Source organism: Stegostoma tigrinum, chromosome 18, assembly GCF_030684315.1.
Source record: "Stegostoma tigrinum isolate sSteTig4 chromosome 18, sSteTig4.hap1, whole genome shotgun sequence".
Lineage (NCBI taxonomy): Eukaryota > Metazoa > Chordata > Chondrichthyes > Orectolobiformes > Stegostomatidae > Stegostoma > Stegostoma tigrinum.
Window position 1 is genome coordinate 38555760 of NC_081371.1, and position 60948 is coordinate 38616707.

At 42.8% G+C, this 60948-nt stretch overlaps 3 protein-coding genes across 3 annotated transcripts in view; 2 read left to right on the forward strand and 1 right to left on the reverse strand.

The window, feature by feature from the left end:
- The window catches only part of helb (helicase (DNA) B), a 27680-nt gene extending 19689 nt beyond the window's left edge, over window positions 1-7991 (reverse strand). Inside the window, exons 1-4 of the mRNA XM_048549323.2 lie at window positions 7522-7991; window positions 3682-4044; window positions 425-618; window positions 1-57 (exon numbers count right to left, since the gene is read on the reverse strand). The exon at window positions 1-57 is cut by the window's left edge and continues 729 nt beyond it. Coding sequence (XP_048405280.1) covers window positions 1-57; window positions 425-618; window positions 3682-4044; window positions 7522-7723 — 816 coding nt within the window. The 5' untranslated portion in view covers window positions 7724-7991. The remainder of the gene's footprint in view (window positions 58-424; window positions 619-3681; window positions 4045-7521) is intronic.
- Window positions 7992-18336: 10345 nt separating this feature from the next.
- tmbim4 (transmembrane BAX inhibitor motif containing 4) lies at window positions 18337-35380 on the forward strand. The gene is made up of 8 exons (XM_048549629.2): window positions 18337-18475; window positions 19025-19270; window positions 25847-25955; window positions 26713-26818; window positions 29201-29234; window positions 32586-32703; window positions 33939-33984; window positions 34652-35380. The coding sequence occupies exons 1-8, from the start codon at window positions 18337-18339 to the stop codon at window positions 34856-34858; spliced, it is 1005 nt and encodes a 334-aa protein (XP_048405586.2). The 3' UTR covers window positions 34859-35380.
- Window positions 35381-43406: 8026 nt separating this feature from the next.
- On the forward strand, window positions 43407-49799 carry llph (LLP homolog, long-term synaptic facilitation factor). Its single transcript, XM_048549116.1, has 3 exons — window positions 43407-43521; window positions 46778-46987; window positions 49081-49799. Exons 2-3 carry the CDS (start codon window positions 46786-46788, stop codon window positions 49242-49244), a joined length of 366 nt encoding a protein of 121 aa, XP_048405073.1. The 5' UTR covers window positions 43407-43521; window positions 46778-46785; the 3' UTR covers window positions 49245-49799.
- Window positions 49800-60948: the final 11149 nt, after the last annotated feature.

Here is a 60948-nt window from a genome sequence, read left to right on the forward strand (position 1 = left end):
CTCAAAGGCCAACAAGGATGCCTCACAACCAATCAGCTGTAGCTCCTTTGAGAGAATCTATAATCAGAAAGTTAAAAAAAACTTCAGAAATTATTCTTGAACTAACTATTTAATAGGAGAACACCTGCAACTTTACAGGGTCTTTAATTGCAAATGCAATTACTACCTTGAGCTGGAATCTCTTCAGGGAGTGGAAGGTTTAAGATTGAAACTGATATCCAATGGTGTTGTTTTCCTTAAATGTTTTTTTTGCCAACATTTAATTTTGGGTTTGTCACACTCACGAGGCTACTACGGTCAATAGAAGTTAGAGAAATACAGATGAAAAAGGCTTCTGTTTAAATGTTCACAGCGAGAGAGAAGAAAAACAAAGATATACTTGGGATTTATTCATATTGACAACTGTGCACACAGACAAACTTACTTGACTGAATCCTAATTTCCACACTGCTGTCTCAATCATCTGTTCCAACTCCTGCAGAATATGGTATGAACGGGACTCTCTTCCATTTTCACTTTTTGGCATTAAAATACTCAAGAAGTGCCGCGGCAGAAGCATGGGCAGGATCTCCGTCAAGTTTTGGAACATTAACGCATGCTGCACATATTGACCTTCAACTAAATTATTGCACAAATTAATAATGTGAACTGCAAATGTTATCTTGTATGCATACTCTCACGTGCATTCATTTAAACACTCAGATTGACACTAACAAAAACAATCGTTTAAGGGTTGTCCTAGACCATTTCTGAAATTTGTCTGGTTACACTTCTGAAGGACAACTTGGCATGTTTGCCTACATTAAAAGCATTACAAAATGCACGTTATCATCAGCATTAACAGTAAGCCTAATCCCACACAAACAAATCCTTATTCCTTTAAGATTTTAATATTTTTAAACTCAGGACATGCAGGCTTCACCATTTGGGCCAGCATTTACCTAACTGTCCTTTCAAAGGTGACAGCTCAGCATCTTCAAGGGCTATCCAGAATGAGCAATAAATGCTGGCCCAATCAAAAAACCTCACATTTCCCTTCGTAAGTAACTAATCATTTATTTCAACACCCACAACTATTCTGAAAGGTCACTGCCAAAAATAATGCATTCAATGCTATTGCAATCCTCTCGTGAAAGACTATACATATTAGCAGTCAGTCGTTCAATCCCTCAAGTCCATTCTATCATTTTATAAGGTCATGGGTAATGTAAACAACAACATTTCTTACCAATATGGCTGAGCAAAATCATGACCCTGCCCAACATGCACATGCATGTAATTTTGGCAAATGCTAAACTACAATTACAAGTTCAATTATTGATTACTTTCTTATCCTGAGACCAATGTCACAGAAATCAGAGATCAATCAACAACCTGACTTACATCCTGCCTGAAATTGCATAAAAAGAACCAATCTGATCCCTGCTGCTTAGAGTTACCCACTGTACCTGACATTTAAAAATTCCACATGCACATGTTCCTCATTTTGATTTGATTAATTAGTCACCTGCACAGAGATACAATAAAATGTACTGTATTACATGCTAACCAGACAAATCATACAAGTACATCAGGGTAATAGAACAGAATGCAGCACATATGGTGTTACAGCTACAGAGAAGATGCAAGGAAAGATATACTCAAATATGATTGGTCCATTCAGAAGTCTGATGACAGTGGGGAAGAAGTTGTTCTTCAACCTACTGGTACATGTTTTTAAACTTGTGCCCTCTGCTCAGTGGAAGAGTGTATAACTGGGGTAGGAGGGGTCTTTCAAGGCAGTGGGAAATACAGACACAATCAACGGAAGGAAAGTTGATTTTCATGATGGACTAGGCTGCATTCACAACCCTAATTTCTTACAGTCATGGGCAGAGCAGTTGCCATAACAAGCAGTAATGCATCCAAATAGGACGCATTCGACAGTGCATCTATAAAACTTGGTAAGAGTCATTGTGGACAAGCCAAAATTTTCTTAGCCTAAGGAAGTACAGGCATTGATGCTACAGTCAAGAAAGCACACCAATGTGGATGGATCCAGATGGATCATTGATGATATTTACTCATGGAAAATTTAAGATCTTGACTACCTCTGCCTCAGTGCCATGTCCTCCACTCCAATTAGAGCTACAAAATAAGATACACAAGTTCAGACACACTGCTACTTCTAATCTCATACGCACATGTGGAAAATTGGAGCAGTTGCATATGCACGTATGTTTAGAGGGAATGTTGTTGATCTAACATCTGAGTAACTGTCCAGATAAGTACATCAGAATTGAAATAATTGCAGAGAGCCCCAGAGATAGAAGAGTATCTCATCAGGCTCTGAAACTTCCCAGGCTATTAGACTACAGCAGTTGAAGTAGGCAGCTCACTGCCACCGCCTTCTCAAGGACAACTAGGTACAGACAACAAAAGCTGGCCAACCAGGAATGCCTACATCTCATGGGTGAATGAAAAAAAAAGGGCCTATGCATCAAAACTTTGACAGGGCCCAGGGTGCATCCCTTAGCCATACAGTCACAGAGACCAGAAATTGTGAACTTATGTGTTTTATACAGCAAAGACGTTTAGAGAACACTGGACTGGTTGACAAATGCTGTGATTATACATGAAACAGGATACAGAGTAAAATCACAGCAATCTTCATTGAATGGAAAACAGCATATCAATACTAGCTGTCAGCTACAAATACCCTACAGTGTGCAGAACAAAGTGTCACTTGACACAGTAGCTACACTTCAGATTTTATGGTGCTACCTTTTAATTCTGCAGTACTTGCACATGCCTGTGAGTTATGAATGACCCACTGCATTTGCAACTAGTTTTTCTTTCGATTGCCATCTGAAGTATTAGTATCACAAAAGTCAACAACTAATATAGTATTAAAAGCCTGACTTTACCATTTATAGAAAAAGAAACTATGAATTCTAATACCTCCTCCCTTTTAATCTTGGTAACATTTCAACCAACAGGACCATGAAAAGTACCTTCAGTTCAGAAATGTACTAGATTATATTTTAAATTCCAAATATTAGTTCACATCAGTAATCAAATCAATTGGTTAGGGCTGCAAGTCTCCTCCAACTTGATTTCTGGATACTGGTGGTAAATGCTGTATATTATTGATCAGTTACCAAAACTTGTGGATCAAAATTTTTAAACTAAAGACATTCAAACCAAACAAATCAGTGAGACTGATTTGTATTCAAGTATTGAGCATTTTGACAAAAGCAGAGTATTCAAAGAAAGTGATCATTTTTGGTGGTGCAAGTGATTTATTGGACAACCTTCTGCAAATCTGTAATAACTAGCAGTAATTGTGAAAAACTATTTCATCAGTTTGGAATATTGACTTTCAAAATACTTCATTTTCCAAAGGTATGTAAATGTTTACTTTACCATTCTCAACTTCTTGCATTGCATTTCTGCAGAATATTTCTAAGTGAGCTCAAAGAATAGTTCTATCATGTTTACAATTTATTTATTTCAAAATGCAGTTTTACTCCTATTAAATTTATAATATCACCAAATTAAACATCACCTTCCATTTCCTTTTAACTTACTCTTGCAGCTGTTGATCAAAGATGTCTTCTGATACTGAATTCTGAAGATTATGTACAATGTTTCAATATGAGAGGAAAAATCTATAATCCAAAGAGAGACACACAAGCTTACCTGAATTATTTATGGCTGCAATAATGCTTTTTATGAAGTTTTGGTCTCGTGTAGTATCCTTATCTGCAAGCCTTTGTAAAGTTTTCAACAGGTTTGAAAATTCAAGGTTACTATCCTCAGTCAAAGACTCAATAAAAATTTTTTTATGTTGCTCATGAACGTTACACGCTGTTAAGAACAGGCTGAAAATTTCCTTTCTTTGGTCTGCCAGATGACTCCTCAGACTGTAGGTTGGATACCAGCTTAAGTACCATTTTTTCTGGATGCACTTGATCTTTGCTGTCACTTTCCACCATGGACCAGTAAAATGAAACCTTCCATGCACTTTGTAAGTTTCATTGGTGTCACAATCTTTGATTAGAACTACAGAAAAGTGGATAAATACAGAGGTATGAAATCTGACTGCTATCTTTCAAAGTTTCAACACCATAGCATTGGAATACATCTATCAAATTCTCCCTACATCTCTTCCAACTAATTATGTTTTCAAACATGTCCACCTTCTCACATGAAATCATTGAGGAAATCAGAATTGTTTTAAAACTGTGAAATTACTATTCTGTAAGGATTTATTATATCGCATTTTCAACAACTTCTCAACATTGGCTTTGATTTGATCAAAAGATTTTTATTCCCTAAACAGATTTCACTGTTGTTCCTGAAAATGTTGGAGAATTTCATGTATATTTGCGCTGAAACAAACACTTAATCTGGGTGTTAATCAAGCACATATTCCGAAAGAATGCATAATTGTGAGTTTGATTGCGCCCAAGGATGAACCGCCAAGCCATTTCCTCATTCCAGAGTATAGCTTAAGGATACTGCCTGCCATCTCATCTTTCCAAAACAAAAATAACTTTCACATTACACCCAAGTTAATTGCCTTGATTGATTTACAGCATCCGCAGTTTTTTCAGTTTTTATTTTGTAAGTAGTCAATATCAAAAACTTCAAATCTTGAATGATACCCAAATTATATCTCCTAATGTATCAAGTGTTGATGTAATCAAAGTAACTGTACACTTTCTACATGGATGAAGAAAGAGTGGTCAATTGATCTTCTTTATTAATAGACACAATCTCAACTGGTGAAACAAGCAGAAAATATCCCTTACCAAGTTTCAAATGCTCATTATCTTTTAATGTTTTCTCTGCTCTAATTATCTCGAATATACTCAGTATTGAACCTGCAATTGAGTTTATCACTTGAGACTTTGTCACTTTTGCAGTTACTGATTATCAAGTTATTAACCACAAACCCGAATATTTCCAGCATTTCTGGCTAAGTGATATGATTACAATTTGAGATAATAAAATGTGAGGGTGGATGAACACAGCAGGCCCAGCAGCATCTCAGGAGCACAAAAGCTGACATTTCAGGCCGAGACCCTTCATCCTCTCTGAAGAAGGGTCTAGGCCCGAAACAACAAAATGTGAGGCTGGATGAACACAGCAGGCCAAGCAGCATCTCAGGAGCACAAAAGCTGACGTTTCGGGCCTAGACCCTTCATTAGAGAGGGGAATGGGGTGAGGGTTCTGGAATAAATAGGGAGAGAGGGGGAGGCGGACCGAAGATGGAGAAAAGAAGATAGGTGGAGAGAGTATAGGTTGGGAGGTAGGGAGGGGATAGGTTAGTCCAGGGAAGACGGACAGGTCAAGGAGGTGGGATGAGGTTAGTAGGTAGATGGGGGTGCGGCTTGGGGTGGGAGGAAGGGATGGGTGAGAGGAAGAACAGGTTAGGGAGGTGGAGACAGGTTGCACTGGTTTTGGGATGCAGTGGGTGGAGGGGAAGAGCAGGGCTGGTTGTGTGGTGCAGTGGGGGGAGGGGACGAACTGGGCTGGTTTAGGGATGCAGTAGGGGAAGGGGAGATTTTGAAACTGGTGAAGTCCACATTGATACCATATGGCTGCAGAGTTCCCAGGCGGAATATGAGTTGCTGTTCCTGCAACCTTTGGGTGGCATCATTGTGGCACTGCAGGAGGCCCATGATGGACATGTCATCTAAGGAATGGGAGGGGGAGTGGAAATAGTTTGCGACTGGGAGGTGCAGTTGTTTATTGCGAACTGAGCGGAGGTGTTCTGCAAAGCGGTCTCCAAGCCTCCGCTTGGTTTCCCCAATGTAGAGGAAGCCACACCGGGTACAGTGGATGCAGTATACCACATTGGCAGATGTGCAGGTGAACCTCTGCTTAATGTGGAATGTCATCTTGGGGCCTGGGATAGGGGTGAGGGGGGAGGTGTGGGGGCAAGTGTAGCATTTCCTGCGGTTGCAGGGGAAGGTGCCGGGTGTGGTGGGGTTGGAGGGCAGTGTGGAGCGAACAAGGGAGTCACGGAGAGAGTGGTCTCTCCGGAAAGCAGACAGGGGAGGGGATGGAAAAATGTCTTGGGTGGTGGGGTCGGATTGTAAATGGCGGAAGTGTCGGAGGATGATGCGTTGTATCCGGAGGTTGGTGGGGTGGTGTGTGAGAACGAGGGGGTTCCTCTTTGGGCGGTTGTGAGGGATGTGTTGCGGGAAATACGGGAGACGCAGTCGACGGCGTTCTCGATCACTGTGGGGGGAAAGTTGCGATCTTTGAAGAACTTGGACATCTGGGATGTGCGGGAGTGGAATGTCTTGTCGTGGGAGCAGATGCGGGGGAGGCGGAGGAATTGGGAATAGGGGATGGAATTTTTGCAGGAGGGCAGGTGGGAGGAGGTGTATTCTAGGTAGCTGTGGGAGTCGGTGGGCTTGAAATGGACATCAGTTACAAGCTGGTTGCCTGAGATGGAGACTGAGAGGTCCAGGAAGGTGAGGGATGTGCTGGAGATGGCCCAGGTGAACTGAAGGTTGGGGTGGAAGGTGTTGGTGAAGTGGATGTTCATCCAGCCTCACATTTTGTTGTCTTGGATTCTCCAGCATCTGCAGTTCCCATTATCTCTAGGCCCGAAACGTCAGCTTTTGTGCTCCTGAGACACTGCTGGGCCTGCTGTGTTCATCCAGCCTCACATTTTATCATCTTGGATTCTCCAGCATCTGCAGTTCCCATTATCACTGATTACAATTTGATGTAGTTTGACAGTAGACTAGATTTTGCTGCTGTACAGCCAGTAAACACCATCAATTTTCACCACATTACTGCTGTTAAAATGACAGTAACTACTCTAATGCCTTCAGTTAACCCAATGTTTTGGTCAGACAGCCATCCCATATTTCTTCACAAAGTACCTCAGAATGCGAATGAGGCAAAAAATCTTTGAGACGATAAAAAAAACATCTTTGCTAATAGGATTCTGGTAAAAGAATTGAAATTTTGAACCTTTTTGAGTGAAGTGGAACTTAAATTTTCAATATATCAAACCCAAATCCACTAAAAAGCCTCAATGTCCCTGAAAGTCTAATTCTATACCTTTGAAAGGAATACTTTAAAAGTTACGATATTTCGGCTAGTACCTTAATTACATACTTATGTTACTTTTAATTAAAATCTAAGGACAATACTTATTTTCTGGTTCACTATCTTGAGAATACTTCAACAGCCCAATTGCCACAATCCGTATCTGATGTGGATTTTTCCCATCGCAGGTGTTAATTTAAATACGATTCAGAGTCAAACGGATTTCCGGGTGCCCAGGAGTATAGATCAAGTGAGTAAGCAACCAATCACGCTGATTAGTGTTGATAAAATTGTTATCATGAGTGTCGCAAAATCTATATCAACGTGACGAGGTCCAAATCCAACTTCGCCACTGACCACAAAATCTGGGTCAACGTGTACTTACAATGAATGTGCCACAAGTTAAAAGACAGACAATGCTGGGAATAGTCAACAAACAGCAAAGAAGCGTGTCTTTTTACTTACCAGACCGCCGCGCCACAGAAGAGGCTCTGACGGAACTTGCACCGTCTGACATGCTCATCATGTCCTCGAAATCCAGGAACTGCAGTTCATCATCTTCTTCCTCCTCGTCGTCCGAATCTTCCTTCGCTACATTGTTCTTTAAAGGCAAAATGTATCCGTTCACAACAAAGGGCTTCCCCGAGGCCGCGCGCTGCCTAGACATTGCGTCGATTCCGGAACCCTGGCCCAGTTCAGCCCAGCAGAGCCCAATTCAGCGCGCCTACAGCTCAGCTCAGCTCAACCCAGCCCAGCCCAATTCAGCGCGCCTACAGCTCACCCCTGCCCAGCCCAATTCAGCGCGCCTACAGCTCAGCTCAGCCCAGCAGAGCCCAATTCAGCACGCTTACAGTTCAGCTCAGCTCCGCCCAGCCCAGCCCAATTCAGCGCGCCTACACCTCAGCCCAGCTGAGCCCAATTCAGCGCGCCTACAGCTCAGCTCAGCCCAGCCCAGCAGAGCCCAATTCAGCGCGCCTACAGCTCAGCTCAACCCAGCCCAGCCCAATTCAGCACGCTTACAGCTCAGCCCAGCCCAATTCAGCACGCTTACAGCTCAGCCCAGCCCAGCCTAAATTGCTGGAGAAAGTCATCCATGGGAAAAATGCAGAGTTAACATTTCCACTCTGAGCACACATCATCAGAATTTAAAAGTGGAAAAGTGCGAATAACTGGATAAATATGTCGAAGTCAACATGGGGTTAGGAGGAAAAGGTCAGCAGATATATGAAGACCAATCTCTCAGAAAAGAGAGAGAGAGATATGAAATGGTTAGGTAAACAAGGAGAAAATGGATAGCAGGCCAGTACAAAGGAAAAGCTGTATATTTGATAGTGAAGAGTATGATAATGGAGATAGCAAGAACTTTAGATGCTGGAGTCAGAGATAACATGGTGTGGAGTTGGAGGAAGACTGCAGGCCAGGCAACATTAGAGGTGCAGGAAAGTTGACATTTTAGTCAGGACCCTTCAGAAATAGGTAAGGGGAAGGGAGCTGGGAAATAACTGGAGGGAGGAGAGGTGGGATGGGGCTGGGGGAATAACTGAGTGCAGGTAGAGAGTGGTGGGGATTGGTCAGTGGGATTGGTAGGTGGGAAAGAGTTGGACAGGTTGTGTCAGGCCAAGGAGGCTGGGATGAGAGGGAGGGTTGGATATGGGATGATGCCAGATGTGGGGAGATTTTAAAATTGGTGAATTCCATATTTAGGCCCTTGGACTGTAGGCTCCTGAGGCAGAATATGAGGTGCTGCTCTTCCAGTTTGTGTGTGATGTCATTATGGTACTGGACAAAGCCCAGGACGTGTCACCTAGGGAATGGGAAGGGGACTTAAAATGGTGTTGTCGATTATCATGTACAGAAGGCAGATGCTCAATGAAACAGTCCCCTGGTCTGTGCTTGGTCTCACAGATATAGAGCAGGCCACATCAGGAGCAACGGGTACAGTAGACCAGGTTGGAGGATGTACAGGTGAACTTCTGTTGGATATGAAAGGTTAACTTTGGGCCCTGAACAGTGATGAGGGGGGAAGGTGTAGGGGTAGGTGTAGCACTTCCTGTGGTTGCATTGAAAGGTGCCGGGTGTGTGGAGCAAATAAGGGAGTCACGGAGTCTTAGGAGTGAGAAGGGAAATATCTCATCGGGTTGGATTATAGTTGGCAGAAGTGGCGGGGAATGATGCGCTGTGTGTGGAGGCTGGTGGGGTCGTATCAGGACTCGCAGGAGTCTTTAATTTTCTTGGGGAGGGGTTGAGGGCAGAAGTGCAGGAAATGCAAGAGATTTGGCTGAGAGCATTTTTGACATCTGGAGGGGGATGTTGCAATCCTTGAAATGGGAGGACATCTGGGATGTCTGCGAGTTGAATGCTCCATCTTGGGTGCAAATCAGCTGGAGGTGAAGGAATTAGGGGGAAGGAATCACATTCTTGCAGGAGGGTGGGTGAGAATAGACGTGGTCCAGGTAGCTATGGGAGTCGGTGGGTTTGAAATAGATGTCAGAGGAAGAGATATGAAAGGGGTAGGTAAATCAGGAGATTATGGATAGCAGGCCGAATGTAACAAATGTAATGTAATAATGGGCAGAGGAGTATCTGGAAATGGGTGACTGTGCTAAAAGCAACCGATATCATAACAAGACCAGGCGTGGGGCGGATAAAAAATATGGAAGGCTGGAATCTGACTCAAAAGTCCTAAAAGCTCCAGTGTCCCCAAACAAAAAATTGCTCTTTGAGCTTGAACTGAGGCTCAGTGAAACACTTCAGTATAGCTGCAACAGAAATGTTGGTGTGGAAACAAAGTGATGTGTTGAAGTGGCAGGAAACTGGAAATTCCTGGCCATTTTTGGGACAGACATTTTGCATTCAGCACAGCCAACCCATTTTCTCTTCTGACTTCTTCATTATCGCTTATTCAGCTTGACTTCTGATCTGGCCTGCTATCCTCAACATCCTTGTTGCATACCCCTTTCATATCCCTCCCTCTATGGGCTCCTTCTCCACCTATCCACTCAGCTCCCATCACCCACTTTGGATTCAACATGAATACTGTTTTTTCCTTGCTACTAACAGTTCTGATGAAGTGTCACTGGACTCGACACATCAACTTTGCTTTCTTCTCACAGATGCTTCCGGACATGCTGCGTTTCTCCAGCAATCTGTGTTTACGTTTCAGATCTCCAGCTAGTCTTTGTTTTATCCTTATCTTTTCAGCCTTATCTTTGCATTGATGTGCTGGGCTCTTCCATTGTTGAGGATAGGGGTATTTGAGGAGCCTCCTCCTCCAGTGAGTTGTTTACTCATCCACCATTCAAGACTGGATGTGGCAGGACTGCAAAGCTTAGATCTGATCTGATGGTTGTGGAATCCTTAGGTCCATCTATCACTTGCTGCTTATGTTGTTTGACATGCAAGTCATCCTGTTTAGTGGCCTCACCAGGTTGATACCTTATCTTCGGATATGCCTGGTGCTGTTCCTGGCTTGTCCTCCTGAACTCTCCATTAAGCCAGGGTTGATCCCCTGGCTTGATGATAAGGGTTGAGTGGGGCATATGTCAGACCATGAGGTTACAGGTTGTGCTGGAGTCCAATTCTGCTGCTGTTGATGGCACCTCATAGATGCCTAGTCATGAGTTGCTAGATCTGTGCGAAGTCTGTCCCATTTAGCACGGTGATAGTGCCACACAATATGATGGAGGGCATTCTCAATGTGAAGGCAGGACGTCGTCTCCACAAGGAATGTGCCACGGTCACTCTTACCGACGCTGTCATGGACAGATTCGGTAAGGATGAGGTTGAGTATGTTTTTCTCTCGCCACCTTCCACCGAACCAGTCTAGAAACTGTCTTTTAGAGCCTGACCAGTAGAGCTGCTACTGAGCCACTCTTGGTGGTGGACTTTGAAATCCCCCACCCCAAGTACATTTTGTGCTGTTGCCCCTCAGTGCTTCCTCTAAGTGTTGTTCAACAATGAGGAGTACTGATTCATCAGCTGAGGGAGTATGTTATGTGGTAACCAGCAGGAGGTTTCCTTGGCCATGTTTAACCTGAAGCCACAGGACTTCATGGGGTCCGGGCCCCATGTTGAGGACTCCCAGAGCAACTCCCTTCCGACTGTTTACCACTGTGTTGCCTCCTCTGCTGGGCCTGTCCTGCCAGAGGGACAGAACATATCCGAGGATCATGTTGGGGTCTGGGACATTGTCTGTAAGGTATGATTCTGTATGACTATGTCAGGCTGTTGTTTGACTAGTCTGTGAGAAAACTCTCCCATTTTGGCACTAGCCCCCAGATGTTAGTGAGGAAGACTTTGCAAAATTGACAGGGCTGTTTCTGCCATTGTCATTTCTGGTGTCTAGGTTGATGCCTGGTGATCTGCCTCGTTTCTTTTCTTTGAGATTTCACAGTGATTGGTACAACTGAATGGCCTGCTAGGCCATTTCAGAGGGCAGTTGAGAATCAACCACATTGCTGTGTGTCTGGAGTCACACATAGGCGAGACCAGGTGAGGATGGCAAATGAAATTCCCTGAAGGGCATTAGTGGACCCAATGGGTTTTTATGACAATTGACAATGGTTTCATGGTCATCTGTGGTTCTTAATTCCAGATTTTGTTTTGTTTTATTGGATTCATATTCCACTGTCTGCTGTGGTGGGATTTGAGCCTGAGTCCCTAGAACATTATCTGGGTCTCTCGATTAAAAGTCTAGTGATAATACCATGAGGCCATCACCTTCCAGTTAACACTCTCATGGTCTATCCTAGCCCAGTCCAATTGAATGACGTTACAATCTTGCTTAGCTCAGCTCCCTCCGTGCCTACAATAAAACAAAGATGCTGGAAACTGGAAACAAAAACAGAAATTGCTGGAAAAACTCAGCAGGCCCGGCAGAGAGAAAGCAAAATTAGCATTTCAAGTCCAGTGTCCATGAAGAAAGGTCACTGGACTCAAAATATTCACTCTGTTTTCTCTCCAAAGATGCTGCCACCTGCTGACTTTATCCATCAATTTCAAGATAACAAAATGTGAGGCTGGATGAACACAGCAGGCCAAGCAGCATCTCAGGAGCACAAAAGCTGACGTTTCGGGCCTAGACCCTTCATCAGAGAGGGGGATGGGGGGAGGGAACTGGAATAAATAGGGAGAGAGGGGGAGGCGGACCGAAGATGGAGAGTAAAGAAGATAGGTGGAGAGGGTGTAGGTGGGGAGATAGGGAGGGGATAGGTCAGTCCAGGGAAGACGGACAGGTCAAGGAGGTGGGATGAGGTTAGTAGGTAGCTGGGGGTGCGGCTTGGGGTGGGAGGAAGGGATGGGTGAGAGGAAGAACCGGTTAGGGAGGCAGAGACAGGTTGGACTGGTTTTGGGATGCAGTGGGTGGGGGGGGGAAGAGCTGGGCTGGTTGTGTGGTGCAGTGGGGGGAGGGGATGAACTGGGCTGGTTTAGGGATGCAGTGGGGGAAGGGGAGATTTTGAAACTGGTGAAGTCCACATTGATACCATATGGCTGCAGGGTTCCCAGGCGGAATATGAGTTGCTGTTCCTGCAACCTTCGGGTGGCATCATTGTGGCAGTGCAGGAGGCCCATGATGGACATGTCGTCAAGAGAATGGGAGGGGGAGTGGAAATGGTTTGCGACTGGGAGGTGCAGTTGTTTGTTGCGAACTGAGCGGAGGTGTTCTGCAAAGCGGTCCCCAAGCCTCCGCTTGGTTTCCCCAATGTAGAGGAAGCCGCACCGGGTACAGTGGATGCAGTATACCACATTGGCAGATGTGCAGGTGAACCTCTGCTTAATGTGGAATGTCATCTTGGGGCCTGGGATGGGGGTGAGGGAGGAGGTGTGGGGACAAGTGTAGCATTTCCTGCGGTTGCAGGGGAAGGTGCCGGGTGTGGTGGGGTTGGAGGGCAGTGTGGAGCGAACAAGGGAGTCACGGAGAGAGTGGTCTCTCCGGAAAGCAGACAGGGGAGGGGATGGAAAAATGTCTTGGGTGGTGGGGTCGGATTGTAAATGGCGGAAGTGTCGGAGGATAATGCGTTGTATCCGGAGGTTGGTAGGGTGGTGTGTGAGAACGAGGGGGATCCTCTTGGGGCGGTTGTGGCGGGGGCGGGGTGTGAGGGATGTGTCGCGGGAGATGCGGGAGACGCGGTCAAGGGCGTTCTCAATCACCGTGGGGGGGAAAGTTGCGGTCCTTAAAGAACTTGGACATCTGGGATGTGCGGGAGTGGAATGTCTTATCGTGGGAGCAGATGCGGCGGACGCGGAGGAATTGGGAATAGGGGATGGAATTTTTGCAGGAGGGTGGGTGGGAGGAGGTGTATTCTAGGTAGCTGTGGGAGTCGGTGGGCTTGAAATGGACATCCATCAATTTCAATTTTTGTTTTCTCTCAGCCCAGCATAACTGAGCACCCTCACAGACCAGCCCAATTCCCTCAAGCTGGCACAGCACAACTCAGCACCATAAGATATATGAGCAGAATTAGACCATTCAGCCCATCAGGTCGGCCTTGCCCTTCAGTCATGGCTGACATATTTCTCCTGCTTTGTCCCTGTAACCCATGATCCCGTCACTAATCAATGTCTTAATTTCTGTTTTCAATGACTTGGCCTCCATAGCCTCCTGCGGCAATGAGTTCCATAGATATGCCACCTTCTGGCTGAAGAAATTCCTCCTCATCTCAGTTCTAAAAGGTCGCCCCTTCACTGTGAGGCTTTGCCCTCAGGTCCTAGTCTTCTTCACATCCACTCTATACAGACATCTCATTGTTCTATAAGTTTCAATCAGATCCCTCCTCATCCTTCTAAACTCCATTTAGTACACACCTACAGTCCTCAACTGCTGCTCATATGACAAGCTCCTCATCACCAGGATCATTCCTATAAACAACCTCTGGACCCCCTTCAACTTCAACAGATCCTTAGATACAGAAACCAAAATTGCTCACAGTGTTCCAAATGAGAGCTGACCAGAGCCTAATACAGCCTCACCAGTACATCCCTGTTATTGTACTCTAGACCCCTTGAAATGAATTTTAAATTGTATTTTCTTTCCTAACTGCCAACTAAACTTGCATGCTAACCTTAAGAGAACTCTGAACTAGAACTCCAAAGTCCTTTAGTGCTTCATATTCCTGAAGATTTCCTTGTTTAGAAAATTGTCTATGCCTCTATTCTCCCCACCAAAGTGCGAAATCTCACTCTCTCCCATACTGTATTCCATTTGTCACTTCATTGCCAACTGTCCTAGCAACTAGTTGCCTCATCTTCCCCTTGGTATGTTTCTTCTTCCTTCGGATGAATTTCTGCTGTGTCTCCCAAATTATCTCCAGAAACTCCTTCCAATCAACTCTGACCAGCTGCTCCCTCATGCCTTTACAGTGATCTTTACTCAGTTTTAATACTGTTGCATCTGATTCCAGCTCCTCAAACTGTAGGATAAATTCTTTCATATTATGGTCACTGCCCCCTAGATGTTCCTTCACCTTTTGCTCCCTAATTGAGTCTGCTTCATCATCAAATCCAGACTTACCTCTTCTCTAGTGGGCTCTACCACAAGCTGTTGATATTCCATAAAGTCCTTTTCTTGAGATCCACTACAAACCTGATTTTCCTAGACCATTTGCATATTGAAGTTCTCCACAATTATTGCAGTAGTGCCTTTCTTACATGCCTTTTCTATTTTCTTCCCCATATCCTGAATACCCCTTAGGAGGCCTGTATATTAATCCCATCAGGGTCTTGTTTTCTTTGTGATTACTCAATTCTACACACCTGGATTCTACACCTTCTGACTCTATCACTTCTGGCTATTGACTTATTCTCATTTCTTACCATCAAAGCAATCCCACCTTCACAGCCTAGTCCAGCCTAGGCCTAACTCAGCACCCTTGCAGCCCAGCTCAGTCCCCCGTTGCACAGCCAATGAACTTCATTATGCAGTCCAGCCCCACACTTCTAGCAGCAACACCACTCTTCAATTCACTATGACCAATGTGAAAGATCCATTCCCCAGACATTCTTATTACCCAGCCCTCTCAAACATTTCATGATCCTGTTAAAATTTGCTGTTTGCACTAACACCAGGGATACACTGAAAAGCTTGTTTCCTTTAATCGATTGGGTGCACTATTTTGTGACTTTTTTTTAAAAGATCAATAAAGATGCAGTTGGCAACTCTGGTTGAAAATACAGGAAAATGGGGGCCAATGAGGAAGGAAGAGTTCGTATCATAGATTTATGACCAGGTCTGCAAATGTAACAGCAAGTCATATCATTTGTGTAGCACCTTTAACATAATAAAACATCCCAAGGCAGTTCACAGGAGTATTATTGAACAAAATCTGCCACTTAGCCATAAAGGAATTATAGTTCAGAACACTGAAAACTTGGGCAAACAGCAAGGTTTTAAGAAGGAAAGCAATGAAGAGTGATATAAATGAAGGGAATTCCACAGCTCAGGGTGTAGGCAACTGAAAGTACCACCACCAATAATGGAATGTTTAAAATCAGGGATACTCAAGTCGGGAGACTTAAAAAAAGTACAGAGATACTGGATGATTGGTCAGCCAGAGGAAGTTGCAGAGATATGGAGGGGTGTGGACACAAGGGAATCTGCAAACATGGATAAGAATTTTAAAATCAAAATATTTGATACAAAAGGTTGTGAAGCCTGTAGTTCAGTGAACTCATTTCTGGTTTTGTACCAGCCAGCAGATGTTGTGGGAGAAGTTTCAACCAGGAAGCGATGCATGAGCAAGCGAGAGAAACTGGATGTAGGGCAATGGTTCACATAGCAAAATCTGAGATGAAAGTACTTTAATTTCATCAGTAATATTGATAACACAAAATTTCAATCATAGTCAGCAATAACACAATAACTTACTGTGTAACTTTAAGTGATGATTTCTTGACTGTTACATCCTGAAATTATCTTAGAATTCCCATGTACTACATTGTTCCTAAATCATTGGTGCTCCCATAATCTACTTTCTCCAAAACACTTTCATGATCCTTTTATATAGTTCCTTTATAAATAGTCTATAGCTTCATAGTTATCTGTTTTTCTCTCTCCACAGGCCAGCTGATTATTTCTTCCATTTTCTATTTATTTTTGCCAGTTGACAGCACTCTGCCTCTGACTCATAAGGTTCCAGATCAAGCACAAAAATCAAGGCTGACACTCCAGTGCAGCAATGACGAAGATCAGTAAGAGATGCATCTTTCACATGAGAAGTTAAACCCAAGTCTTATTTGGCTGCTTGCTGGACGTACACCCTCTCAAATAATATTCTGAAAAAGAAAAGTGGTGTTAAACTGGTAACTAAGAGATTATTTATCCCTCAATCTCAATAAATGATAATTTGGTTACTATCACAATGCTGTTTCTGGACATTAGTTGAGCGTACATTTTCTGCAGTGACTCCCACATTATAACTAGTGACTACTGTTCAAATACTCTATCAGAAGTAAAGGTCTTTGAGACAGTTGGTGGCTATGAAAATAACTTTAAATGCCAATCTTTTATTTCATTTTCTAAATTTTAATGCACAGAGTTGAATCCAGGTGGGGTCCGAACAAGGCCCTAAACAAATCAAGTTTAAAATTTTCCCTTTTGCGTTCCATTCCTTGAGATAAAGGCCAGCATTCAAAAACATTTTTTTTTGGTGATTCTTTTTACTGATGCACTAGCTTTCAATGATTTGTGCACGTACAGCAAGATCTAAACCTTCTCGAAAGCTTTTATGCTTTGGGCAAAAAGAAAATATTCCAATTTTTCTTTCCACTTTGCTGCATTGAACTCCATCTTTCATGGTATTTCCCACTCAATTCATTTACTTCTGTGCCTTTTCTAATTTGCTACCCATAACTTTTGAATACACAACTTTTTATACTTTAGCATATACAGCATTCATATATCTATGAAAAGCTGTATCTCTAGTAAAGACAACATTCCCTTTGTAACTGCCCTGTCTCCTAATTAATTACACACCTGTGTCACAAGGTTACCTCCAATTTATATGCTTGTTTCCAAATAATCTCTTATACAAGTCTTTTGTTTCAGGCAACACACATAAACCAATTCCTATCCACCATGCTACTAACCTGGTTAAAATGTTTATTATCAAGTGACAGGTTTTGGTAAAAATTAAAAATGAAAGTTTGCTGCTATAAAGTCCATTTCTCAATTTATTTGACTTCTATCCATTTCATGAAAAGAATACTATTGAGTAACATTAGTCATTGCATTAAAGAGAAACAGCAACAACCTGGGGCAACCCACTTATTTGGTGTCTTTACAAAAACATCAAACATCTATCACATACTAAATAAATTAGAAACATACAACATAGAAAGCAGAAGTAGACCATGATCATGATCATAGCTAATCATCCAGCTCAATACCTCTTCCAGCTTTCTCCCATATCCTTTCATCTCTTCTATCCTAAGAAATATACATCTTATTTGAAAGTCTCCAGTGTTTTGGCCTCAACAGTTTCCTGTGGTGAAGAATTTTGCAGGCTCACCACTCTCTGGCTGAAGAAATTCTCATTTCTGTCCTAAAAGGCCTACCCTGTTTCCTTAAACTTTGATACTCGCTCTGGACACGCCAATCATCAGGAACATCCTTCCCGCATTTACCCTGTCCACTCCTGTTTGAATTTTATGAGTTTCTATGTAATCACCCCTCACTCTTCTAAACTCAAATGAATATAGTTCCAACCAAGTTAGTCTCTTCTCATCAGTTCTGCCATGCCAAGATTCAGACTAGCAAATCTCTGTTGCAATCCTTCCATAGACAGACCATCCTTGCTCAGATGAGGAGACCAAAATTGCACACAATACTATGTGCTTACTTTCAGTGATTGGTGTACAAGGAAACCCAAGTCTTGTCGCACCTTTCCTTTTCCCAACATTTCACCATTCGAAAAAAATCTGGATTTTCTGTTTTTGCTACCAAACTGGAAAACTCAAATTTATCCACATTATATTTCATCTGCCATACATTTGGTCATTCAGTTTGTCCAAATCACTCTGAAGTATGTCTGTATCCTTCTCATTGCTCACTCATCCAGCTGTGTATCATCTCCAAGTCTGCAGGCATTACACTTAGTTCGCTCATCTAAATCATTAATATAACTTAAGCAACACTCAAAAATTGCTGGAATTTTGTACAAAAGCCCAAAATGTTTGAAACAGTCAGCAGTGCACTCACTGTGTCCAGAAAGAACAGATAGGAAATGGCTTTTACTTTGTGGTAGGAATAATACCAAGTTTATCAGCCCTCACCATTATTAAAGAATGCATGAGACAACAGTTTATGATATTCAGATGTACACTGTCAAATGTGAAAATCAGGAAGCTGATGACCAAATTGTCCGACTTTTGAAACTGCTACAATTGACAGTACATGTGGTGGTGCTTCTACACTTGCGTACACGTTAGAATAAATTCCATTTCTAATATGTTCTTGTAACCTCTTGTTTTTAAACAGCTAGTCCAGTTCAATTACCAGTCAATGGTCACACCCAGAATGTTGACAGGGGATTTTCTGACAGTAATGCTATTGAACGTCAAGGGAACAACGCTCCAGGTCAATAACTCTTCTCCAGAGTGGGGGATGGGATAGGAGATAAATGCAATAGAAGATCAAGTGGAAGAGGCTGGAGCAGGAAAAGGAACAAATGGAAAAGTCAATGCAAAATGACAGGATCCAGGTCAGAATTTTTTTTAGAACAATTCCTACAGTTTAGAAGCAAATCATTCAGCCCATCGAGTCCACACCGACCCACCCTTTACTGTTTCTCTGCATTTCCCACCGTAGACACTATGGAATTAAATAATGAAATGTTTCACGGAGGGAGGAGTAATGAATATACCACAGAAACAAAAGATGTGTCTAAACAAGGTGTAAGTGGCTGCACAGCAGCAGTTAAAATGGAATAGAGGTAAAATTGAATCAACAAAAGAAAACGCAACCCTCGAACAGCGGCAGTGTTTGGATTTGTTGGGTTTAGGGCGGGGTTGGGTAGCTGGGAGCGGTTAAGGCGGCGGAGCTCTGGGATCGGACTGTGCCACGGGAAAGGTCGGGGGGAGTGGTGTGGTGTGACCCCGGAAGTAGTTGTCGGGAGTCTGTTGGTTCGTGAAGTGATGGATCCTTATCCCCGATCGTCCATCGAAGATGATTTCAACTACGGTACCAGTGTGGCGTCGGCCAGCGTCGACATCCGCATGGGTAAGGGCAACGCAACGGCACAGTTAGACGGGGGGGTGGAGGAGAAGAGAGAGGAGGAACGATGGCTGCTGGGGCCGACATGGTGTACGGGGTTGAGTTGGGTAGGGTGGTAGTGAGGAAGACAACATGGGGGGGGCGCTGACAGCGTAAATAAGGGGACGGCACAGAGCATGTCACATATACAGCACGGAAACAGACTCTTCGGTCCAACTCGTCCATGCCGACCGATTATCCTTAAGTAATCTAGCACCATTTGCTAGCTTTTGGCTCATATCCCTCTAAACCCTTGCTGTTCCTATACCTTTCCAGATGCCCTTTTTAAATGTTGTAATTGCACCAGCCTTCACCACTTCCTCTGGCAGCTGCTTCCATGCGTGCACCACCCTCTGCTTGAAAAAGCTGCCTTTTAGGTCCCTTTTATATCTTTCCCCTGGACCTTAAACCTGTGCCCTCCAATTTTTAGACTCCCCCACCCCAGGCAAAATACCTCATCTATTTACCCTAACCATGCCCCTCATGATTTTATACATGTCTACAAGGCCACCCCTCAGCCTCCAATGCTCCAGGGATACTACGACCAGCCAATTCAGCCTCTCCCTATAGCTCAAACCCTCCAACCCTGGCAACTTCCTTGTAAATCTTCTCTGAACCCTTTCAAGTTTCACAATGTCCTTCCTAAAGCAGGGAGATCAGAGTTACAGAGACAATGGGAACTGCAGATGCTGGAGAATTCCAAGATAATAAAATGTGAGGCTGGATGAACACAGCAGGCCAAACAGCATCTCAGGAGCACAAAAGCTGACGTTTCGGGCCTAGACCCTTCATCGGAGAGGGAACTGGAATAAATAGGGAGAGGGGGGGAGGCGGACCGAAGATGGAGAGAAAAGAAGATAGGTGGAGAGAGTATATGTGGGGAGGTAGGGAGCGGATAGGTCAGTCCAGGGAAGACGGACAGGTCAAGGAGGTGGGATGAGGTTAGTACGTAGATGGGGGTGCGGCTTGGGGTGGGAGGAAGGGATGGGTGAGAGGAAGAACCGGTTAGGGAGGCAGAGACAGGTTGGCCTGGTTTTGGGATGCAGTGGGTGGGGGGGAAGAGCTGGGCTGGTTGTGTGGTGCAGTGGGGGGAGGGGACGAACTAGGCTGGTTTAGGGATGCAGTAGGGGAAGGGGAGATTTTGAAACTGTTGAAGTCCACATTGATACCATTAGGCTGCAGGGTTCCCAGGCGGAATATGAGTTGCTGTTCCTGCAACCATCGGGTGGCATAATTGTGGCAGTGCAGGAGGCCCATGATGGACATGTCATCTAGAGAATGGGAGGGGGAGTGGAAATGGTTTGCGACTGGGAGGTGCAGTTGTTTGTTGCGAACTGAGCGGAGGTGTTCTGCAAAGCGGTCTCCAAGCCTCCGCTTGGTTTCCCCAATGTAGAGGAAGCCGCACCGGGTACAATGGATGCAGTATACCACATTTGTTCCCCAACCCTGCACGGCCCGTTTCTATCTCCTTCCCAAAATCCACAAACCTGCCTGCCCTGGTCGACCCATCGTCTCAGCCTGCTCCTGCCCCACCGAACTCACCTCCGCCTATCTGGACTCCATTTTCTCCCCTTTGGTCCAGGAACTCCCCACCTACATCCGTGACACCACCCACGCCCTCCACCTCCTCCAGGACTTCCAATTCCCTGGCCCCCAACACCTCATATTCATCATGGACGTCCAGTCCCTATACACCTGCATTGCGCATGCAGATGGCTTCAAGGCCCTCCGCTTCTTCCTGTCCCGCAGGCCCGACCAGTCCCCCTCCACCGACACTCTCATCCGCCTAGCTGAACTCGTCCTCACCCTCAACAACTTCTCTTTTGACTCCTCCCACTTCCTACAGACTAAGGCGGTGGCCATGGGCACCCGCATGGGCCCCAGCTATGCCTGCCTCTTTGTAGGTTACGTGGAACACTCCCTCTTCCGCACCTACACAGGCCCCAAACCCCACCTCTTCCTCCGGTACATTGATGACTGTATCGGCGCCACCTCTTGCTCCCCAGAGGAGTTCGAACAGTTCATCCACTTCACCAACACCTTCCACCCCAACCTTCAGTTCACCTGGGCCATCTCCAGCACATCCCTCACCTTCCTGGACCTCTCAGTCTCCATCTCAGGCAACCAGCTTGTAACTGATGTCCATTTCAAGCCCACCGACTCCCACAGCTACCTAGAATACACCTCCTCCCACCCACCCACCTGCAAAAATTCCATCTCCTATTCCCAATTCCTCCACCTCCGCCGCATCTGCTCCCACGATAAGACATTCCACTCCCGCGCATCCCAGATGTCCAAGTTCTTTAAGGACCGCAACTTTCCCCCCACAGTGATCGAGAACGCCCTCGACCGCGTCTCCCGTATTTCCCGCAACACATCCCTCACACCCCGCCCCCGCCACAACCGCCCTAAGAGGATCCCCCTCGTTCTCTCACACCACCCTACCAACCTCCGGATACAACGCATCATCCTCCGACACTTCCGCCATTTACAATCCGACCCCACCACCCAAGACATTTTTCCATCCCCACCCCTGTCTGCTTTCCGGAGAGACCACTCTCTCCGTGACTCCCTTGTTCGCTCCACACTGCCCTCCAACCCCACCACACCCGGCACCTTCCCCTGCAACCGCAGGAAATGCTACACTTGCCCCCACACCTCCCCCCTCACCCCTATCCCAGGCCCCAAGATGACATTCCACATTAAGCAGAGGTTCACCTGCACATCTGCCAATGTGGTATACTGCATCCATTGTACCCGGTGCGGCTTCCTCTACGTTGGGGAAACCAAGCGGAGGCTTGGAGACCGCTTTGCAGAACACCTCCACTCAGTTCGCAACAAACAACTGCACCTCCCAGTCGCAAACTGTTTCCACTCCCCCTCCCATTCTCTAGATGACATGTCCATCATGGGCCTCCTGCACTGCCACAATGATGCCACCCGAAGGTTGCAGGAACAGCAACTCATATTCCGCCTGGGAACCCTGCAGCCTAATGGTATCAATGTGGACTTCACCAGTTTCAAAATCTCCCCTTACCCAACTGCATCCCTAAACCAGCCCAGTTCGTCCCCTCCCCCCACTGCACCACACAACCAGCCCAGCTCTTCCCCCCCACCCACTGCATCCCAAAACCAGTCCAACCTGTCTCTGCCTCCCTAACCGGTTCTTCCTCTCACCCATCCCTTCCTCCCACCACAAGCCGCACCCCCATCTACCTACCAACCTCATCCCACCTCCTTGACCTGTCCGTCTTCCCTGGACTGACCTATCCCCTCCCTACCTCCCCACATCTACTCTCTCCAACCAATCTTCTTTAATCTCCATCTTCAGTCCGCCTCCCCCTCTCTCCCTATTTATTCCAGTTCCCTCTCCCCATCCCCCTCTCTGATGAAGGGTCTAGGCCCGAAACGTCAGCTTTTGTGCTCCTGAGATCAGAATTACATGCAGTATTCCAACAGTAGCCTAATTAATGACCTGGATAACAAAGTGTGGAGCTGGATGAACACAGCAGGCCAAGCAGCATCTCAGGAGCACAAAAGCTGACGTTTTGGGCCTAGACCCTTCATCTCTGACATGGTGCCACTTTTTAAGAAAAATGGTAAGGAAAAGTGAGGGAACAATAGACGAGTGAGCCTGACATCAGCAGTGGGCACGTTGCTGGATGGAATTCTGAGAGACAACAGTTACATGTGTTTGGAAAGGCAAGTACTTATTAGAGATAGACAACATGGCTTTGTGCATAGGAAATCATGTCTCACTAATTTAATTGAGTTTTTTGGAAGTAGTAATGAAGAAGATTGATGAGGGCAGAGCGGTGGGTATGATCTACATGTACTTCAGTCAGGTGGTCAACAAGGTTTCTCACAGTAGACTGGTTAGTGAGGGTAGATCACATTGGAATACAGGGAGAACTATTTGCTCTCTGATGAAGGATCTAGGTCCGAAACGTCAGATTTTGTGCTCCTGAGATGCTGCTTCGCCTGCTGTGTTCATCCATCTCCGCACTTTGTTATCTTGGATTCTCCAGCATCTGCAGTTCCCATTATCTCTAATGTCCTGTACAGCTGCAACTTGACCTGCCAATGCCTATACTCAATGCAGTAACCAATAAAGGCAAGCATACCAAATATTGTCTTCACTATCCTGTCCACCTGGGATTCCACTTTCAAGGAACTATGAACCTGCACTCCAAAGTCTCTTTGTTCAGCAATACTCCCCAAAACCTTACCATTTGGTATATAAATCCTGCCCTGGTTTGCCTTTCCAAATGCAGCACCTGACATTTATCTAAATTAAATTCCATCTGCCACTCCTTGGCCCATCTGATCAAGACCCGGTTGTATGCTGACGCAACCTTCCTCACTGTCCACTACACCTCCAATTTTGGTGTCATCTGCAAACTTAATCATACCTGCAATGTGCACATCCAAATCATTCATATAAATGATGAAAAGCAGTGGCCCTAGCACCAATCGTTTTGGCACACTGGTCACAGGCCTCCAGTCTGAAAAGCAACTGTCCACCACCACCATTACCCTCTGTCTTCTTTTGAGCCAGTTCTGTTTCCAAATGCTAGTTCTCCCTGTATTCCAATGTGATCTAACCTCACTAACCAGTCTACTGTGAGAAACCTTGTTGACCACCTGACTGAAGTACATGTAGATCATACCCACCGCTCTGCCCTCATCAGTCATCTTCATTACTACTTCCAAAAAACTTAATTAAGTTAGTGAGACATGACTTCCTATGCACAAAGCCATGTTGTCTATCTCTAATAAGTTCTTGCCTTTCCAAACACATGTAACTGTTGTCTCTCAGAATTCCATCCAGCAACTTGCCCACTGCTGATGTCAGGCTCACTCGTCTATTGTTCCCTTGCATTTCCTTACCGTATTTCTTAAAAAGTGGCACCATGTCATCTAACCTCCAGCCTTCCAGCACCTCACCTGTGGCTGTCGATGATGTAAATATAACAGAAAGGAGCCCAGCAATCACTTCAAGAGCTTCTACAAAGTTCTAGGATACACCTGATCAGGTCCTGGGGATTTATCCACCTTTGTGTTTGAAGACTTCCTCTACAAAATGGATAATTTTGAAGATATCGCTATTTATTTTCCCCATGTTCTCTCTATCTTCCATATACTTTTCCACAGTAAATACTGATACAAAATATTCATTCAGTATCTACCCCCCCCCCCCCCCCCCGACTCCTGCGGTTCCATACATCGCGGCATTGCTGATCTTTCAGGGCCCCTTTTCTCCTTAGTTACCCATTTGTCCTTAATGTATTTGTAGAATCCCTTTGGATTCTCCTTAACTCTATTTGCCAAAGTTATGCCCCGTTTTTGCCCTCCTGATTTCCCTTTTCCCTCCTACTGCCTCTATACACCTGACATATGTTTCCTCCTTTTCTCAACCAAGACCTCAATTTCTTTAGTAATCCAGCGTTCACTCCACCTGCCAGCCTTGCCCTTCACCCTAACAGGAACTTGCTGTCTCTGAACTCTCATTATCTCATTTTTGAAGGCTTCCCATTTACCAGCCATTCCTTTACCTGCAAACATATGTCCTCAATTAACTTTTGAAAGTTCTTACCTAACACCATATAAATAATTGGCTTTCCTTCAGGTTAGAATGTTAACTTTCAGATAATGTGAGGGAAAAGAGAGTCAGTGAGGGGAGAGGGTTGGGGCATGGGTGGATGGAGAAGGATGGGGGTTTGAGAGGGGTGGGTAAGAGAATGTTGGGGGAAAGGAGAAAAGGAGAAGTAGGAAGGGAGAGAGACAGTGAAGGAGAATTAACTAGGGTGGGGGAACCTCTGGGATGGTGGGGAAAAGAGGGTGAGGCTTCTTTTCCTAAATATGAGAATTTTGTAAAAACTTGCGCGTTTCTAAAAATCATTTCACAAATCCTTATTCTGTCTGAAATGGGATAGGATGGAAGCTTCCTTGTTTTGAAAGAAAATAGGGACTTTCAAGTCTTAGAAATGTAATTTCAACTGGTTCAACAGTGTATACAAAAATCTGGTGCTTCAAAGGCCATGGTATGGTGGGGCTACAGCATCTGGGCAGCCTGAGCTGTGAAATATCTGACCAGGTGGGGGAACTTTGTGGAGAAAATAGTAATTGCAAGCTGTGAGCTATGTTTTCTTGGGATATTGTGGGGCCTGTGACTTGTTATGGTTGACCAATCGTTCTGAAAAGTGGCATGGGAGTGATGATTGGCCACAGATGATAGAAAAGGAAGATGCAGAAAGGTTAACCCGTAGGTTTTTGTGAAGTGGTAGTGTCCATACTTATGAACCAGGAGGCCCAGGTTCAAGTTCCACCTACTCCAAAGGTGGGTAATAATATCTCTGAACAAGTTGATTAGAAAATATTTGGAAAGGGTAGCCCTTAATGACAAGAACATAATAGATAAAAACAGAACTGTACTTTGAGGACATTAATAAATGTATCATTAGACACAAAATGTTCCTGTGTCATAAATGTTATCTCGTAGATGATATCAGTAGTTTAATATCAGTTGTTTCCTTGTGATAGGATTTCTGCGGAAGGTATACACCATCTTGTCTGCCCAGATTATTCTTACTACTGTGACATCTGCTGTGTTCATGTATAGTGATACAATCAAGAATGTCATTCATGGAAGGTAACTTGCATTTATTTTGTAACAAATTGTATATTGATGGATTAGGTCACCTTTCCCATAATTGTTTTGTTTTTATTGTGACCATTCCAGTAATTTAAGCTTATCCAATTCCAGTAATTTAAGCTTATCCAATTCCAGTTCTAATATAGAAATAGATTACAAGTGTTCCCCTCAGTACAGTGTGGAAACTGGAGGAACTGAGCAGGTCAGGCAGCATCAGAGGAGCAGGAGAGTTGATGTTTCAGGTTGGGACCCTTCATCAGGACTGCATTGACTCTGACTCCAGCATCTGTCATTCTTGCTATGTACAACTGTTCCTTTGACAGTGCATAATGAACTTTTTTGAAAAAAAATCATGGAATGTGGGTGTCAGTGGCAAGGCCAACATTTATTACCCACCCCTAACTCTCCAGAGGGTAGTTAAAAATCAACCACATTGTTGTGGTCTGGTGTCACATAGGCCAAACCAGGTAACGATGGCTTTTCCTTCCCTAAAAGACATTAGTGAACAATTTCCCAACAATCAGCAATGGATTCATGGTCAACATAGATTTTTTTGTGGATTCAAATTCCACCATTTGCCATGGAGGGGGATTCAAACATTGCTGCCCAGAACATTACCAGGGTCTCTGGAATAATAGTCTAGCAATAATACCCCAAGGCCATCATCTTCCCTAAATTTAAAATTTAATAGAAATATGTGTTCTTTTTCTGTTTTATTTGCACTTCTAACTTTATTATCTTGCTCCCATTCTAGCCCTGCATTGGTGTTGATAGCATGCTTAGGATCTCTGGGTCTAATAATTGCTCTAGCAATTTACAGACATCAACATCCTATTAATCTGTATCTCCTGTTTGCATTTGTAAGTACTCAATTGAATTGGGGTCAAATACAAACTTGTTAACTAAATGTCACTGAGTTAAATTGTTAAATGCTTTATTTTATGAGTTTCTTGTTCCTGTACTAAAAGAAAGTTGGTCTAACCAGTTTTTCTTATTGTGAGAATCAGTTGTGAAATGTTTGATCAAAAATCGAGTAAACATGCAGAGTTAATTGGAACTGCAGATGCTGGAGAATCCAAGATAACCAAGTGTGGAGCTGGATGAACACAGCAGGCCGAACAGCATCTTAGGACCACAAAAGCTGACGTTTCGGGCCTAGACCCTTCTTCAGAAAAGTGGGAGGGGGAGAGGGTTCTGTAGTAAATGGGGAGAGAGGGGGAGGTGGATCGAAGATGGATAGAGAAGATAGGTGGAGAGGAGACAGACAAGTTAAAGGGGTGGGGATGGAGCCAGTAGAGGTGAGTGTAGGTAGGGAGGGGACAGGTCAGTCCGGGAAGTAGGACAGATCAAGGGGGTGGGATGAGGCTAGTAGGAAGGAAATAGGGATGTGGCTTGAGGAGGGGATAGGTGAGAGGAAGACCAGGTTAGGGAGGCGGGGACGAGCTGGGCTGGTTTTGGGCTGCAGTGGGAGGAGGGGAAGAACTGGGTTGGTTTTGGGATGTGGTGGGGGAAGGGGAGATTTTGAAGCTTGTCAAATCCACATTGATACCATTGGGCTGCAGGTTTCCCAAGCGGAATACCAGTTGCTGTTTCTGCAACCTTCGGGTGGCATCTTTGTGGTACTGCCGGAGGCCCAGAATGGGCATGTCATCTGAGGAATGGGAGGCGGAGTTGAAATGGTTCGCGACTGGGAAGTGCCTGTGTTTATTGCGAACCGAGCGGAGGTGTTCTGCAAAGCGGTCCCGAAGCCTCCGCTTGGTTTCCGTGATGCAGAAGAGGCCACAACAGGTACACCGGATGCAGTATACCACATTGGCGGATGTGCAGGTGAACATCTGTTTGATGTGGAAAGTCTTCTTGGGGTCTGGGATGGGAGCGAGGGAGGAGGTGTGGGGGCAGGTGTACCACTTCCTGCGGTTGCAGGGGAAAGTCCCGGGTGTGGTGGGGTTGGAGGGGAGTAAATATGCTGCTGTAGAGTAATTGAAAGTGAAGCTACTCTTTTTTTGACTTCTGTAAATGTTTTTAATATTCTCATGGAAAACTAAAATCTTATGCTTAAAAAAAAAATTCACATAAATTATAAGGTTGCCAAAGAGAACGTGCAAGTCCTGGCTTCAATTCATAAAACCAACTGAATACAAGCATTGCATTAAGGATTCATTATTTCACAGATTTGTTATAATTCAGACGTTTATTTTAATGTTCAAGATTGTATTATTACTGAACTTTTAAATGTTTATGGAATGATTTTACACTCTTGTGCTGTTGACAGTTCAGGCTGTTTTGTAACTAATTTTTGTTTTGAGGCTAAGAGCAATTTCTCCTTTGAATTGAATCCTGCATGCCTGTACGTTTACCAAGCTGGTTTAGACTTGGCCAGCAGTTATATTGTATCATTCACTGAAGATCACGAGATGCTTATCACATTGTTCCATCATTGAATAAGTATACAGTCACTTAAGATTATGTGCCACTTGTTAGCCATGTATTTACAAATTAATTGATCTACACAATCCAAATGGTACAAAAAGGTGTGGAATCAATATAATACAGTAACAATAGCATTGGAATCTAACCACCTAGAGTTAAAATCAGTTTTTTTAACAAGATCTGGCAAGAGATAAAATTTCCAAATGGAATTGTTTGATGTTTGTAGCCAATACAAATCACATTTCAGTTGTGCAGTACTTACTGACTGCTAAAACTGACAACTGGGATAATTTTTCAGTGCTTTTAATGCCTAAAATCCAAATCAAAATTGACAGCTGTCCTTCCTGGAAGACAATAATAGCATTTAATGTATAAATTACTAACCAAAAGTTGTTTCTCTGTCACCTGGGTTACACATTTCTTAATTCTTTGACTAATTATAATTCAGCTTGAATTTGGGGTAATTTCTATGCTGACGAATTTCAACTTGCTCAGTCTAGTCTGGTCCCATAGATCATGTTACCACCAAAATTGATTTTGAAATTTGTTGTGGAAAGATGAGCCGTACATCTTCAATGTTTGCTGTCATTAACTGTATGGAGTTAAATCATAAGATGCTGGAGAAATTCATGTCTGGCAGCATCTACGAAGAGAGAAACAATTAATCCTTTCAGTCTGCTAAATTCTCTATCTGCTGGTTGTCTTTTTTTGATCAGACCTTTATGTCTTGGGTTTTTAGCAGGGAAGTTGCCCGCTGTGGCTGCATGCGTTTTTTAAATATTTAATGAAAAAAGTAAATATTTTCTCTGCAGACCCTGCTGGAAGCTTCAACTGTGGCTGCTGCTGGTAAGGGCTTTTACTCAATCTTTGCGTTTGTTTATAGGAATATGTGATTTAAATCACAATGTATTACAAGTAATGGGTACTTTGTTGCTGGTGACATGTGCGTATGAACAATCGTGTAATCATCTTGGTTGCTTCAATCTTTCTCCTTTTGTTTTACTGTTAGCCAAGTTTGACTAGGGAATGTATGGTATGTAAGTATTGTGCAAAATAAAATTTTGAGCAATTTTTCTGATTTATAATTCCGTGGTGGAGAATCTTGGTATCAGTATGATTTCATGTTTGATATACATGGTAATTCAAGTACGGAACCAAGTTGATCCTTTGTGATAAAACTGCTAATAGCCATAGACAAATTATCCCACAGTACACTGATATACTCAACATAATAGATTCCATCAGTATGGTATTTGTATACCTCAGATAACCTCACTGGAGAGAGTAATACAAGCCAGACAAAGGAACAATGTGTTTATTAATCCTCAGCTTTGTAAGCTGCAGTTTTGGTTCTGCATATATTTTGATAGTTTCTAAGTCTTGATTTATGAAGATAGTGTGTGTCATTTAAATAAACTGGACACTTGTAGGTGCACTGTTCCCAACAACTTGAATTTGAGACTGTAACATAAATCTATCATGATGTATTATGTTAGGCTGGCGTATGTGTTGCCACTGCCAAGATGGCTGGTAAAGATGGCCACTTGCACATGGACAGATGGCAATATTAATGGTGCACCATTGCAGAGCCTGCTGGACACCCCCATTGCTGCTGGCCACTCTTGTCATTGCTGTACATTGCTTGCTGTCCCTCCCAACCCTCTCGCTGTTTGCTTCCCTTGCACCAGAGCTTGCTGGCTGTTCCTGTTGTGTTGGTTGTACCACAAGCCGTCCTGCTGGCTGCATGCTTTGCTGCATGACTTGCCACTTCAGTCATGCAATGAGTAAGGCAGCAGGTAGGGCATAGGGGACTCTTTCTGGCTGCACCACTTGGTCAGCAGTTTTCTAATTAATTTTAGGGGCACCTCTTAGATGGTCTAGCAGTGTAGTGCATCTTGTTTTAAACTACATACACAATCCACGTATCCGATCCAAGGAAGAAACATACAGATTGGCCAAGAAGAAAAATAAACCTAAGGATTGACAGCAGTTTGGAATTCAGCAAAGAAAGACCAAGAGATTAATTAAGAAGGGGAAAATAGAGTAAGCTTGCAAGGAAGATGAAGACTGACATCTAAGTTTCTATAGGTACATGAAGAGAAAGAGATTGTTAAAGACGAACTTGGGTCCCCTATAGGCAGAGATGGGGGAATGTATAATAGGGGACAAAGAAATGGCTGAGGAACTGAATACATACTTTGGTTCTGTCTTAAAAAGAGGACAGAAATCAGGTACCAGAATTGTTGGAGGATGCAAGATTTAGTGAGTGGTAAGAACTGAGGGAGATTAATATGGGAAAATTGTTGCATTTGAAGGCCGATTAAATCCAGAGGGACTGATAATCTATGTCCCGAAGTACTGTAGCTACTTCCTTAAGAAATATTCGATACATTAGTCATCATCTAGGATTCTGTAGACTTTGGAAAAGTCCCTGCAGATTGGAGGGTGGCTAATGTCATTCCAATATTCAAAAAGGGAGATAGAGAGAAAATAGGGCATTATAGACTGGTGAGCCTAACATCAGTCATGGGGAAGATTCTCACATCTGTTGTCAAGGGTTTTATATCAGAGAATTTAGAAAGCAGTAGCATGATCAGATAGAGTCAGCGTGGATTTATAAAGGGGAAATCATGCTTGACAAATCTGTTGGAATTCTATGAAAATGTAACTAGTAGAGTTGACAAAGGGGAGCCAGTCAAAGTCCCACCTAAGAGGTTAATACCAGAGATTAAAGTGCATGGGATTAGGGGAGATGTATTGAGATAGATAGGAAACTGGTCAGCAGAGAGGAAACAAAGAGGAGGAATTAATGGGTCCTTTCCAAATTGGCAGGATGTAACTAGTGGGGTGCCACAGGGATTAGTGCTAGCACCTCAGCTATTCACAATATATATTAATGATTTGGATGAGGGAACAGATTGTAACATCTCCAAGTTTGCAGATAAGACCATAAGACATAGGAGTGGAAGTAAGGATGATACCAAGTTGGGTGGGAGGGTCATCTGTGATGAGGATGCAGAGATACTTCAGCATGATCTCGACCGGTTAGGTGAATGGGCAAATCGATGACAGATGCAGTATAATTTGGATAAATTTCGGAAGCAAAAACAAGAAGCAGATTATTACCTGAATGGCTGTAAATTGGGAGAGCGAAGTGTGCAGTGAGACCTGGGTGTCCTTATGCACCAGTCACTGAAGGTAAGCATGCAGGTGGTAAAGAAGGCAAATGGTACGTTGGACTTCGTTGCGAGAGGATTTGAATACAGGAGCAGGAATGTGCTTTGCAGTTATACATGACCTTAGTGAGACTACACCTGCAATATTGTGTACATTTTTGGCCTCCTTTTCTGACCAAGAATGCTCTTGCTTTCAAGGGAGTGCAGCAAAGGTTAACTAGGCTGATTCTGGGGATAGCAGATCTGATGTATGAGGATTGACTAGGTTGGGATTGTTTTTGCTAGAGTTCAGACATCTGAGGTGGGGGGATCTCATAGAGACTTCTAAGATTCTAACAGGACTGGGCAGGATAGATGCAAGGAGGATGTTCTTGATGGTGGGTGTGTCCAGAACCAGGAGTCACAGTCTGAGGATTCACAGTAAACTATTTAGGACAGAGATGAGGAAACATTTTGTCACCCAAAGAGCAGTGAGCCTGTGGAATTCATTACCACAGGAAGTAGTTGATTCCAAAACAGTAAATGTATTTAAGAGGTGACTAGATATAATACTTGGGGCGAATGGGATCAAAGGTTCTCGGGAGAAAGCAGGAATAGTCTATTGGGTTGGACGATCAGCCATGATCGTGAAGAATGGTAGAGCAGGCTCAAAGAAATGAGTGGCTTCCTCCTGCTTGTATTTTCTAAGTTTCTGTGTCAATCCTGTCATGCTAAAATGGTATTGCAAAGCTGTGTTTTCACATGTGCTTTGTTGCTGAGCCACCTAGCTGTGGGATTAGAAATAAATGCAGCCATGTTAGAGCAGTAACAGGAAAAGCAATGTAACTATTTTGATTTTACAAATTCACATCCAAGAACTAAGCTACCTTCCGTTCACCTGTATGAAATTGCTTGTTGAAATCCATTACGTTGTATCAAATCATATAGGACATTACAGTAAATCAAATGTTGCTGTAGAGATATATTGCAAACTGTCTGATTGACTGACTTTTAAATCTGTCCTTTTTTTTCCCATTTTTAGTCACTTTCTATGACTATTTAGTGGTTCTGCAAGCATTCATTCTGACAACCGCTGTATTTGTTGCATTGACTGTCTACACGTTTCAGTCAAAGAGGGATTTCAGTAAATATGGAGCAGGGTATGTACGTTGGAAAAGAAGCTGGATATATTTTAAGTTCTACGTAATGTCTTTTTAGTTTTGAATACTATGATAACAAGTATTTTTAAGATGAATATTTTAGATAATGTATTTTTTAAATAACTGGAAATAAATTGCTGCATTTTGACCTGAAGACAGCTGTTATATAGTTCATTCTTGTCCTGATCCTGTGACCTGGCTAAATTCAGAAATTTTTGTTTAGCTTTCCTGATTGTGGCACTTCACTGCACTTGATAACTCAAATGACAGATGCCATAATATTTTGAGTGCTGGCTAACAAAAGTTATAACAATAAATGATCTATAATTACTTTAATGGCATATAAGTATAGAAACAGTATCATTTACAATGTAAGTAAAATTAATTCAGGATAAGACATTAGCAGCAGTGATGCCCTGCAGTTGCACACCCTGCTAAAATTCAATCAAAGAATTACATCTCAGATTAAGTACCAAAGGACTTCATGTGCGAAGGGAATAATTTCAGAAATTACATCTTTGGAAGGGAAAGTGAAGAATGCCAAATGTTATGCCCTGACTTATATTTACAGTGTAAGATTCTGTTTAATAGTACATTACAACCAAAATCTATGGAGGTCTTTACTATAGTAGACGCGCTGATTTTATATTAACGTAAATTATTTTCACAGAAAATAGCACTTCAGTGAATAATTGTATTGTTGGATGTTGTGCCACAGAGTTCATGGCCATTAACAGTAGACTACATACAAGTATGTTAAGGAGACAAGAAATTTTAGTCCTGGAAAATACATTTTTGTAATGACTAAATTGGGGTGTGGGGCGGGGGGGGAGTCATGTCACTCTGCGTTTCATAGCAGTAATTTCAAAGTCTGTTCAGAAGCAAAACTACCCACTTCTTTTAAAAAAAAGTATTCATTTCTGGAATGTAGATGTTATTGGGCAGGCTAGCATTTCCTCTTAAAATCATTTGAGGATTTTAATCTGAGAGCAACTCTTGTACAAAAAATATTGCACTTCTTTGATTTCTTGCACACATGTTTGTATACTTATTATAGCGGATTGATCAAAGCACAAAACAGTAATGCTACCAACGTACCATATCCTAATAGTTTCATCAGACTTGATGTTGCTTAGTCTTAGTTGTCAGATAGAATTGATGATTAGAGTATATACTGACTTGTCATCTTCAAAGGGTAATGGTTAAATTAGAATTTTTTTTTGCCTTCTCCTTAGTCTCTTTGCATGTCTGTGGATTTTGATCCTGGCTGGATTTCTAAGAGTAAGTATTAGGTGTTTCAAATTGTACCAACCTAATTGGTTTAAGTCACAGGAGTTTAACTGTGGCTAGAAACATGGATTAAAGGTGAATCAGTTGGATTTTTATCAATTTTCTATGGACCTTTTATAAATTATTTCATTCTGTTATGAGATTCATAAATGTTTCTCTGCTGCCATATGTAGAGGGAAGCTTTAAAGCCCTGCTACAAAGCTATACTCATGTATCTGATGGAAGTAAGGCCTTGACAGAAGTCACAATCTTGGATCAATAAGGCTTCCACGTAACTGATATGATTCGCTCTGATGATTTCTAGTCATATAGGGAAGGAATAAACTTGGATTATTGACTACAATACATCAGAGAGAATTATCCTGAGTAATAGTGTGACAGCTAAAATGCACACACTCCACCTGTATGAGACTTAATTTATAATGTGTTTGTATGACCTCTTAGTGTTAGAATATCAGTTATGGTCAAGGTGCTGTCAGACATTTGGCCTAATACTTCTATTCTGGGGCTATTCAAAATAAATAGATTTGTTTATGTATATCTTGGAACATTTACATGGTAGTATTAGTGGGTCATTTTAATTTTGTTAAAAGGAACGAAACTAATTGCATCAAACATAAGAGAATTCCTAACGCATTTGTCTGTTAACTTTCTTCAGCTGTTCTTCTTGAGCGACACAGTGGAGCTTGTATTTGCATCTGCAGGAGCTCTTCTCTTCTGTGGCTTTATCATCTATGATACACATGTTTTGATGCATAAGCTTTCACCTGAAGAATATGTACTGGCTTCAATTAACCTGTATTTGGATGTCATTAATCTATTCTTGCATATCCTTCGAATCCTGCAATCACTTAACAAGAAGTAATCACGAGGATTATTGTTGAAATAAAGATGTTAATATGTCGCTAACTGAAAATTAATGAAGGGGTGCACTTTGTGTATAGACTTGTTGATTTATTGTCTAACTTTATTCTTAATGATCATATTTGTATTCATTGTATGGTGTAGATAGTTTTAATTGATAATAGTCAATTTGTATAGTTTTTCCTTAAGGAGATTTGAGGGCACTTCTGGATGAATCATTTTGAAGAAAAATATTATAATTTGTGGGGAAACACCAGTCCAGACCCAAAATCCAATATTTCTTTCAGCTTTGTTTGATTTGAATTTAGATTGCTGAAAATGTATTTTTTAATCTGAATTGATATTTGATGCTAACTGGGAGAAAGCAATTTTAAATGTGGCATGGATTCAGTGAAAGGCCTTTTTTTTTGTCTGTTTTCTATTGTAATTACTCAAATGTTTATAAGTTGAAATCCTATTCTGTAAAAAAAAATCATTTCTGTACAAGTCATCCCTTTGAATAAAATCTGCAGTTCACATTTTATGTTTTAGTACTTATTTTAAAAGAGATAAAATCATTGTATCTTGTACTCAGCAATTATAATGAAATACCTCCTTTGTTTGGGGACCTACACATGTGAAGGCATGGCTGACAAAGGTGGAGTGATGTAAAGTGAATAAGTGTCCTGAGATGGAGAATCATGCAGTAGAGTAACATACCGAGGGACAAGGGATTTGAAAAGCAGAACGAGAAATGTTAAGTATTTTCAAAAAAGGTCAAAAATTGATCTTTGATACTGAGAACTACTCAGGTCTTTTTATCAGCCCCACCCCACTCAGACTGTCAAATTTGTGTTTGTTTTTAATATTGGAGAAATTATTTATTCAGACCCCAAGGTGAGGTGCCCTGACTGTCCTTTTCCTCAGATTTATAAAAGTCTACATAAGTAGACTTTTTTTAATTTACAGTATCTGATGCGGCTTACTTAAGTTAGGAAATGCCACATTTTTAATGCAACAATACCTACAAATTTATCTAAAGTAGATCACAAATGTATGCTGGTTCAATCCAGATTGGTTAGAAAATGGAACTGGTGATTGTTGTGAATGAAATTTAACATAAGTTTTAAGTAAATATATAAATGGGGTAACGAATAAAGTTAAAACGTGGAAAGGAGCTTATGTAGAATGTAAACATGAACAAAAACAAAACGGGAGATCCCATAAATCAGGAACAAAAGCAGACATTGCTCGCAAAGCTTAGTAGGTCTGGCAGCATCTGTGAAGAAAAAAAAAAAATCAGAGTTAACGTTTCGGGTTCGGTGACCCTCCCACAGAACAGAATCTGGCCCAGATTCGGGTCACCAGACCTGATTTTCTTTTTTTTCTCCACAGATGCTGCCAGACCACCTTAGCTTTTCCAGCAACTTGTGTTTTTGTAAACATGAGTAGATGAGTTGACCTAAATGGTCTATATTTGTCACTATCCTTATAAAGACCAATAACTTTTTAAAAAGGAAGTAAAACTTACAATGAATGACGAAAGGAATGATGAAGTTTCAAGTTTTGACTTATCTTGCAACAAACAACCCGAAAACATTGAATAAACACACTTTCAGGCTAATTATCCCTATTAACTTTAATGATGATGAAAAATAACCCAGCCACAGTCGTTTATAGTTCTGTCTCTTGTATCGACTTTATTTGATTCACACAAAACTATTGTTTCTTTTTCCAGCCAGATAAACTTTACCGTTCAAACTGACTTTCAAGGTAAGGGATGAATTAAAGTCCCTCCCTGTAGCCATTTATCGGTGAATCTTTCAACTTTTATAATAAACTTGACAAATTGCATCTCTTCCATCTCAACACGAACTCCTAACTGCTACCTTGCTACCTCTATCTTTTCATTGTATGTTCACACACTCTCTCACTCTCTACTGTTTCTAATTTACTACTTGTCGTTACTATCTTCTGTTCTCAATTTGACTTCAATGGTCCAAAGGAAAAGTACAACTATCAGTAGATCTGCAAACAAAACAAAGAAACCTGTGTCAGATAACTAGACACTTCTATATCTAAGTTAAAAGCAAAATGTAACGACTATTATTTGTGAATTTGTTCTAAATTTTCAGAAGTTAATTTTAAAATCCAAGGTCCAGCCTTGAAAACTTTGTGGATTGTCATACTGTCTCTTCTGCAGTTTTCCAAGCAAAACTACCATTCCATTCTATGCAATTGTCAGATTTGTTTAATCTGATTATTAAGCCTTTGCAGGTTTACTTGTTGTATTTGTGTTGCTGCAGCAAGACACAAAACAAACCCCTTCCTTTGGAAACTGGTAAACATGACTCCTTTCAAACTCTTTCCCTCACAATGACAGCATCTTCCTATTACTTAAATCTAAGGAATTTCACATTGTTTTGTTTGCACTATGACTTCTGGATTTGCACTTTTATTGCAGGCACTGCACAAGGCATTAAAACGGTATGCTGGAAAATTAACAAAGTTGTTTATATGCCTAGTTTCAACTTTTAGTTGAACAAATGCAAAAGGGATACATGTGTTTGTTTAGATCACTTCTCAGGAAACAGAATGCTTTCGGAAAATAACAAAACAAATTCATGGTAAATACCATTAGCAGAGTAAAATCAAGATGTGAAGGAAAGATACGGAGCTGCAAATCATGCAGTAATTTGTGGTGATTTCTACAGAAAATATGAACTTGCCTGTAATCCTGCCATAAGTTTCAAGGAACTGCTGGATTTGTGCTAGAACTAAGTATGAAATTCTCTAGGAAAGATCTGGCCATTATTTCATGGCATAAAGACCCTTTTAGTCACTGGATTTGAACCTGTATAAACCCATTTCATTCAAAGGCCCAGAAAGGGGGGAAAAAAAGTCTTATGTCACTTCTGTAAGTTACTTGAGGATTTTTAAAAATTATTTTTCTTATAAGCAACTTCATTCTTTTCCTCTTTTCTGTATCTAATTAGAAAACACAATTTAATTAGGTATTAATTTACCCAAGTTCCTCCTCTATTGATTGGTCTGTCTATTAGTTTCATTAAGCTTGATTATTTGTCCCATCCTTCACTAATTCACCTGTCCACTATGTTCAATTCGTAATTTCAGTAATTTGTATTGTAATTTTTTTTCAGGCTGAACAGTAAAGACAAAACATAAGTTTCAGAAGATGCTTTGAGGTGCCCAGCTCCTCTACATTCAGCCCTGTTATTTTTGGTGAAATATGAAAGTTGCCATGCCACATTAAAGGAAAGTTCTACTAATAAGAGTACACATATGGGTCAGAAAAGATTTATAATGATGTTGCCACAGTTGGAGGGTTTGAGCTATAGGAAGAGTGTGAATAGACTGGAGTTGAAGGGTGACCTTATAGGGGTTCATAAAATCACGAGGAGCATGGATAGAATGAATAGCCAAGGTATTTTCCCTGGGGTGGGGGAATCCAAAACTAGAGGCCATAGGTTTAAAGTGAGAGGGGAAAGATTTGAAGGAGATCTAGGAAACTTTTTCACGCAGAGGGTGGTATGTGTGTGGAATTATACCTCAAAATCAAAACATGCAATCAAGACCCAACAACATAAGAGCAGAAATTAGGCATTCAGCCAATTGTGTCTGCTCTGCCATCCAATCAAGTTCCTCAACCCTATTCGACCACTTTTTCCCCATAACCCTTGATCCCCTTGATAATCAAGAACCTATCAATCTCAATCTTAAATGTACTCAATGACCTGGCCTCCACAGCCTTCTGTGGCAGTGAATTCCATAGATCCACCACTCTCTGGCTGAAGAAGTTTCTCCTTATCTCTGTTCTAACAGGTCATCCGTTTACTCTAAGGCTGTGCCCTCAGGTCCTAGTCTCTCTGACAAATTGTCCAGGCCATTCAGTATTCTGTAAGTTTCCCTGTCTTCCTTCTAAACTCTGATGAGTATAGTCCCACAGTCCTCATATGTTAAGCTTTTCATTCCTGGGACCATTCTTGTGAACCTCCTCTGAACCCGCTCCAGGGCCAGTACTTCTTTCCTGAGATATAAGGCCCAAAACTGCACACAATACTCCAAACGTGGCCTGACCAGAGCCTTATAAAGCCTCAGTACATTATTCAAGTCCTCTCAAAATAAATGCTGACACTGCATTTGCGTTCCTGACTATTGACTTAACCTGCAAGTTTACCTTGAGAGAATCCTGGGCCAGAACTCCCAAGTCTCTTTGCACTTCAGACTTCTGAATTTTCTCCCCATTTAGAAAATAGTACATGCTTTTATTCTTACCAAAGTGCATAACCTCACACTTTCCCACGTTGTACTCCATTTACCACTTGTCTGCCCACTCTCCTAACCTGTTCAAATCTTCCTGCAGTCTCCCCACCTCAATACCACCTGTCTTTGTATCATCTGCAAACTTAGCCAGAATGTCCTCAGTTCCTTCATCTAGATCATTAATGTATAAAGTGAAAAGTTGTGGTCCCAACACTGACCCTTGCGGAACACCACTTGTCACCACTGCCATCCTGAGAAAGACCCTTTTATCCCCACTGTCTGCTTTCTGCCAGACAGCCAATCCTCTTTCCATGCTAACACCATGGACCCTTATCTTACTCAGCAGCCTCCTGTGCGGCACCTTGTGCCCTTGATGCAATCATGCTGACTTTGCCCTGTTTTATATAGACTTCCAAATAATCAGAAATCTCATCCTTTTCAATGGACTCTAAGACCTTACCCACGACTGAGGCTAGGCTAATTGGCCTGTAATTTTCCATCTTTTGCCTTACTTCCTTCTTAAACAGGAGTGTCATGTTAGTGACTTTCCAGTCCTCTGGGACTCTCCCTGACTCTAGTGATTTGTGAATGATCACTATTAATGCTTCCACTATCTCCTTCATATAGAGATACAATGGGCCAAATGGCTTTCAGCCATTAGATATTTCTATGATTTATAGAAATATGAACAAAATTTGGTGTTAGGCTACAGAGAAGATGCAGAGAAAGATCAACTCTAAAATATGAGAAGTCCATTCATAAGAACGATAACAGCGGGGAAGAAACTATTTTTGAATCTGTTAGTACGTTTTCAAGCTTTTATATCTTCTAACTGATAAAAGAGGATGGAAGAGAGTATAACTGCGATGGGAGAGTCTTTAATTATGCTGGCTGCTTTCCAAAGGCAGCACCAAGTGTAGATAGAATCAATAGAAGGAACGCTGATTTTCATGATGGACTGGGCTGCATTCACAGTTCATAAAGCTGTCCAGCACGGAAACAGATCTTTCGGTCCAATTTATCGATGCTGGCCGAATATCCTAAATTAATCTAGTCCCATTTGCCAGCACTTTGCCCGTATTCCACCTAAACCTTTCCTATTATATACTCATCCAGATGCCTGTTTAATGTTATAACTGTACCAGCCTCCAATACTTCCTTTGGCAGCTCATTCCATACATGTACCACCCTGTGTGAAAACATTTTCTGGGTCCTATTAAATCTTTCCCCTCTTACCTTAAACCTATGGCGTCTAGTTTTTGACTTCCCCAACCCAGGGAAAATATCTTGGCTATATTCACCTTTTCCATACTCCTCAGGATTTAATAAACCTCTAAGAAAAATAGCCCCACCCTATTCAGGCAAGCATACCAAACACCTTCTTCACGAACTTGTCTACCTAGGACTCCACTTTCAAGGAACTATGAACCTGCACTCCAAGGTCTCTTTGTTCAGCAACACTCGCCAGGACTTTACCATGAACTGTGTAAGTCCTGCTCTGAGATAATGGGAACTGCAGATGCTGGAGAATTCCAAGATAATAAAATGTGAGGCTGGATGAACACAGCAGGCCAAGCAGCATCTCAGGAGCACAAAAGCTGACGTTTCGGGCCTAGACCCTTCATCAGAGAGGGGGATGGGGAGAGGGAACTGGAATAAATAGGGAGAGAGGGGCAGGCGGACCGAAGATGGCCTTTGTAAGTCTTATTAAAGACCTATACACTGGCAACACAACAGTGGTGGAAGGGAACGGTAACTTAACCACCCCAATAACCATAGAGAGGGGCGTGAAGCAAGGCGACCCACTCTCACCAATTCTATTTAACATTGCTCTGGATCCGTTGGTGTGCTCTCTGGAGAAGACCAACTCTCCATCTTCGGTCCGCCTCCCCCTCTCTCCCTATTTATTCCAGTTCCCTCTCCCCATCCCCCTCTCTGATGAAGGGTCTAGGCCCGAAACGTCAGCTTTTGTGCTCCTAAGATGCTGCTTGGCCTGCTGTGTTCATCCAGCCTCACATTTTATTATCTAAGTCCTGCTCTGATTTGCTTTTCCAAAATGCAACACAAAATATTTATCTAAATTATACTCCATCTGCCACTGCTCAGCCCATTGCCCCATCTGATAAAGCTGTTGTACTCTGTGGTAACCTTCTTCGCTGTCCACTAAACTTCTGTAATTTCTTGCAGTCTTGGATACAACAATTGCCATACCAAGCTGTGATGCATCGGATAGGGTGCTTTCTACAGTGCATCTATAAAAATTCATAAGAGTTTTTACAGACGTTCCAAATTTCCTCAGGCTTCTGAAGAAGTAGAGATATTGCTGCGCTCTCTTGACTGGAACATTGACATGAAGAGACTAAGGATAGATCATATGTGATATTTACTCCCATGAATTTGAAGTTTTTGATCACCTCTTCCTCAAAACCAATGATAGATAGGGATATTTCCTCTACTCGGGGATCCTCATGAGAATCTGTGGGGGGTGATGGCATAGTGCTATTGTTGCTGCACTGTTAATCTAGAAACCTAGACAGCATTCTGGGGACCTGGGTTCAAATCCTGCTACGGCAGAGGGTGGAATTAGAATTCAATAAATATCTGGAATGAAGAGTCTAATGGTGACTGTGACTCCATTGCTCATTATCGGGGGGGAAAAAAATTTGGTTCACTAACGTCCTTTGGAAGGAAACTGCCATCTGTACCTGGTCTGGCCTGTATGTTACTACAGACCCACAGCAATGTGGTTGACTCTGGGCAATAAATGTTGACTAGCTCTCATCCCATGACTGAATTTTTTTTTAAAAAAGCAGCCTTGCGGGGCAAGAATGAAGATTGCTTCAAGCTATTATGTAATATTCTGTGATTTCGGAAGAAGGGTCTAGGACCGAAACGTCAGCTTTCCGGCTTCTCTGATGCTGCTTTGGCCTGCTGCGTTTCATCCAGCTCTACACCTTGTGAAGACAACAAAATGTGAGGCTGGATGAACACAGCAGGCCAAGCAGCATCTCAGGAGCACAAAAGCTGACGTTTCGGGCCTAGACCCTTCATCAGAGAGGGGGATGGGGTGAGGGTTCTGGAATAAATAGGGAGAGAGTGGGAGGCGGACCAAAGATGGAGAGAAAAGAAGATAGGTGGAGAGAGTATAGGTGGGGAGGTAGGGAGGGGATAGGTCAGTCCAGGGAAGACGGACAGGTCAAGGAGGTGGGATGAGGTTAGTAGGTAGATGGGGTGCGGCTTGAGGTGGGAGGAAGGGATGGGTGAGAGGAAGAACAGTTTAGGGAGGCAGAGACAGGTTGGACTGGTTTTGGGATGCAGTGGGTGGAGTGGAGGAGCTGGGCTGGTTGTGTGGTGCAGTGGGGGGAGGGGACGAACTGGGCTGGTTTAGGGATGCAGTTGGGGAAGGGGAGATTTTGAAACTGGTGAAGTCCACATTGATACCATTAGGCTGCAGGGTTCCCAGGCGGAATATGAGTTGCTGTTTCTGCAACCTTCGGGTGGCATCATTGTGGCACTGCAGGAGGCCCATGATGGACATGTCATCTAAAGAATGGGAGGGGGAGTGGAAATGGTTTGCAACTGGGTGGTGCAGTATCTCCCCTTCCCCAACTGCATCCCTAAACCAGCCCAGTTCGTCCCCTCCCCCCACTGCACCACACAACCAGCCCAGCTCCCCCACTCCACCCACTGCATCCCAAAACCAGTCCAACCTGTCTCTGCCTCCCTAACCTGTTCTTCCTCTCACCCATCCCTCCCTCCCACCCCAAGCCGCACCCCCATCTACCTACTAACCTCATCCCACCTCCTTGACCTGTCCGTCTTCCCTGGACTGACCTATCCCCTCCCTACCTCCCCACCTATAGTCTCTCCACCTATCTTCTTTTCTCCCCATCTTTGGTCCGCCTCCCCCTCTCTCCCTATTTATTCCAGAACCCTCACCCCATCCCCCTATCTGATGAAGGGTCTAGGCCCGAAACGTCAGCTTTTGTGCTCCTGAGATGCTGCTGGGCCTGCTGTGTTCATCCAGCCTCACATTTTGTTGTCTTGGATTCTCCAGCATCTGCAGTTCCCATTATCTCTCTACACCTTGTGATCTCAGATTCTCCAGCATCAGCGCTTTCTACTATCACTTTGTAATATTCTGCTTTTCCTCTGGTGTGTCGAAGTTTAAGAACTGATGACCACTTATTAAGGTGGTTCCAGGCGTATCATATTAGGGACCCATACTGCCCTGGTGTGTATCTGGGCGCCTTCTTCCAGTATCCCACGATCCTCCAGTCCAGTAGCGACCTGGGAGGATGCCAGAAGGTCTGTAAGAGTCATCCACTATCCCAGAATGCTTTAGTTCACTCGTGCTGGACGAGAAGCTAGGCAAGGTGGTGGTCGGTGTGTGTGTGTGATGTAAGTAAATATCTTATCCTGCCTTTCACTTTTAGCACGGAAACTAACAACTGTGGAGTCGCAGCGAATTCGGATTATGAATTCCTGCCGCTACAAACAGGGGTTTATTTCAACGGTTGGCCTGCAGCCAGAAGCCGCTAGCTCCTTTCCCGGGAAAATATCCGCACCGCGGAGCTGACGAGAGAACACAACTGTGCCTAGACCCCACAAGTTTCGTGCATTCAAATGCGTTCTGCTTTAATTGTCATTCTGACAGAGTGCTCACGTTGGTTTTTGATACCCTTTTACTCCCCCCTCCCGCAATCGTAGGTAGTTTCTCCGGGGTCGAGGATGACATTGTTTCCATTCTATAACAAAAACAGAAGTTAAGGAAGGGTCACCGGCCCCAAAACGTTAACTCTTGAGTTTTTTTTTCCACAGATGCTGCCAGGCCTTTGAGCTTTTCCAGCAACTTCTGTTTTTGTTTCTGATTTACAGCATTCGTAGTCCTTTTAGTTTTTTGTTTTCATTCTGGGTCGGTGGGTTCTTAAGTAGTTTTCCAGTCAAGTATCTTGATTGTTCGGTGAAAAATGTTTAAAAAGAAAACACATGTTTCAGTGAGGGCTGCCTCGAGACCCAGACACTGCTCCACACATTTGGCCAGTCTATATTTCTAGAGACTACCCCTCACAGGACCAGACCGAACCCTTAAACCCTATCCCACTCAGCTGATCCTTGGCCCCATGAGGAAGCTTGACAGCTTAGGATCTTTGAGAGTAATTTTGCTGTTAAACACCTTGAGTATATATAGAAATGGAAGGTTTTTCTAAATGTTGTCTTGGTATGTATTATATGCTCACTTAGTTAGCGGTGATCTTCATTCCAACTTAAGAACAGTATTGCAATGTCCCACTGCTAAGGTAGTGAACAGAGTCTGGGCTCATCATGTTTTGAATTGATCAGTTATTTATTGGATCAGTTTGCTAACTCGTTGACAAAGTAAGTAGAGATTTAAGTAAGAAAAAAGTTACCAACAAAGACGTTGAATAGAAAAACTTAAAACTGAGTTAACGAAAAGATCAGTGTGGACTAAGCTGACGAGTGAAAGACTTTTGTGCAAGAAAAATGTGTAACTGGAAATCATTTTCATTTCTGTATATATGTTTTGCTTTGAGCTGTAAAAAATGCTATGTGTAAACGGTGCCTGAATAATAGATTGAGAGTGACCTTTGCATTTGTACCTGTCAAAATATGTACATTTAACTCCCCAAGAGCATCTATTGTCCAAGATGTTCGTGCCGCACGTTGCAAAGTAATAAGCATCTCCTCATGCCATTCATTTACCATCACTGACTTTTGTACGATTAACACCAAGACTACCACTAATGAGGAGTGTGATTTTTTGAATACACTCCAGATGCCTGGATAAGTGCAGCTGTAACAGCATTCCAAAAGCTGAATGCCATCCAGGACAAAGCAACCTGCTTGATTGACACCCCATCTACTGCCTTCAAAATTCACTGACTCATGTTCGCTACAGTGTATACCATTATGACGTGCACCATGGTAACTCACCAAAGCTTCCTTACCAGTATTTACAAACGCATAATCTGTACCATCCAGAGAAAGTGCAACAATGTATGTGTACACCACCACCTGCATGTTGTTCCCTTTCAATCACTGACTCAACTTCCAGAAATTACTTTCCTAAAAACACTGGATGTATCAAAAGGCCTGTAATGGTTCAGGGTTCACCAGCGCCATGACCACCTTGAAAACAATTAGAGATGTACAGTAAATGCTGGCCTACCCACATACAGTATTTTCTACATCCTACGAGCAAGTAAAAATTTTAAAGTCTGCTGCAGCAACAGTACAATATTAGGTATAGGTTCTTCAAATGTATTTGAGAGACTCTGTCGTTGAGTCTAGTTCATGAACTAATAAAGCCACAGTAGAGCCTTTGAAAATAACATTTAAAGTGAAACAAATAATAAAAATAAGATGCAAATCTAAGAACATTTAATATTGTGATGGTGCATCATAGTTCTGTCTGGCTTTTTTTAATGTGAAAGTTGCTTTCTGCTATTCTATGTAGTTTGTGGCTAATTCAATATTAGAAATTAAAATTAATAACTGTGATACAAGGAACATTTGTCGTGAAATACCTGTAGAACTGTTAGATATTTTTAAGTATTCACAATTTGTAACATGTATAGTAGGTTTAGTTAAATCCTGGAATTGTTAGGTGGCAGCCTTTATTCATTACGCTATTAATGAGGATTTACAGTGACTTGTGTGGGATTCACCCGAGATGGCTGGGGAATTATGGTTGGTCTCAGTATACAGTTTCTTAAGGGGTGAGGAAATTAAGGATTCAGACCCCCTGATGGAGAGAAATGCTTATGAACACTGAGTGAAATGAGATTGAATATGTCTGTCTTGCTGGCAATTGCCTTTACAGTTCATACTGTACATTTATAACTATAACAGTGCAACCAAAATTCATTGAGCTATGTTCCAAGTTGACAAAATTAAGCAAACATTGGAGGAGATTTAATTGAAACCTGAGTTTACTCATGAGTTCTGTTTTGTTCCGTTGTAATAAATCACTAACACACAGTCTGCAATCAGTGTTAATATCAATGCAGATTTGTGTTTTTATAGCACTATTATGTGGAGAAATGTTCCAAAAGCTGCCTTAAAAAATAAAATCAAACTAAGATTGTAGAATATTGAAAAATGTGTAATGTTCTTCCCTCCCTCTTCTTGAAAAGGTAGACTTGAGCTGAGAGAATATGATTCCAAATCATTCTTCAAGAAACTCAAATAGCCAATCTTAACCAAGAGATTTTGGATTGAACTTGGAGATGGTGAACCCAAACTAGCCCATTCCAGTAATTTTTACCAAAGGAGTCATTGAATAGCAATCGATCAGGATCAAGAATCCCAGTCTGTTTTTCTTTTCTCTTTTACCCAGTGATCAAATATGAAATTTCTGGGAAACCTCAGCAGGTTTGGCAGAATCTATTGAGAGAAATGAGAGTTAACATTTCAGATCCAGTGACCTTTCTTCAGAACTGCTTTTTTTTTCCCCCCAGCAATCTGCAGTTATTTTAGTTTTTTGATCAAATATGGAGTTTGGTATAGCTCAATACTAGACAATGCATTACATTTACTCAATATGCCTTTCAGAGAGTAAAATATTTATCTTTGCAGTTGGCAATGCAAACTTTGCTTAAATCGGTCTTTGTATAATTTATTTTCTAAAATGCAGAAGGAAAAATGGCAAAAAGCCTAAGAAGTAAGTGGAAGCGGAAGATGCGGGCAGAAAAGAGAAAAAAGAATGCACCAAAGGAGCTTGCACGACTGAAAAGTATACTAGGAGCAGATGGCAGTGGTGACATTACTATGAATGATGTTAAAGAAATTGCAACTGTGGTACCATGTGAGAAACTGAAACAGAACCCAGCTGCAAAAGAGGATGGTAATTTACTTTCTAAATACTGGGAAACTATTCAGCAATGTTCCATATAAAGTAGACTCAAATTTAAAGAAAAGATGCATGAAGAAAGGCTGATTATCAGTACCAACACTTATGTATATGCCTGCAAATTCTACAAGGCAGGAGAACTGAAGTAGAAGTTTGAGATTAAATGAGATAATGATTTAGAATATAACATGCCTTAACCTCATCTGGGGGAAGATGAAGAAGAGGCTGTAATTATAAATTTAGAAATGAGAATTGTGGTGTGACTTTTATCTTGTTTAAATTTTTTCAGTGGCCATGTTTAATCTTTTATACAAAACTCAAATAGCCATTATTGACCGTTTGTCATGATGACATTGAAACCAAATTTATAGCTTCTTCTCTCCATGCCCACATACTGCTTTGAGGGTTCAATCCCATTTTAAGCTTGCTAAATTATATCATACTGTCCACTGCATTGTCTCCCTGATTTGAGCTAACTCAGTACACAACATGGATTAATTATGGATCCTACCTAATTTGTATACAGTAGATAATTGTTATCTATAAGTGCTTAATTAGCAGAGGTGCGTTAACTAATTATAGTCATAGATTTATACAGCATGGAGACCTTTTGTTCAACTTGTTCATGCCAACCAGACATTCAAATCTGAACTAATCCCATTGGCTCATGTCCCTCTAAACCATTCCTATTCATATATCCATTCAGATGCTTTTTAAATGTAATTCTACCTGGCTCCACCATCTCTTTGGACAGCTCATTCCATGCACACACTACCCTCTGTGAAAAAATTACCCCTCAGGTTCTTTGTATCTTCCCCTCTCACCTTAAATCAATGCCCTCTAGCTTTGGACTTCCCCTACCCTAGGAAAAAGACTGGCTATTTGCTCTATCTGTGCCCTTCATGATTTTATAAACTTCTATAAAGTCACCGCTCAGCCTCTGAGACTTCAGGAAAAAGAAGCCCCAGCCTATTCAGAGATAGTAGGAACTTCCAGTGCTGGAGAATCCAAGATAACAAGGTGTTGAGCTGGATGAATGGAGCAGGAAAGGTGATGTTTAGGGTCTGGACCCTTCTTCAGAAACCCGAAACATCAGCTTTCTTTTTCCTCTGATGCTGCTTGGCCTGCTGTGTTCATCCACCTCTACACCTTGTTATCCTAGCCTATTCTGCCTCTTCCCTTTAAATCAAACACTCCAACGCTGGCAACATCCTTGTAAACCTTTTTCTTCACCTTTAACATCCTTCCTGTAGAAGGGTGACCAGAATTGTACACAGTATTCCAAAACAGGACTTACTGATGTCCTGTACAGCCACAATGTGACATCCTAACTCCTACACTCACTGTTCTGACCAATGAAGACAAGTGTGACAAACACCTTGTTCACCACCCTGTTTGCAAATCCAAGGAGTTCCTTTTAAGGAATTATGCACCTGCTACTCCCCCAGGTCTCTTTGTTCAGCAACGCTCCTGAGGGCCCTACCATTAACTGCCCTGGTTTGCTTTACAAAATGCAACACCTCACATTTTTCTGAAGTAAACTCTATCTACCATTCCTTGGCCCATCTGATCAAGTCCCATTTTACTCTAAGCTAATCTTTGCTATCCACTACATCACCTATTTTGGGGTATTCTGCAAACTTACTAACCATGCCTTCAATTGTCACATCCAAATCTTTTATATAAATGATAAAAAGCAGTGGACCTAGCATCGATACTTACGGCGCACTGCTGGTCCCAGGCCTCCAGTCTGAAAAGCAACCCACTACCACCACCCTCTATCTCCTACTTTTAAGTTACTTATATATTTGGTTAGTGAGCTGCCCGAGATCGCATGTGATCTAACCTTAACCAATCTATTAGACACTTTACTGAAGTCCATACAGGCAACATCTACCACTCTGTCTTCATCAGTCTTTTGTCACATCTCCAAGAAACCTCAAGTTAGTGAGACACCATTCTTCACACACAGCCATTTTTGTTACTGTAGTTTTATTAAAGTAATACTTGTCAGATCTTGAATGTTTGTAGTTTGGGAAGTAACTTAAATGTTTCCTAACAATATAAATAAAACTTATCTTTCACAGATGATGCATCTCTAATGGATATTGATAAGAAAAGGAGCAAAAAGACTCTTTTAAATGAGCATGGACAGTATCCGATATGGATGCATCCCAGACAAAGAAAGAAGCTCAAAAGGCAGCTGAAAAAGAAGGGAAAATCAAAACAGCCGAAGGGGCTTGCTTGGTAGACTTGTTAAAGTATGCGAAATGAACGTCAGTTTCGGAAAAATAGCAGTCATTTAAAATGTTTCACATGTTGATGAGGAAGTGATAGTGCATGACTTTTGAAATGTACCACAACAATACTAATATGTGTTCTATATCTTTGAAGATTGTTGAGTTGTAACATATTTTAGATTAAAAGATTCCTATAACAAGAAGATGGCATCAGTGAAAATTTGGTGTTTTAAGATTAATTTACAACTTTAGCATTTTCCCATTAAGCAAGAGGTCTGAATTTACTAGAACATAGAAGGGATTGACAGCTCTGCTTATGTAAGTGGAGAAAGTATCCCGAGAAGATCAACTAGTAAAATATATAAATTTCATCCAAAGAAACTTTACCAAGACCACATAGATTTCTATATTTTTATTATCAATTTGTTTGTACTCTAGAGTTAAAAATAAAAATACTGTGCAGTTTGGATGTCAGAAATGTTATTTCTGTTCCCTCAGCACAATTTTCTGTGAATAACAAAGGTATAGTATTTTGCAACTTGTCTAAAATAAAAACTTGCCAGGAACATGTGTGCTTCTTAATTCCATTATGAAATTTTTTTGAAATTTATTGTTTGCTTATTGCAATGTATTCATCTGACTTGTACCATCTGTAACACATGACAGTGAGTGATGTTAACCAAGAGAATTGGAATGTGCAGATGACGACTTTGGGCACTCGATGATGTCACCAATTTTCTTTGAACTCAACATATGGGTGGTGATAGTAGAATACAAATAGTACAAAATTGGATAACATTGTCCTGACAGAATTATTATTTATGTCTAAACAATTTGTTTGGAATTTGAATTTCTAAATAGAAACAGATTTGTGTTGAGATTCTTCTTTAAAGGTTTGATTATTTTTATAAAAAAGGTCACATTATCGAACGTTATCAAACAGTGATCAAATCCAGTATTTGTGATAAAGTAGGTGATGAATTCCTGTGGAATTAATGGGAAGGTTATATAATTAGGCTGGCAGTAGTTAAGTAAGCATTAAAAGTCAGTAACTTTGTTTTCAGTGCAGAACAGACAAGGGAGTTTAGAAACTAGTTTCTCTCGAGTTACAGGAACACGTTACCCTACCAAAAGGATTTAGTCTGTGAAACTTCCATACTAGGAATGTTTCGCTAGAAATCTAAAGGTCATCAGAACTGAGAAGCTTTAGGCTCTCAAAATCTGTGAAAAGTTCATATCAGCAGATTTGAAAAGACTCAAATTGTTGTCACAATCCTCAGCAAAGAAACACAAAGTTCTCTAAACTTGAGGGGAGTGTTGGAAAACAGGTTTAAACTTTGTTTTGATAGATGTTTTCTAACTTTTCTATATTTATATAACATGATTTGTGTTAATAATCCTCAATTAAAAATATTGCAGTCTTGTGAATATGTCTGTGAATAATAGCCACGTACCAACTAAAGGAGAGAAATATACAATATATCAAGGTGGAGCTGGAGGAACAGAGCAGGCCAGGCAGCATTACAGGCACGGGAAAGTTGACCCTTCACATCAGGACCCTTCTTCAGAAATGGGGTGGGGTAACGAATCTCAGAAATAAAAGAGGGGGGCTGGGGATGGTGAAGGTGAGTGCAGGTAGGAAGTGGTGAGGATTGGTCCGTGAGGTGGGAAGGGTGGATAGGTGGAGACAAGATGGACAGATTGTTTCAGGTCAAAGCGGTGGGGATGAGAGGGAGGGTTGGTTCTGGGGTAAGGCTGGGGATGGGGAGATTTAGAAACTGGTAGAATCCATGTTTAGGCCATTGGGCTGTAGGCTCCTGAGGTGCTGCTGCTCCAGTTTGCAGGTGGTATCATTGTGACACTGGAGGCAGCCCAGGATGGACACGTCACCCAGGGAGCAGGAAAGGGAGTCTACTGCATCCCAATATAGCCTCCTCTACATCAGTGAGACCAAGCAGAGGCTCAGAGACCACTTTGTAGAGCATCTGCGCTCTGTTCGTGACTGACAGCACCTTTGGATTGTGAACCTTTTAACTCCCCCTCCCATCCTGGACCACCTCCAGTATCACAATGACGCCACTTGCAAACTGGAGGAGCTGCACCTCATATTTTGCCTAGGGAGCCTATAGCCTAATGGTCTCAATGTGGACTTTACCAGTTTCAAAATCTCCCCACCCCCCAGACTCATCCCATGACCAACCCTCTCTCTCTCATTCCTGCCTCTCTGACCTGGCACCTTTCTGCCCCTCTCACCTCACTGACTAATCCCCACCACTCCCTACCTGCGCTCAACTATGACCACCCCACCTACCTTCCCCAGCACTACGCCTCCTCTCTATGTATTTCTGAGTTCCATTCCCCCTCCTCTCTTCTGAAGAAGGATCCCGACCTGAAACAACGATAGTAGGAACTGCCAATGCTGGAGAATCTGAGATAACAAGGTGTAGAACTGGATGAACACAGCAGGCCAAGCAGCATCAGAGGAGCAGGAAAGCTGATGTTTTGGGTCTAGACCCTTCCCGAAACGTCAGCTGATGCTGCTTGGTCTGCGGTATTCATCCAGCTCTACACCTTGTTGTCTGACTCCAGCATCTGCAGTTCTCACAATCTGAGTGAGTTATAACCCCACTGTGCAGCATCTTCCAAGGATGCCCATCTTGAAGGAGTTTTCTCCTCCATCCGGAAAGATCTCAGTAGATCTCTCTCCCCCTGCAACCCTCTGGTAATCTCGTCAGCCCTGAAACTCTTTGACCACATACTAAAGTAAACCAGGTACTACAGCCACATCTCCTTTCTCAATATCTGCCTATGGAACAGGATCATCCCCAGTGGACTCAGATTACATTCAGGCCATCCCAATTTGGCTCTGACCACGACAACTTCTACATACACAACACTCAGCCTACAAAAATGGTTTTCTCTACAGATCCTCGAGCACATATTCTCAGCAATACACTGGCATCTTCTGGCACTAAAATCAACTATAACCCAGCTCAGAGCTTCCCTCTCCCAGACCTGCAAAGGACCTTTTTTTTAAAAAAATCATTCTAAGCTGGATCCACAACCTCAACCAGCGCATTTCCTCCACCCTATCTGACATTAAAAACGATCAGTACACTAAACTTACCAGTGCTTACCACCGAACACAAGTCCTCAACTCTACCCAGGACCTCCCCCTCAATGTGCCTGGCACCATTAACCATGTGGTCACAACCGCCTTTCCCACTGACACCATCAACTTTGTCACTTCTGATGCCACAAACCATGCCACCGCTGCTACCACACACACCACGGATTGTGCTGCTTCTGTCACTGACAGCAAGAGCACTGCTGACATTGCCTACTCAAGGATGCCACTGCGAATGCCACTCCCGCTGCCAACATCAAGGATGACAATGTCACTTCCGCCAATGATGCTGATGCTGAAGTCGCCACTCATGCCACCATCACTTACTCCAGAACTTCGACGCTCCCTCTACCGACAGCAACACCACTGAAGCTGACGTCACTGGTCATGCTGCCAACACCAACATCAATGACACCGATGTTGCTGGCAATGTCACTACCTCTGCCCCCACACCAAGCTCCAACTCTGCCATCAGCTCTACACCCATTCCTAGCCCCAAGCCCTGCTGGTATTCATCATCCCCCTAGACCTCCCGCGTACTGAGGACAAACGGTCAGTCCTCAGCAAAGGATTCACCTTCATTACCCTCCACCCACACATTAATAAATTCTGTTCACGTTTGGACGTCAAACAACATTTCTGTCGCCTCCACTTCTGCACCTATTTCTTTAACTGTGAGTCTAACTCACCCTCTACAGACCCCTTCTCCCACCTTCAATGCACCCTATTCTCCAGGACACCACGCCAAGGCCTCCTACCCTCCCTCGACCTCTGTCTCCTATTGCCATTGCAACATAATCGTCTCAACCTTTCCACCCCTCTCCCCCACACAGCACACAGCCCTCCACTCCAACATTAACCTCACCATCAAAACCGCAGATAAGAGGCGCCATAGGGGTATGGCACACTGGCCTTTACATTGCCGAGGCCAGACACCAACTCTCTGATATCTCCTCCAAGTGCCCCCTCAATCATGACCCCATCCTGACCCCCAAAACATCATCTCTCAAACCACTTCCAACCTCATCACCTCAGGTGACCTCCTACCCACAGCCTCCAACCTCATCATCATTCCTCAACACCACACCGCCCGTTTCTATCTCCATCCCAAAATCCGCAAACCTGACTGCCCCACTGACAGATTGGGGCAGGAGTAGGCAGAGACACTGAACTTATCTTAGATTTTAAGATTTAGACTCCCTACAGTGTGGAAACAAGCCCTTCGGCCCAACAAGTCCACACCAACCCTCAGAGCATCCCAACCAGACCCATCCCCCCCAAAACCCACTTTATCTACACATCCCTGAACACTATGGGCAATTTTAGCATGGCCAAACCATCCAGGCAGCACATCTTTGGACAGTGGGAGGAAACTGGAGGAAACCGACAAAGTCACAGGGAGAATGTGCAAACTCCACACAGACAGTCACCTGAGAGTGGAATCGAACCCAGGACCCTGGTGCTATGAGGCAGCAGTGCTAACCACTGAGCCACCGTGCCGTCCACTCCACTTACCTTGACTCTGTTTCTCCCCCGGTCCAGGAAATCCCCACCTTCATACGGGACAGCACCCACGCCCTGCAGTTCCTCCAAGACTTCCAATACCCTGGCCCCCAACACATCTTAACTTTGGACATCCAATTCCTGTACACTTGTATCCTCCACACGGATTGTCTGAAAGCTTTCGCTTCTTCCTCTCCTGCAGGCCCAACCAGTCTCCCTCCAATGACACCCTCATCCACCTAACCGAACTCTTTACCCTTAACAACTTCTCCTTTAACTCCTCTCACTTCCTACAGACTAAGGGGGTGACCCGCATGGGCCCAAGCTATGTCTGCCTCTTCATAGGCTATGTGGAACAGACCCTCTTTCACTACTACACTAGTACTATCTCCCACCTCTTCCTCTGCTGCCTCATGCTCCCATGAGAAACTTGAACAGTTCATCAACTTTACTAAATACCTTTCACCCAACCTCAAACTCATCTGGACCATCTCCAATACCTCCCTCTCCTTCCTGGACCTCCTCCGCCTCAAAACCAAAATCTATTTCAAGCTCACTGACTCCGACAGCTACCTAGACTGCACCTCCTATCACCCACCTTCCTCCAAGAATGTGATCCCTTACCCCCAATTCCTCCACCTCCACCATGTCTACTCTCAAGAGGGGGCATTCTACTCCCCCACAACTAGATGACCTCCTATTTCAAGGACCACAAATTACTCCTCTGATGATCAAAAATGCCTTTAACCACATCTCTTGCATTTCCTGTACTTCTGCCTTCACATCCCCTCCCCCCAATAAAGACAGAATCCTCCTTGTCCTCACATATCACCCCACCAACCTCCGCATCCAACATATCATTCTCTGCCACTTCTGCAACCTGCAATTTAACCCCATAACCAAAGATATATTCCCCTTCCCATCCCTAATTGCCTTTCTTGGAACCTTGCTCTCTGCAACTCCCACATCCGCTCTAAACTCCCCTCTAACCACACCACGCCTGGCACCTTTCCCTGCAACTGCGCCCATCACCTCCGTTCAAGGCACAAAAGAAACAGTCCACATTAGATAAGGGTTCAACTGCACATCTGTCAACATGGCCCACTACACCCGCTGCTCCCTATGTAGCCTCCTTTACATTGGTGAAACCAAGTGGAGGCTTGGAGACTAGAGTATCTGCTCTCTGTTTGCAACAAATGACAACACCGTCTAGGCGCGAACCATTTTAACTCCCCTTCCCTCTCCATGGGTGACACGTCCATCCCGGGCCTCCTCCAATGTCACAATGATGCCACCTAAAAATTGGAGGAGAGCACCTCATTTTCCACCTCAGTAGCCTATGGCCCAACAGCCTAAACATGGATTTTATCAGTTTCCAAATCTCCCCACCCTCAGCCTCATCCCATGACCAACCCTCCCTTTCATCCACACCTTCTTGACCTGACACAACCTATCCATCATCTCTCCCATCTATCCATGCCTCCCACCTCACTGACCAATCCCCACCACTTCCTACCTGCATCCAACTACCACCATCCCACCTACCTCCCCCAGCCTCAACCCTCCTATTTATTTGAGCTCCCTTCCCCCTCCCCATTTCTGAAGAAGGGTCCCGACCCAAAACATCAACTTTCCTGCTCCTGTGATACTGCCTGGCCTGCTGTGTTCCTCCAGCTCTACACCGTGTTATCTGACTCCAGCACCAGCAGTTCTTACTATGTCTGATACAATACATCAAGCTAACTTTCATTCTGAATCTGACTTGTTCAGTAGTGCCATAACCTAAAAAAAAATGTGTACCATACATAGCAATCAAGTAAGGTTGAATGAAACTGGGTTATGACTCACTAGTGATTCAGTCTGGCAGTTGAGTTTCTAACTCATTATGGTTTATGATTTTTGACTCATCGAGTTTGGTCTTTCCAAGTGCAATATCTTCTGTTGCCATTCCTGGTGCTTTCAAATTCCTCACCTGAACACTCCATATTTCATACTCATTGCCACTACTGCCTTGGGTTGTCTCCTGTCCATTTTGCTGGTTGATTTCACCAAAATTGTTCTAAATGATAGGTAAAGGCTTGGAGGGGATGGGGCAAAAATTGTTTGAATTATAAAATAGTAGATTGCAAGTTTTTGTTGGAACAGCTGATTTTGAATGTTTCGTTGAAATCTCGTCCTGTCTTCATTCATTTAGTACTGTTCAAGCTATTGTTTTTAAGTTCTTACTTTTGAAATGTTTAATTTGCCATAATCTTTAGTCATAATCAGAGTTTAGTTTTATTGCTTGTAATTGCTTTTTATGGCTCCCTATGATGTTTTTGCTTCTTTCTTGGCTCCTTGTGCATATATTTCTTTTAGGTGTACTTTAGTTTCTTTAAAATTTAACCTTGTGTACTTTTCAATCCCACCTGCGCAGCACTTTCTTTTAAAATGGGAAGGAATCCCACTTTGTTGTTATATCCCATTACTGGTCTTTCAGTTTATTTTATTCTGACTCCTAGTCTCTTTTTTTCTCTTTGATCATTTCCCAGTGTTTATTTATCTTCAATTCAAATAGTTATGATACTTTTCTTTCAACTTGCCACTCCCAACTGTTTGCTTTTCTGTGATTTTTGATATTTTTATTAGCTTTGCACCTGCTGTTTGTTTTTTGTTCCCAATTTATAATCCCCAAACTACTGTCTGAAAGGTTATTTTAAATAATATCGTTCTTTGTCATTATATTTAAAATTGTAACTACTTTGCCTCCTTTCGCATTCTTATATCATTCCATAAAAACTTTGATGTGTAACGTCACCAACTCTACTAAACTGACTATCTAAATCTTGCAGTTACAGAAATTAATGGCCTATGAGTTAACAAATGTATTTATAAAAGTACACTGTGCACTAAAAATGGAACTGTTTCAATATGGAAGACATGGATGGCTCCTCAAAGGGCCACAGTTAGGTCAGAGCAGTGAATAGAAATTTTAAAAAATTCATAGGCCAGAAGAGACACAGTAAAGAGCTGTTTTAAATTCATGCTCCAGCATTCAGACTCCTGCACTCCTTCAAAATCATGGCTGGATTTGACCAAATGTGGCATCAAGGAACCCTAGCAAAAAGGGTTAAGGGAGAAAATTGTCGCTAGTTGGAGTCATACCTGGTGCATAGGAAGACAGTAGTTTTTGTTGGAGTTCAATCATCTCAGCAGAAATCGCTCAGGGTAGTGTCCCAAACCCCTTCATCTTCAACTGCTTCACCAATGACCTTCCCTCCATCATAGGGTCAGAAGTGGGGGTGCTCACCAATGACTACACAATATTTACAACTCCTCATTTTCAAAAGCAGTAACATCTCGACAATATCCAGATTTGGGCTGACAAGTGGCAAGCAACATATGTGCCAGTAAAAATGCCAGGCAATGACCAATAAGAGACCAGCTAACCACCATCCCTTGACATTAAATGGTGTTAACATCAATGAATTCCCTATCAACATGCACGGGGTTACCTTTGACAAGAAACTCAACTGAATGTGACACATAAGTACAGTGGATACTAGAAACGTCAGAGGCTAGGAATACTTCAGTGAGTAACTCACCTCCTGAATCCCCAAATTCAGGCCACCACCTAGAAGGTACAAGTCGCGAGCATGATGGAATATTCTCCACTTGCATTGCTAAGTGCAGCTCCAGCCACAGTCAAGAAGCTTGAAACCATCTGGGACAAAGTAGCCCAAATGATAGGCACCACATCTACAAGCATCCACTCCCTCCACCACCAACACTCAGTGACAGAGTGTACTGCAGAAGTTCACCAAAGGTCCTTAGACAGCACCTTCCAAACCCCTGACCCCATCCACCTGGAAGGACAAGGAAAGCTGACACTTGGGAATATCACCACTTGCAAATTCCCCTCCAAGCCACTCACCATCCTAATTAGGAAATATATCACCATTCCTTCACCGTTGCTGGGTCAAAATCCTGGAATTCCCTCCCAAAAGGCATTGTGGGTCTACTGACAGCACATGGTCTGTAGCAGTTCAAGAAAGCAGTTCACCATCAACTTCTCAACAGCAACAAGATACAGGCAACAAATGTTGGCCTGCCAATTATACCTACATCCCACAGGTGAACAAATTTAAAAAAAAATTCAGTCTTAAACTTGCACCCCTTCGTTCTGAGACTATGCCATGTGGTCCTAGACTTGCCCATGAGGGAAAACATTCTCTCAGCATTTATCCTGCCAAGACACTTAAGAATCTTATGTGTTCAATTATGATCACATCTTATTCTTCTAAACTCCAATGTGCACAGTCCCACCCTATTTGACCTATGCTCATAAGACAATTTCTCCATACTAGGGATCAACCTAGTGAGCCTTCTCTGAACTGCCTCCAATGAAATGACATTTTCTTAAATAAAGGGATCAAACTGCTCATAATACTCCAAATGTTGTCTCAACAGCATCCTGTACAGTTGCAGAAAGGCTTCCATACTCATACTCCAACAGCCTTGAAATAAGGGCCAACATTCCATTAGCCAAAGGTTATTGGACATATATGGGAATTGTGGAATTCAAAACAAACAGGTAAGCTATGATCTTATTGAATGGTGCCACAGGCCAAATGGTTCCAGTTCTTCAATTTTGTAAACTTGTGCATAAGTCAATAAGAGTGTTTTCTTTTCAGAAATGGAATAGATCAGCTGTGCTGTTCTTCTGGGCGAGCTTTTCTCCAACTAGTTTGTTCTTAGAAGCCTTCCTTCCAACTGAAGCAGATAAAATAAGCATTGCTTCAAAGCGGGCATTTTCAAAACAGCCCCCGCAGAGGTCTACAGATAGGCAGGCACTTTTCACCAGTCATATAACAGACCGGAAGCTTTATTTTAAAGTAATCTCCAACATCCACAGTGAACTTTCAATTTATTCTTTTAAAGAAATAGCTCTAATTATTTCCACTGAACTTTGAAATAAATCAACATTACAAAACCCTTCAACACTGAGGTTTTCCAAGATTATTACATATAAAATGGTTTCTTACATAGTCACCCGTGGAATGTTTTTAATGCAATTATAAATTATGGGCAAAACAAAAATATACAACTAAGACATAGTCATGCACTCATTCTCCTTTGCTCCTTACCTGTAACCAACATAATTATATCTTCATGATACCTGTACAAAGCAAATAAATTTATATTCTTGATAAAGATTTAGGAGTTATATTGTTTTCCCTTCATATTGAACAATCTTTAAAATATAAGGCCATAATAACAAACTCAATCAAAATAGTCTGGTATTTTGGTTTTTAAATTTTTTATAAAGGCTATGGGGTTTTGATCACATGCACTAATATTTCTTTGTAGCTGTAATAGACATATACTTGAAAAATGGTTAAGAACAAGTTGCAATCTTAGGGTTCACTTTATTTCATGTTTCTTGACACCTTTTGAACCATAATGTGATGAACCACAATCCATTCTTCATTTGCAGGTCTGTGAGGAGATCTCCATTTCTTCCTCAGAATGGCACAGTGGCTCAGTGGTTAGCACCGCTGCCTCACAGTGCTAGGGACCTGGGTTTGATTCCACCCTCGGGTGACTGTCTGTGTGGACTTTGCACATTCTCCCCGTGTCTGCGTGTGTTTCCTCCGGGTGCTCCGGTTTCCTCCCACAGTCCAAAGATGTGCAGACTAGGTGAATTGGCTATGCTAAATTGCCTGTAGTGGTTCAGGGGTGTGTAGGTTAGGTGGGTTACAGGAGGATGGGTCTGGGTGGGATGCTCTGAGGGTCAGTGTGGACAGTTGGGCTGAAGGGCCTGGTTCCACACAGTAGGGATTCTATTCTATGATGAGAATCACATAGTAACATATTGGAATTCAGCTTCAATTTCAATTTGAGTGAATTAGGTTATGTTAGTCAACTCTTGATCAGTTTATTGATCATCAATCACAGAAGACTTATTAAGTATTTCCTTCAGATTATTAAAATCCTTAAAGAAAATTTCAGATAAACAGGTATCTGTCTGGTGGCAGTTCAACTTCTGAGGATGTACTTTAATTAGCCATTGCTCAGGGCGGCACGGTGGCTCAGTGGTTAGCACTGCAACCTCACAGCGCCAGGGACCTGGGTTCGATTCTAGCTTCGGGCAACTGTCTGTGCGGGGTTTGCACATTCTCCCCATGTCTGCATTGGTTTCCTCCGGGTGCTCAGGTTTCCTCCCACAGTCCAAAGATGTGCAGGCTAGGTGGATTGGCCATGCTAAATTGCCCATAGCGTTCAGGGGTGCGTGGGTTATAGGGGATGGGTCTGGGTGGGATGCTCCAAGGGGCGATGTGGACTTGTTGGGCAGAAGGGCCTGTTTCACACTGTAGGGAATCTAATCTAATCTAATCTAATCAAGTCATCACATACAAAAATTTCCTGGAACCCATACCCATAACATGCCCTCACAGTTTTCTTTATTCTTTTCCTTTCACTAGGGACACATGCAGTCCCAAGTTCTGTAGCTGTGGTGTAGGGTGCCTACCCTACAAGGCCAAAGGGCTAAACCGAAGTTTTAGTTGGATGTTTGTGTCTAGAGGGCCCAGATATGCTGCGTGCATCCTTGTCGGAGCCAAGTGCACCCTCCCTGGCTTGAACTATGACATGCATGAAGGTCTAATGCAGTTTGGACTTGGAAAGCACAAACTTCTGGGGTCTCCTTTCTGTATGTGATTTCTCCTGCAGCTAGGTTCCTACTGGTACTACCCTATCTTCTTGTGAGTAAGGGGCACCTGGAGTGGTCTGTCCCTCTGTCACCTTGTTGTTGCTGCTGAGGCCCAACAATTAGTGCAAGGAGTATGAGTCGGTGTGCATATTCTGCACAGCCTGGGATTGCTGGAGTTGGCTCTCCATGGGACTGCTGCCAATTCTCCACATCGTGGGGGAATCAGACAATCATATGAGGAAACTGTGTCCCCATAGTGTAAGTGCTGTCGTACATCTTCTGGCTTATGCGGACTATTGCCTTCCATATACTTATCACTTACTCCTGGTCCTCTGTCTGCATTTGGGCAAAGGCCCTGATTGCAGACCCAACAGAATCCTCTCCTGCTTGGGAC

Coding starts and splice junctions, on each gene's coding strand:
- tmbim4 (XM_048549629.2), top strand. CDS start 18,337: ATGCATGAGACAACAGTTTATGATATTCAGATGTACACTGTCAAATGT. Junction 25,956..26,712: donor AAGAATGTCATTCATGGAAG/GTAACTTGCATT, acceptor CTCCCATTCTAG/CCCTGCATTGGTGTTGATAG. Junction 32,704..33,938: donor TTCAGTAAATATGGAGCAGG/GTATGTACGTTG, acceptor CCTTCTCCTTAG/TCTCTTTGCATGTCTGTGGA.
- llph (XM_048549116.1), top strand. CDS start 46,786: ATGGCAAAAAGCCTAAGAAGTAAGTGGAAGCGGAAGATGCGGGCAGAA. Junction 46,988..49,080: donor CCCAGCTGCAAAAGAGGATG/GTAATTTACTTT, acceptor TATCTTTCACAG/ATGATGCATCTCTAATGGAT.